General features: G+C 59.0%; 3 protein-coding genes across 12 annotated transcripts; 2 read left to right on the top strand and 1 right to left on the bottom strand.

Annotated features, from left to right (window-relative positions):
- Nucleotides 1-919: 919 nt before the first annotated feature.
- TACC3 (transforming acidic coiled-coil containing protein 3) lies at nt 920-12616 on the bottom strand. Its single transcript, XM_081157641.1, has 16 exons — nt 12411-12616; nt 10821-10983; nt 10514-10656; nt 8095-8967; nt 7324-7399; nt 6699-6852; nt 4869-4921; nt 4435-4538; nt 3886-3973; nt 3569-3655; nt 3288-3364; nt 3067-3110; nt 2334-2494; nt 1518-1624; nt 1324-1444; nt 920-1131 (listed from the first exon to the last, which is right to left on the bottom strand). The coding sequence occupies exons 2-16, from the start codon at nt 10980-10982 to the stop codon at nt 1066-1068; spliced, it is 2316 nt and encodes a 771-aa protein (XP_081013767.1). The 5' UTR covers nt 10983; nt 12411-12616; the 3' UTR covers nt 920-1065.
- On the top strand, nt 10965-29593 carry TMEM129 (transmembrane protein 129, E3 ubiquitin ligase). Of its 6 annotated transcripts, none has more exons than XM_081157651.1 (9): nt 11150-11228; nt 14893-15367; nt 19324-19434; nt 21547-21651; nt 23359-23418; nt 23715-23852; nt 24404-24553; nt 25772-25856; nt 28757-29593. In XM_081157651.1, exons 2-9 carry the CDS (start codon nt 14907-14909, stop codon nt 28871-28873), a joined length of 1227 nt encoding a protein of 408 aa, XP_081013777.1. In that variant the 5' UTR covers nt 11150-11228; nt 14893-14906; the 3' UTR covers nt 28874-29593. The 6 variants fall into 6 exon arrangements, with proteins under 6 accessions (XP_081013780.1, XP_081013777.1, XP_081013778.1 ...); XM_081157652.1 differs by lacking the exon at nt 11150-11228 and adding an exon at nt 12932-13273; XM_081157656.1 differs by lacking the exons at nt 11150-11228; nt 14893-15367; nt 19324-19434 and adding an exon at nt 19114-19216.
- Nucleotides 29594-36177: 6584 nt separating this feature from the next.
- On the top strand, nt 36178-48978 carry FAM53A (family with sequence similarity 53 member A). Of its 5 annotated transcripts, none has more exons than XM_081136441.1 (5): nt 36178-36280; nt 40722-40971; nt 42727-42784; nt 43879-44525; nt 48180-48978. In XM_081136441.1, the coding sequence occupies exons 2-5, from the start codon at nt 40894-40896 to the stop codon at nt 48492-48494; spliced, it is 1098 nt and encodes a 365-aa protein (XP_080992567.1). In that variant the 5' UTR covers nt 36178-36280; nt 40722-40893; the 3' UTR covers nt 48495-48978. The 5 variants fall into 5 exon arrangements, with proteins under 5 accessions (XP_080992567.1, XP_080992565.1, XP_080992568.1 ...); XM_081136439.1 differs by having other exon boundaries at nt 36211-36463; XM_081136442.1 differs by lacking the exon at nt 36178-36280 and adding an exon at nt 36813-37141 and having other exon boundaries at nt 40727-40971.
- Nucleotides 48979-60948: the final 11970 nt, after the last annotated feature.

Raw genomic sequence — 60948 nt, 5'->3', positions numbered from 1 at the left:
TAGGGGTGCAGACACGGCTCCAGGGCACAGAGCCACGTCTCATCTTGCGACCAGGGACCAGCCAGCTCTATGCCCATCTGCATCCAGGGGCTGGGCCCTGTGATGTCCCTGCAGGCTGAGCCTCTGCCCTGCTCAGAAGGGCTCCTAGGGCTGCCTTCCTCCTGCCTGTGCCTGTTCCAGGGCTTCACCACCACCCTACAAGTGCACCCCCTCTGGGCCCCATGCCCTGTACAACATGGTCCTGGAAGAGGGACCAAGGGTCCAAGGGTCGCGCAAGCATGTCTGACAAGCTCCTCTGAGCAGGCCCTGGTATGCAGCCTGATGCCCACTGGACCCAGACGTCCACTCAGACATTTTCTATGAGCTTTCAGAACTCCTGTCACAGCTGCAAACATCTGCTCTGGTCGGGGTTCTCAGAGCAGAGCCGGAGACCTCATCCCAGCTGCTGGATAGAACCCGTCTCCTACGAGCCTCATCTGGCAGCACTGGCTCAGGCGGCTGTGGACCCAGCTGGGGAACCTGAAGTCCGCTGGGCAGACAGGCCTCCTTCCTCTTAAGCTTCAAGGGACTGGACGAGGCCACCGCAGCAGCCAGGACACTGCCGGCCAGGTGTGAATAAGCCTTGGCCTCCACATCCCTCAGCCACACCTCAGGGAGTGCTCTGACCTCGGGCTGCAGCCTTGCCCGGCAACACAGGCCCACCATCCCCTTGCGTGTTTGCGTTTTTACATTAAAACTTTGGTCCGTTGGACTCTGACCTGCGGTCAGGAGGCAGACTGAACAGAAGCAGGATGCCTGCCCACCTGGCAGCTGAGGTGTGGGCGGGGCAAGGACCAAGGGCATGGTGGGTGACGGCGGCTGTGGAAGATTCAGTCACGGCTAGAAACCTTTGTTTTCATCAACAGAGCGACTTCAGCACTGAACTCAAAGGAAACTTTATTTAGTCTTGTTTCTAAAGCAACCTAGTTTAAAAATAAGCTGAAATTAGGAGAGAAGGAAAAACATGCAACCTAACAGGCAGACAGACAGACAGGAGGGCAGGTGGGCACAGGCGGGGACCCCACGTCAGATCTTCTCCATCTTGGAAATGAGGTCATCACAGATCCTGGTCAGCTCGTCATTTTCTTTAGTCTGAAGGAGAAAGGTCAAACCCCTCGGTCTCCCAGTGCTCAGTCGTGGTAGCAGGGGCTCAGCTGGCACCTGGCCTGGCCTGAGAGGAGTCTGGGAGGAGCACAGTGGCCTGGCCTGGGATCCAGCAGGCCACAGGGCCTTGGGACAGGGCAGGTCCCATCCAGAAGGGCTGTCCCTCAGGCCCGCACCCACCTTTTGCTCCACGGTCTTCTCCAGCGAGTGGACACGCATCTGCTCCTTCCTCAGGCTCGCCTGGAAGGCCATTGCCTCCGCCTGGGCCTTGCTCCGGACTTGGGCAATCTCCTCGTTGGCCCTGGACATTCAAAGGGCGGGCTCAGCCTCACCTTCCTCCCTCCCCCGGCTGCCCATGGCTTCCCCATACTCACAGCTGGAGTTTCTCCTCCGCATGGGCCTTCAGCGCCTGGTACCTCTGGCCTTCCTTCTGGATTCTGACAATGTAGCCCTCAACACACTTCTTCAGGGACTCTTCATTCTTTAAGGAGAGAGGTGCGTTATTGCTGCCAGTTTGCACCTCTGGGAGACGGTTCCCAGGGTCGGGTGTGGACAGGTCCCTGTCCAGGCTCTTTGGGATGTTCATGAAGCAGCAGCTTGGACAAGGAAGGCCGCAGGGAAGCTGCACTTGCTGTCTGTTTTTTGAAAAAGGTCCCTCCACACACAGCCCAGGTCTCCCCATCCCTGGACACCAGGCCTGACCCCCTACTCCTCTGGCCACCATTACCTCTTGGCCCCTCAGCCTGCCTGGAAACAGACCTATCCCTCGCCTGGCAGCCCTCTCTGTGGCCAGGACTCCTGCTGCCCCCACCCAGGGGGCCCCTGAGGTTGAACTGGGCCAGGCCCTCCTCCAGAAGGCAGCAGCTGGCTCCGTGGGTGCCTACTGTCATCAGGGCATCCACTGTACCATCAGGGTCCTGCCTCCAGGCTGTGCCCTACAGTTCTTCTGCTCACATGCCCAGGCCTCCCCAGGCTGACAGCACTCCCACCCCACCCTAGGCCCACCGATGAGATTGGCCTCACAGCCCTGGCGCAGGGCAAGGCTCAGCCGGCTGCCAAGTTTAAGGGACAAGGATGCGGTGGGGAGAGCTGCCTCCTGCCCGATGGGCTTGGGACTAGGCCATTACAAGGTAGGGACACCAGAGAGCCCAGCTGGGTCCCACTGCAGGAGGCGGCACAGCCCCACCTACCGTACGATAGCCTTCGATCGCCTCCCTCTGCTTCTCAAACCGCTTGAAGAGGTCAGAGAATGACTTTTCCATGGAGTTCAGATCCGCAGTCAGCTGCTCCTTTTCTTTCAGAACCTTCTGGATCTCGGCTTTGGCAAGGTCCTGCTGTTTCTGAGCCTCCTCTTGAAAAGAGAAAAACACGTAAGGTTAGGGGGGCAGCCTCCACACTGGTGCCACAAGTGACCCAGAGCAGGAGGCAGTGAGATGGAGAAGAGGTGGGCAGCGTCAGCCGCAACATGCCAAGGTCCCACTAGAGGAAGGTGACAAAGCCCCTTCCCACCCTGTCCTCCCAGAGCAACATCTGGGGGAACAAGTGCCCAGAACACAGCCATTTCCTCAACATTAGGTCCACCGGAGCCCAAGGGACTGGACACGAACCCAGGGACCAACAGCAGAGCCTGCGATGACCCTGTGCCCACATATGGGGGCCTGTGGAGCCTGAGTCCCTTCCTGGGTGGAGGCAAGTGCTCCCACCCTCCAGCCTCAGCCTGGACACACCCAGAGGCCAAAGCTGGACACACAGAGCTCAGGTTCTGGCCAATTTGGGGGCCGACAAGAGTCAGCCCCACAGCCTGACCCGGGCTCCCTGACCCCAGCTGCATCTGCACTGGTCTTGGCTGCTCTACGGCTGAGGGCTGTGGTGGCCAAGGCGGGAGCTGCTATTAGAAAGAGGAGCCCACAGGCTCCCGCTTACCCATCGCCTGGTACATGAAGCTCTCGTACCCGTCCATGACCTTCCTGTGGGAGGAGCAGATGTGTGGCTGAGAGCCGTGCTGTTCCACCTCCGCCACCCCATCTCCAGGTTCTCCCCGCAGGCCTCACCCCATCTCCAGGTTCTCCCCGCAGGCCTCACCCCATCTCCAGGTTCTCCCCGCAGGCCTCACCCCATCTCCAGGTTCTCCCCGCAGGCCTCACCCCATCTCCAGGTTCTTCTGGTGCAGCTCCTCACACCTGCTCCTCAGCTGCAGGACCTCCTTCTGCGCTGCCTCCACCTACACAAACCATACCCCATGCCTCACGGGCTGGACATCGCCAGGCCAGCAGGCGCCCGCTGAGAGCCCGGGTCCCTCAGAGCTGGGCAACAGCCGGGGCTGAGTGATACCTGTGGCACCACCTGCAGCAGCACCAGGGCGGCCAGCACTCAGGGCTGCAGCCAACAGGCGGGGGCAGCGTGACATGACCCCCCCCCCCCTCACCGCTGCGTCCAGGTCCTTCTGGCTGTACTGCAGCACGTCCACAATGAGGCCCCCGGGCCCGAGGACACACGGAGGTGGGTCCGGCACCTGTGGGGCGACAGAGACCAGCTGGGCCCCAAGCTCCTCTCGCATTCACTCTGCCCCAGGGAGGACAGGTCCTCAGAGGCAGGAGGAGGCTGCAGGACAGCAAGGCAGTGACCAGAGACAAGGAGTGGCAACCGCGGACCTCCAGCCCACTGACCTCTGAACCTTCAGAACCCTGAACGTAAAACCCAGGCCCTTAACAGACAGGTGTCTCTATAGGCTGAGGCACTCACAGGAAGGTCCGGTGTTCCCAGGAAGTCCAAGTCCACCAGCGTGGCCTCAGGCGGGCCTCCCAAGGAAGGTACGTCAATGTCCTGCGCACTGGAACCAGGACAGAAATACATGCGCCGTTTTCCTTCAGAGCTGGGTCTGCCCAGGCTCCCCCCACAGGGCCAGTCAACATTTTAGGAATTGTGGGCCACATGGCTGTCACATCTAGCAACCCTGCTGTCTTAGAACGAGAGCAGCCTGACGGATGCGGGCAGGAAGGCGTCACTGTGCCCACAGAGCTTGTGTGGAGGAGCAGGCAGTGAGCAGGTGGACCTACCACAGGTCCCGCTGTCCTGCCCCCCAGCTGTCCCTCACTGTGGCTATTCCAGTTCAGATTTCCCACACGTCCTTTTCAAACTCAAAGGGAGGTGGCATCGCCTCCTGCACCTGAAGGGTGTCAGCTCAGAGCCTGCCGCTCAGAAGCTGGGTCATGACTGCCCCCTTAGTCTGGAGGTCTCTGATCACCGGCATACCTGCCAACCGTGCACTGAGCCACTGCAGAGGACATGTACCTGCTGGTCTTGGGGGCCACAGGGGCCAGTCTCTCAGGACTGTCCTTCAGGAGCGGGTCAAACTTGAGGTACAATGACTGCTTCCTCAGGGCTGACTCCTTAAACTGAAGGGGGTGGCACATCAGCAGGGTCCTGGTCGCCCTGATGAGGCGACCAAAGGGCCCGGAGAGATCACTACTCACTGAGCTGCCTCCCAGGTGGGACTGACCCCAGCACAGAGCAGTATGCTCTGGTGGCCCTGGATAGGACTCTGTTGGGACCATGGGATGTGGCTAAGAAAAGCGGCTGCAGGAAGGGGCCCCAGAGAGGCCCAGTGCAGCCTGACATTTGGCCTGAAGAACCATCCCAGCTGCCCAGGTGTGACAGCTGATCCAGGGAAAGTCCCTCCTTGAGACCCACCCTCAGGAAAGGCTGTGGCGGGTGCGGGTACTCACCTGGGATGTCCCAAACTGCTCCAGGTAGTCCACATCGGCCACTGTGCCTAGAACTGAGGGGAGCACGTCAGCACCACTGCCACCAGCACCCCACACGTGGCGGACTGTGCTTCCTCCGTGAAGCAGAGGCCAGCCCAGCAGCTTCACCGCATGGGGGGCATCCCAGAGCCCCCAGCACTCAGACTGTGCCAACACTGTGCCCTGCCCACTGCCCATCCTGGACCTGGGACCAGATTGTTTTTTGGGGCTGTGCTGTGCACTACTCAGTGTTGAGAAGCAACCCCGAGGGGTGAAAACCAAAAGTGTCCCCTGAGGGCCAAACCATCCTGGTCGAGAACCACTATTTAAAACTACCCCAGAAAAATCCTTTAGTTTCTGATAACATGAACCTTGCTTAAAAACCGTTTAAGGGGACCTCAAGCCATACATAAAAATTAATTCAAAGTGGGTGAAAGACCTAAACATAAGAGCCAAGATTATAAAATTCCTAAAAGAAAACAAGGATAAATCTTCATGGCTTTGTTTTGGGCAATGATCTCTTAGATTAGACACTGAAATCACAAGCAACAAATGGAAAAACAGAAACAGGCTTCAAAGTTAGAGTCTGTGCTCCAGGAACACAGTAAACAAGGCGCAAAGACAGCCACAGGCTGAGAAAAACTTTGTAAATCATGTATCTGACCAGGACCTTTTCTTTAGGAGACATAAACCTGGTAACAGAAAGAAAAATAAACACGGACAAAGGATCTGAGCAGATGTTTCTCCACAGCAAGGACGTGAAAGGTGCTCACCGTCACTGTCACCGGGGGACACAAATCAGAGCACACAGGTCATGCTGCACACCCATTGGGGCAGTGAGGACCAAGAGTCAGACAGCGAGTTTGGCGAGGACAAGGAGAGGCGGGACCACCTTGCCCCTGGGGATGAGACGGAGGGGAAGTCCCCAGTCCCTCAAGAAGTTAAGACAGTTACCTGGGAGCAGGTACTTACACCCAAAAGCAGAGAAAATGCATGTCTGCCCACCGCGGGTGCACGCATGTTCACGCAGCTGGAAGTGCAGCCGCACGGAAGCCCAACCACTGGGGCGTGAACAAGCTGCTCTGTCTGTCTACATGCAGGTCACTCACGCTCCAACACGGCCGACCTGACGTGCTCAGTGAGAGCAGCCAGACTCAAAACCATGACACGTGACTCAGGGTCCCCTGGGGGTTGCGGGCCTGCCCTAGCGGAGTCTCTCCATGGCTCCTGGCGCACCTGTGTGAGGACATGTGCTTGTCCTGCCAGGTGAGCCCCACCCCGTTTCCCATCTCCTCTCCGCCTGCAGTTTTCCAAGCACCTCGAACAGAGATGCTGTCGAGCAGCCTCACGTCTTTTAAATCGAGTCAGTCACGTGTCCTCACTGAGCCCACCTTGGGTCAGCGACCAGCCCCTCCCTGTACGGAAGCGCCAACTTAACCGCATCAGCACCACGAGGGAGGTTTGAGCTCCTGGGCTCCTCCTTGTGGGGTCGAGGTTCCAACAGTGTTTCTCTCATGACCACTGAGCCCAGGGGTCCGTGCACCTGTAGCTGCCACAGCCTCACTCGTACCTTTGCATACTGTTCTAGGTGAGTCTACAGTTTCCATTTCCAGAGTCCTTCACATCAAAGGGACCTCCTGGAAATGCCCATCTTGATAAACCAGTTTCTGCATGAGCCCCACTTATAGTCAGGAGACCCAGCTGCCTGTAGAAGGCTCATCTGCAAACACCACTCAACACACACACTCATGAGACATGTTTCAGGCAAACCAACAGCAGGGACAGAGGAGTGATGACTCAGGGGCAACGTACCCTCAGCTGGGTCTCTGAAAAGCTCCTCACTCAGGTCCGAGGTAGACTCTGGCCCCTGCACAGCAGGGTGTGCTGGGTCAGCAGGTGAGGCTGTGGGCTCATTGCCCAGACTGCTGGGGGGAGCCCCTGGCTCTGAAGAAGTCACGGTTCCCTCCTGGAAGGAAGAAGGTGGTCACCTGGGTGGTACAGTTTGAGTATCTCTTGAAGTTGAGGGTCCCGGGTGGGGCCTCTGCCTCACCCAAGTCTTGTCAAGGTGAGGGGTGTGGGGGTAGAGGATGGGGGGAAGCAATGTGTACCAACTGGTCACCACTGGCCTCCCTCTCCTTTATTTTATTTTTTAAAAATATATCTATTGATTTCAGAGAGAGGAAGAGAGAGGGAGAGAGAGAAACATCAATGATGAGAGTCGTCATTGATCGGCTGCCTCCTGCACGCCCTCTGCTGGGGATCGAGCCCACACCCAGGCATGTGCCTACTGGGAATCGAATCCTGATCGCCTGGATCCTAGGTTGACCGACACTCAACTGCTGAGCCACGCCCGGCAGGGCTCTCTTTTATTTCGATATGCAAACAGTGGCAAGAGTGCAAAGATGTGCTCATGCTCAGACACACACACACTTCATACCTGGCCCACCGGTCCCAAGGCTCCTGCTGTGGTCTGCAGCACAGGTGTGCCATCTGCTGAGGCTGGAGGCACCTGCCTGAAGAGATGGGGCCTGCTCAACAGGGCCTGCTCCCCCCGCCTCCCTAGGAACTGAGCTGCCACCTTCCCTGTGAGCCCTCACCTAGAAAGCCAGGCACTGGGGCTAAGACGGGTGGCCAGCAAAGCCCACAACCCTCGCCTGCAAGAGAATCTGAGCCTTGGAGGAGGCCTTGGAAGCAGGTGGGGGATCTGAGGGCTTTTCAGTTCAATGTCAGCAACCCCAAGAATCACTTGTCCTTTTTACCAGAAACCCAAGTAAAGAAGCCAGTGGGTGGGGGGCAGCCTTGCCAGGCAGTTCCAGGACTTGGGGGGGGGGGGCAGCTGGGGACGGTCAGGGGCTCTGCCTACAAGTGTGAGTACGGGTACTGGCTAAGCCTCTCATCACCCAACACTGGGTGGCCACTAAGCAAGGAGCAGGGAGAGATTCACACACCCAGACTCTCGCCTGAGGACCCACATGCATAGGGGCTGACAGCCCTCACTCGGTGCCCTTGGAACTACAGAAGTTTCCTTCTCTAGGTAACTTTTGGTGGAGGGAACCTAACAGGACATGGCCCTGCTCTCTTTCCTCGATTTCACAACAGCCCCCTGCCCTGAGGACCCTTCTCAAGGGGGTGTAAGTGGCATTTCTGGTGCCGGGTTCTCCCACACGCATCACAGAGCAGTCACCCCGACATCACCACCCTCACTTACTTGCTCGGAGAAGAGTCCCCTGCGGCCCCAGGCCCTGCCGGCCTGCTCTGAGGACATTCTGGGGAACAGGCCTCCCCACTGCCTCCGAATGGGTTGAAGTTTGGGTCATCAAGCTTGTCCCAGTCCAGGTCGTAGGAGCCCCGGGGAGGAGGAACAGAACCCTCCTCTGCCTCCTTGGGGGCCTTTTCCTGCCTCACCTGTGGTCTCTTCCCCAGTTTCCTTGGTGGGGGTGGCTTTTTGCTGGCAGCAACATCAGAAAAGTCAAATTCTAGCCTTATGGGACCATTCCTCGAAGAGTTGGCTGTTTGGCAGCTGGTCTCTTCTTTCCAAGGACTTGGGGCTGTTGCCCCTCCAGCCTTCAGAGGGCCTGCTGGGGCAGTGTTCTCAGGACCAGATGTATCCTCAGGGCTGGCCAGGGCCCCGGGCAGGTCTGCGAGGGGGTCTTCTCTGAGGGCTACTGTGGGGCAAGTACCAGGGGGTGAAGTGGCCCCAGCTGAGGAGGCAGGGGGTCTGTTTGAGCTTTCTCCTGAGGCTCTGTGAGGGTCCTCTGTTCTGTCTGGGGATGTGATCCTGGGAGGATCTAGAACTTCAGAGGTGGATGTCGTGGTTTTCTCCAGGGAATAAGAACTAAGGTTTTCCTGCAGACCTTGCCCAGGGCCATCAGACATCCCGTGTGGAGATGCCAGCTGGTTTTTAAGACTCGCCGGGGTCTGCGGACAGCTTGAGGGGTCCAGGCATCCCTGGGGAGTGGAGGTGGGCCCGTCGTCAGAGGCTGGTCTCACGAGCTCTGGAGGGGCGTGGGCGTCAGCCACTGCAGGTTTCTGCAGGATTCCATCTGTTGCTTTGGTGTCCACTTCCTGGGTGAACTGTTGGCTTTCAGAAATAGACTTAGTTAACACTAGTGAACCCACTGGCTTTGTAAGCGGATTTTTGTCTACACTGAAAGCATTAGCTAAAACAGAAAAAAAGGACATTCAGTGAACCCTCTCTTCACACTAAACTTTCACAAGTATGTATTCCCATAAGTCACTGCTGGGAGGCCAGCTGGGGACACACAGGTCACTGAGAGACAGAAGAAATGTGATAGACCCAAGGTCAGGTTTTCTGTGCTAGCCTATTTTGCCTCATGGTTCAGGCCCCTAGCTACATAGCCCAGGACAGTCAGTCAGCTTTTCACTGAGGAGAGGAAGGCAAGGATAGGACAGCTGTCTCCAGCTACAGCAGGGCCTGGCTCCCAGGACCGCCTTCCCCGGGTTCTCTCCTGGTTTCCCCAGGCCTCTGCTCTGTGGTCTTTGAAGCAGGTGACACCCCAAAGCCAGGAGGCAGGGTCTCAGCAAGTGGGTTTTCCTTCCTTCTTGGGGTTGTTATAAAAGAACAATATTGCAGTCACTCTAATCTCTTTCAGTTGAATTTCAAAAAGAAAAGTACAGCTCTGGCCTGTGTGGCTCAGTGATTAGGGCATTGGCCAACCCACCGAAGGGCTGCAGGTCGGATCCCCAGTCCCGGTTGGGGTGCTTGCAGGAGTCAACCAATTGATGTGTCTCTCTCACATTAGATTTTCTTTCTCCCTCCCTTCCTCTCTCTCTAAAAATCAATGGGGGAAAATATCCTCGAGTGAGGATTAACAAAAAGAAAAAATTCAGGTTTGAGAAGCTTCCACAGGGAAACGGGAACACAGTGTGGAGAATGTTTTACTCAAGTTGGGTGAAGGATACAATAATGATATTTTGCTCAAATATCTTTCACTGTACACCTGAAATCTGCTTAAAAGAAAAAGCAAGTTTTAACAGCTTAAGTCAGCAAAAGTCAGAATAAAAATGTGCAGTGAAGCCCCTCCCCACTCTGGATGCAGAGGGTCCCTGGAAGCCCATCGGGTCAGTGCAGCTTAATTTAAGAGAGCTGCCGGCAGGGTCCTCTTTCCTAGACAGGCTAAAATTAAAGCTGCGGCAGCTGCTCAGTCGACCACCACCCAAGTCAAATACCTAAGGCCTAGTAAGGCTGCACAGAAGCTGCTCCTGGTTAAAGTCAAGTGTTTAAAACCCAACCCCCAGGCTAGGATGCTGACTAGGTTACACAAAGACAATTCCTCTGCCTCTGAGAGTAAGACCTAACTGTGAGCTTTCTCCAAGGCTTGATATTAAGAACATAATATGTAAGTAAAAGGGAGATCCCAGTGGATGCAAAAAAGATGAAACCCAGAGGTGTGGTCAGGACACTTTATGAAGTCAGAGAGACAAAAACTAAGGCCAATTTGCTGGCAAGGGCACTGAGATGCCAAGTGCTCTGGGTCACGCACTGCACAATCCCAGAGCAGAGACCAGGAGAAACCAACCAAGGCGACAGACAACAAAACACAACTGTCCTCCATATCCCTCAGAGATGTTACAAAGTGTAGGACGTCAAAAGCACTGACACTTACTTCTCTTTTTGGGTCCAGATGCGAGGAGAGTTTTCTAATCCATTGGTGTCACCCAGAGCAAAACAAGCCTCAAGTTTGCTGCTCATGCTGGGACTTAAAATCTTGTGTGTCTGGGGATCCCGCAGAGGTGTCTGAAAAGTCACCTGTTGGGGAGGGAGGAGAGCACCTGTTCAATAATGCAAGTCTTCAGCCACACTAGCCAGGCTGCGCACTGCCTGCCAGCTAGGTTAAATCACCAGAAAAGCAGATCCCAGGGTGACCCAAGGTGTGGCAGAAGGCCAGCCTTACACAGGCAAAGCATACTCACCTTCATAGCTCTGGCTATGTTCTTGGGTGGCACATTTTCTTTCTGTGACAGACGGAGAACAGGCGATCTTCTGCTAAGTTCCGGTGGTGAAAACAGGAAGTTACAGTTTTCTGCACTTTTGTCATCAGTAACATTTTCGTCACTGAAGATCAGCAGACTCATCCTGGGGAAGCAGACGGTTTGTGTCACTGCGAGGGCCGTATCACCCAGAAGCACAGGCCTGACAGTGAGAGCTGGCCCCACAGGGAGGGCCACTCCACAAGCAGTGTCCTCTGCCAGGCAGCCCCTGTCCTACTTCAGGGGACTGTGACTCTTCAGTGGGGCTGGGGTGCTGCCACCTCCCAAGACGAAGAGCTAGAAGGGCCTTCAGTGAGGGAGAAGAACCAGGCTCTCACTCAGACTCTGAGGGTAAGTCAGGAGACAGGTAAGCGCTGGCCTGGGAGAAAACTGGAGAAAGCCCAGCCCCCCGACAGGCTGCAGCTGGAGGAGGCGGCCAAGTTAGCAGAGAACAGAAAGGCACTGGGCTGGAAAGTGGGGACTGCAGAGGGCAGCAGGAGGGCCCAGCCCCGAGGAGCTGGGGAAGGAAACAAGCAGCGAGGAGTAGGATTACTATGTGGGTGGGGAGTGGAGCTTCTACATGGGGCCTGGAGTCTCAGAAACACACCAGGGGTCCCCAGCTACGCCCAGACCTGCTCTTCCCTCCCCCAGTCCTTGTGATGGTCACCAACATGGCATTTCCAATCTAGGAGCCACCGGAGCGCTGGGCATTGACCTACCGGGGGAGGGAGGGACACCACAGGTTCCCGCTGGCGGTGGGGTCCTGGGGGCTGTGGCTGGAGGGGCAAGGCCATGGGGGCTGGGGCAGGGGGAGGAAAGGCGGCCTGGAAAGAACGGTCTGGGTGGGAGGCGAGGGGAATTGGACGCCTTAGAGGGCGTGGGGGCGGCCAGAGGAGAGCGGGCAGCGGGCAGCCGGGCATCAGCCCCGGCTTGGCCAGCGGCCACCACGCTCCGGGCGGAAGCAGGAAAGTCAAGGGTGACTCTTGATCGTCGCCTGAGCCGCTGGGACGAGTGGCGCGGGGGCCCCTTTGCGGCAGTTCCCCGCGGGGGCGGAGGACAGCAGAGCGCCGGGGCCTCGGTCTCGATCAGGCTCGGCTCCTGCGGCCCGCGGGGAGCACGGGAAGGGCGCCCGAGCGGAGGCGGCCTGCGCTCCAGGGGGCGGGCGCGAGCCCTCGGCGCAGCTGGTGCACCTGAGCCCGGGAGGGGGCGGCTCCCAGCGGACGGAGCCCCCGGTGAGCAGGCGGGTGTCGGGCGACGGCCGGGGGCTGGGGCGGGCGGAGGCGAGCCCGGGGGGGGGCAGCTACGGGCGGGACCTGAGACTGGACGAGGTCCCGGGGGGGAGGGGAGGCCCACGGACCGCGCCTGACGGACGAACCGTCCCGAACGACAAGCCGGGGAGGCCGGGGCCAGAACCGGCGGCGGGGTCCGGGGAGGGGCGGTTCGCGGTCGGGGTGGAAGTCGGCCGGCGCCCTCCTGCGGGCGGAGGGGCGGGAGGCTGGACCGGAGCCCCGAGCCCGGGCGCCCGCCGCTTACCTGCCGGCCGCCGCGCGAAGCCGAGGACACAGCGGGAGGCGCCGATCCCGGAGGCGCCGAGAGCCCGAGTCCGCCCGCCCGCCCGCCGCCTATTCAAATACCGACGGTTGGTGCGTCTGGCCAATCGGCGCGCGGTCGGGGGCAGGACGCCGGGGCGCCCGCGGCCAATAGAAGGACGTGCCGGTCGGCCACGCCCCCGGCGCGCCGAGGGTCTGCTTCCGGGGCGAGGGGCACGTGGGCGCGGCGGGAGCCGGAAGTCCTCGGGGGCCGGGCCGCCGGGCTCGTGAAGGGGCAGGGCTGCGGGCCCTGGGACCTCGGGCTCGGGAAGGCTGGGGCCTGAGCGCCGCTCCCCCGGCTCGCAGCGTCCCCAGCTGTAAAATGGCACCAGGTGCGGCGCCGCCCTCAAGGCGGGTCCGGAGGAGCCGGGGCCTCGCGAGGCCCGAGGGAGCGGGTCGCGACCCCGGGCCGGGCGCCGGGCGCGGGAACTGCACTTCCCGGCGTGCCCCGCGGGGACGCCGCCTCCCAGGGTTCCGCGCGCGGGCCCGAGCGCGACTCCATCTCCCAGGGCGCCCCGCGCGGCCGGGCGCCTCCCGGCCCTGGACGCCCGAGCCTCCCTCGCGCCCTGGGCGGCGGCCGGGCCGCAGGTGTGGGCGGCGCGATGGACAGCCCCGAGGTCACCTTCACCCTGGCCTACCTGGTGCTGGCCGTGTGCTTCGTGTTCACGCCCACCGAGTTCCACTCGGCCGGGCTCACCGTGCAGAACCTGCTGTCGGGCTGGCTGGGCAGCGAGGACGCCGCCTTCGTGCGCTACCACCAGCGCCGCACGGCCGCCACGCTGCTGTGCCACTCGCTGCTGCCGCTGGGTGAGCCTCGGGGGTCGCGGGAGGGTCGCGGGACCCGCCCCCCCCAGTCGAGGCTGCGGGCCCGCCGCCCGCGTGCCCCCCGCTGGCGGCAGCTGGTTCGCGGGGGGCGGGACGCAGGCCCGGAGCCCGGGCGGGGAGGGGCGCGGCCGCTGGGGCTGGTCGCGGACTGTCCTGCGGGCGGCGGTTCCCGGGAGAGGAGCGCAGGGTAGTGACGCCGGGAGGGGGGCCGTGGCCTCGGCCCGGGCCTTGGGAAGCGGGCCTGGGAAGGGCGTGCGGAGGCGGGGTCGCAGGTGCAGGGACTGGGAAGCCCGCGCGCTCAGACCTCGCCCGGGGGCTGTGCGGGGCAGACCCGGGTGCTCGCCGGCCCGGGGCGCGTCTGCCAGCTGCTTGGTCGGGGCCTGGCTGAGAGGGCGGCGCCAGGCCGGGGGTCGCTGAAGGACTTGGGGGCAGAGTCAGGTCTGGGGCAGCAGGGGGCGGGTGGCTGCCCCACCCGCAGGGCCGTGGACCCAGGGAGGGGCTTTCAGCTGGCCTGGTGCGTGGGGGGAATCCCGGGGGGCGGGGCTGGGGCCGGAAGCGCCAGCGGCTGTCTGTGGCTTTTTATTTACTTATTTATTTTTATTTTTTTAAATATATCTTTATTGATTTCAGAGAGAGGAAAGGAGAGAGAGAGATAGAAACATCAAGGATGAGAGAGTCATTGATCGAGCCCGCAACCCGGGCATGTGCCCTGAACGGGAATCGAACCTCGGTCGCCTGGATCCTCGGTCGACGCTCAACCGCTGAGCCTCCCCGGGCCGGGCAGCTTTTTATTTTTCAATTACAAGTCGGTGTACAATATTACATTAGTTTCAGGCATATGCCTAGTGATTAGATGTTTATCTAACTTAGGAAGTGATTGCCCTGTAAGTCTAGTGACCACCTGGCACGTACATGGTTAATACAGTACCACTGAGTATATTCCCTATGCTGTACTTTGCATGCCCCTGACTATTCTGTAACTACCGATTTGTACTTCTTAATCTCTTCACTTTTTCACCCAACTCTGCCCCCTCCCCCCCAATATAGCATCTGTCAAAATGTTGGTGAAGCCTATCTTGCAGCCAGACACTGGACCTTGTCCGCCCCCCCCCCCCCCCCCGTTTGTTTGAAAAGCTTTGAAACTTTATAGACATAATATCTATGGCAACACAACAGGTTACCCTAAAATGTAGTGACAGCCACCTCTGATCTGCCTTTTCAGAGGTGATGGGATCAGGAGGCCCAGAGAAGGGCCAGTGGGCAGCTCCGTGGTGGGTGACACCAGGGCCTTGTTTATTTTTACCTTTCTAGGTTTTGCTAGTTTTTTCATTACATGTGTAAAACTAAATGGCAAGTTAAAAATGCTTTTTTCTTGCCTGTGGTATCAGTGCTGTGGGCAAGGGCTGAGTTGGGCCAGCTGTGGAGATGGGTGAGATCCACCTGGGGTACTGACCAGGGCAGAAGCCAGTCCAGGGGTGGGGATGAGAGGAAGTGGCCCCTGGGAGGTGCAGGGACAGCACTGTGGCCCTTGGTGGGCACCACCAGGGGAGGATGAGGCTCTGGCAGTCCAACTTCTACTGAGGACACTCCATCTTTTGCAGGCTACTATGTGGGCATGTGCTTTGCAGCCTCGGAAAAGCGGCTCTACTCCCCAAGCCAGGCCCCGGAGGCCTGGCGGCTCTTCCTCCTCCTAGCGGTGACCCTGCCCACCATCGCCTGCACCCTGATCTACTACTGGTCCTGGGACCAGTGGGCCCGCCACCCGCTGGCCCGCACCCTGGCCCTCTATTCCCTCCCACAGTCTGGCTGGCAGGCGGTTGCTTCTTCTGTCAACACCGAGTTCCGACGGATTGACAAGTTTGCCACAGGGGCACCAGGTGCCCGAGTGATTGTGACAGACACGTGGGTGATGAAGGTGACCACGTACCGTGTGCATGTGGCCCAGCAGCAAGATGTACACCTGACTGTGACTGAGTCTCAGCAGCACGAGCTCTCGCCAGACTCGAACCTGCCTGTGCAACTCCTCACCATCCGTGTGGCCAGTACCAGCCCTGGGGTGCAGGCCTTTGACATCCGGTAGGTGTGCTTGTGATGGGGCGGGGGCTGGGCTGGGGCTGCACAGAGGCCTTGTGCCCAGCTTGCACCTGGTCTGGTGTTTGTGTACTTCTAGGAGGCGAAGGTGGGTGGGAGTGGCCTCTCCAGTGTGACCCTCCGTCAAGGTCCCCACAACCCACCCCTGGCCTCCTCCCTGGCGTCTGTTCCCCTTGTGCCCCCTCAGGGACCCTCCTACTTCCCCTTTGTTCATGCTGTTCTCTGAGCTGCCATCTGCCACTTTTCAGGGGAGCACACTGAGACGTTTGGGGGCTGGCTGGGACAGAGGCTTGGTGGCTGCCTCACCTCTGAAGCTTAGGCTGGAGCCGAGGTCCTTCCATACTGTTCAGCCATGGCTAGCCTGTGGGGACCCTCCCAGGACATGCTTTCGTCATGAACCTGCCAAGGGCCAGGCTCTGTGTCTCAGCTGCAGTCCTGCTTGCATCCAGTGGGGGCGAGCAGGTGGCAGTTGGTCTGTGGGCTCTGACTTAGGGCCAGCTTTGTTGGCTGGTTTTCATTGGGCAGCTGGGCTAGGCCTGGGCCTCCATGTTCTGTTGGGCTGTGAGCACCCTAGTCACATCCAGGGTGCGAGGGTGCAGCCTTGGCCTCCCTGATACCCACCCCAGGGTGTTTTTTTAATCCTCACCAGAGGATATTTTTTCCCTTGCAGGGGGGGGGGGGGGATATGTGCCCTTGGCCGGAATCGAACCCAAGACCCTTCAGTCCTCGGACTGACACTCTCCACTGAGCCAAACTGGCTAGGGTCGTCCCAGGGTTCTTGTCAGGCCACCTGGGAACAGGGTCCTGCCCTACAAAGGGGCCTGGGCCTAGTGGCCTTAGCCCAGCAGCCCTTTTTATGCAGGTTGAACTCCACGGAGTATGGCGAGCTGTGTGAGAAGCTCCGGGCGCCCATCCGTAGCGCGGCCAACGTGGTCATCCGCCAGAGCCTGGGCGACCTATTCCTGGAGACGTTTGCCTCCCTGGTGGAGGTCAACCCAGCATACTCGGTCCCTAGCAGCCAGGTGGGGCTGAGCAGGGGTTGGGAGGGCAGGAGGGTAGTTTCCCACTGCTGGGCCCCCATAAGCCAGGTCCTCGGGGTTGTGGGAGATCCCATGGGGGTGTCCAGGCTTGGCTCCTATAACCCCCTTGGGCCACCTGCAGGAGCTGGAGGCGTGTATTGGCTGCATGCAGACACGTGCCAATGTGAAGTTGGTGAAGACTTGCCAGGAGGCAGCTGAGGGCGAGTGCCAGCAGTGTTACTGTCGCCCCATGTGGTGTCTCACCTGCATGGGCAAGTGGTTTGCCAGCCGCCAGGACCCGCAGCGCCCTGACACCTGGCTGGCTAGCCGAGTGCCTTGCCCCACCTGCCGTGCGCGTTTCTGTATCCTGGACGTTTGCTCCGTGCGCTGAGTTGGTCGGGCCAGGGCAAGGGAGTGGCCATGGGGGTCCTGCCAGCCCTGCAAAGCCCCCCCACTGCTGCCTCGGGGAGCAGCCAGGTTCCAGGCCCAGGGCTCCTTACCCAGCTGCAGAAGGATGAAGGCTTTTGTTTAGAGAGGAAGTTCTCTGCTGAAGTTCTGGCAGTGGCAGTGAGATGGGCCTTCAGGGCCCTGTCTCCATTTCCCACTCCTCTGGGTATGGGTGGGTACAGGTCACCGAACATGGCTTGGGTCCATCTCCAGAGTACTCTGGGACCCCTGAGCTGTCTTTGGGAGACCCTGGGGTCTACCCGCCATGGCCCTAACCTGGGCCACTTGCCTTAATTTTATGGAGCACATCTGCCCCTTGGTTAGCCGCCAGACCCAGATTCTCCCAAGACCAGCTGTGGTCGGTCCTCCGCTTCTGTCCCCAAGCCAGCTGCTGGCCCCATAGAGGCTGATGGTGGAGGATAGACCTAGGGTGCAACTCCAGGATGAGAGCACTACCTGGGGCTTTCTGGTGGCTGCTCCAGGATGAGGTGGCCCCTACTTGCTCCCTGCCCACAGAGACCCTGGGCTTCCCATCAGGAGCTTGGTAAGGGACTGGCTGCTCTGTCACCTGACCCTTAGCCATGTGCTTCTGGGACTACTCATCCCCTGGAGGGTCATTACCTATGTGCCTTCTGCTGCCCCCAAGAGTCCAGGGAAGAGTCAAGCTTTCAGATTCCTGGCTGAGGAGGCATTGAGCTGAAGACCAAGTGCCACAGTGGCAAACTACATGTCCACAAGCTTGTCAGGCTGCAGCACAGGACTGGCCACAGCCCCACAGGGCCCACCTGGTTCAGAAGGGGACATGCCCAGTGGTCAAGGCACCAATTCCTGGTGGGGAGCGGGGAGGGCAGTGCCAGGGCCCAACTCCGACAGTCACGGCTACTGGAGCCCTCACACTCGTCCCTAAGCCCCCCCTAAAACTGGCCATCTTAAGTAGGGGTGATGGACCCAGCTGGTCGAACTCACCCAAGGCTACGCCAAACCCCAGGGATTAGGGAGCAGAGGATTTGTGGGCCCTTGGGGTGCTCAGAAGATGAAGGCATTAGATGGAGGGGGCAGCCACGAGCTACTCCCAGCCTCGGCCTGGAGTTTCAGATGCTGCCTCGGGAGGGCAGGTATGGGGTTTTTACTACAAAAGAATGTTACTTAGTTTTATAAGGATAAGTCTATTGTAGCTAAGCAATATAGTGTTAAATAAAATGTTAGCCTGACGTTAAATATACTTTCTCTAAATCGAATGTTTTGTTTTTTCCTAATATTCAAGCTTTGGTAACAGTTGGGGACAAGTCATCTTAAAAAGAGCAGCATTGCACACTTCAATGTGGGTGTTTTGTTGTGGATCAGCAAGAAAAGGGAGGCAGGTGCCCAAGAACTTCCCCTCTGCATCCCTGCTGGGGGTGGAGGCCCCGGGGGCCTGTTTCCAGGGCACCTGTGGGAGCAGGCCCAGTGGTCCTGGTTGAAGGGGCACGACCAGGGCCCCCCTGGGCCGAGGTCAGCGTGCAGGACCTGCTGACTGGGAGCCCGTGTGGTCACTGGTGACCGAGGGGTGCAGGCCTCCATCCCTGTGCTTTCACCTGTGCCCTGTGGGGTGGCCAGGAGGGCAGCTGCTGCCCAGGCGCGCAGGTGGGCTGGGCTCCCCAGCACTTGCGGCTCCTCCATATCGCTGCCGGGCCCAAAACGTTTTTGGGAAAGGGGTGCCTGTGAGCCATTGGAGCCCTGGCCGGGTGGCCCAGTGGGTGCGAGCCCCGTCCCCGCGCGCCCAGGGGAGGCTCTGTCCCGCCGAGGCGGACGCGGGGGCCGAGGCCGCGGCAACACGTGGAGGCGTCGTGTCCCCTGGGACCCGCGTCTCCCGCGTCCCGGGGCCGCTCCCGCCCGGCCGGGGCTGCGGGGCACGGGCGGGCTCTGGAGGGGGCGGCTCCCGGGTCCCCAGCCCCGCCGCCGCTTCCAGGCCCCGCTCCCGCCGGCGCCGGGCCCCGCCCAGCCGGGCCAATGGGAGGCCGCCCGCCCCGCGCGCCCCGCGCCCGGCTCTCCCGCCCCCCCCGCGAGGGCGCGTCCATCGCCCGGCCCCGGCCCCTCCGCGCGGGCGGCCTCCCCCCGGCGGCGCCCGTCCGCCCGCGGGGCCCCTGAGCCGGGCGGCGGGGCGAGGGGCGAGGGGCTCGCGTCGGCCGCGGTCGGGGCCCCTGGCGGCGCTGCGGGCGGGCCCCCCCGGCCCGATGGTCTCGCCCGCCGGGGGGCGGGGCGGCGGCGGCGCGTAAAGGCGGTTGGGGGCGGGGCGCGCCGTCCGCCCGCGCAGGAGACGCGCCGCCGCCATGGCCTGCAGCCCGCGGAGCCCCGCCGGGGCCCGGAGCCGCGGCGACCGCGACGCCAGGTGAGGCCGCGGGCGGGCGCCCGTCTGTCCGTCTGTCCGTCCGTCCGTCCGTCCCGTCCCCCGTCCTCCCCCGCCCCCGCCCCCCTGACGCGGCCTCTCGCCCGCAGCCCGCCCGCGAGATGGAGCCTCGGGCGCAAGCGCGGAGCCGACGGCCAGCAGCGCACCGCCCGCGACGCCGCGGGCCCCGCCCGGCCGGGGGGACGCCGCCGACCCGACAGGTGGGCCGCGGGGGCGGGGGCTGCGCCCTGATGGCGGCTGGTCCGGGGGAGGCCGGGCGGGGGCGTCGCGGGCGAGCGCCCGTCGTTCCCGAGACGGATGGGGGGGCCCTTCCCGGGGCGCCGGGGGGCGTCGGGGAGGCGAATGGGGCCTGAGGGGGGCGCCGGGGGAGCCCGCAGCGTGTCCGCAGGGTCCGGGCTGGGCCTCGGTGAGGTGCCCGGGGGGGGGGGGTGCGTGCAGGGGCCGGGTGCCTGGGCCGCTGTGAGGACAGACGGCCCCTGAGGCTCCCAGACCTGCAGTGGGCCCGGCCTAGTTGGGGGTTCAGGCTCTCCCCACGGGACTCTCTAGTTGGGGGTTCAGGCTCTCCCCACGGGACCCTCTAGTTGGGGTTCAGGCAATCCCCACGGGACCCTCTACTTGGGGGTTCAGGCTCTCCCCACGGGACCCTCTGCCACCAGCCAGCCCGCGGCCTCCCCGCTCCTCGGCGTGGTAGGAAGGCTCCTGTCCTGGCCCTGCCGCCCGCCCTGCCCTGCGGGGCCCTTCTCCCCCGTCCCGCGGGACCGGGTGGGGCTGCGCGGGTGCCGGGGAGCAGGCCAGCCCCACCCTCAGGGTGCAGGGCGGGGCCCTTTCCCCAAAAGCACTCTTGTCCTCGGGTAGGGTGGGCGGGTGATACAACCTGCCCGGTCTGAGAAGTGGGTTCTAGACCCGGGAAGGTGGTTCAGTGTCAAACACGAGACGTCCCAGAAGCTGGTCTACGAGCACCTTTTAAAGCTCAGGAAGCTGCTGTGGCCGGGAGACCCAGACGTGATCCGCCTGGTGGCTCGTGGGGTGTTGGTGCCCACCAGGGACGGGCCTGCGGTTCTCTGTACCTGTGGAGTTACTCAGTCGGCTTAACTTTTTGATTTCACGCCCTGCCGGCCATTCTTAGACTCTGGAAATTAACTTGTGGAGACCCAGCTTGAGTTCCTCTGGGTGGGGTGACTGTGGGCAGAAGTGATAGTTTCTTAGAGGGACAGTCGCTTGTTCCCGCATTTTCAAAGCACAAAACGTGAAGCATGTCGGTCGGCGTCCGGGATGTCAGGTACGAGGTTGCTGGTTGGCGCCCTGGTTTCGATACCCGGGGTTGGCCAATGGGAAATGGCCAAGGGAATGTGAAAGTGCAAGTTTACATCTAATCTGTAGGGACCAGCAATTCTAACTGCCCAGCCCTTGGCATCAAGCCTTATGTTTCCAAGTTGCCTGATCTTGACTAAAGATTTCCCTGAGTTCTAGGTAGGACCGAGCCCCTAGATTCCGTTTAACCCGGCCCTAGGGGGCACCTTTCCCAGCAGGCTAAGTGCCAGTACAGCCAGGGCTCCAATGTCTATTCTTACCCCCCCACTCCAATTTTAATTGTGACGTGGTATATTCTGAATCATTAATTGTGTGCATCTGAAAGTAAATACCAGCCACTGTTTATTTTAATTATTATTTTTTTAATGCATCTATTGATTTCAGAGGGAGGAAGGGAGCGTGAGAGAGAAATGTCAGTGATGAGAGAGTCATTGACCAGCTGCCTCCTGCACGCCCCCTACTGGGGATGGAGCCTACAACCCCGGGCATGTGCCCTGACCGGGAATCGAACCCTGATCTCCTGGATCCTAGGTTGATGCTCAACCGCTGAGCCACACTGGCCGGACTAGCCAGTGTTTGTTAAGTAACTTTACAGAGCTGGTCACTCTGCTTAGCATTAAGATAGTATCTGAAATCTTTTAAGGTCCTGAAACATTAGCTCAGTTTACAAATAAAAGAGTGAGTTGTATTAGGCACCCCTCTCGATGCTGATGGTGCCCTGCTGACCTTGTCTGCCTCCCGCCCGTCCACCAGTGTACTTGTCCTCACGATTTAGCCAGCGCTGGCACATGGTGGGTGCGCAGGAAAAGTGTAATGGACGGGGCCCAGGGATGCGGTGAGCGAACTGCCCAAATTCAGTGAGCTGGTGGGTTTGAGGCGGAGAGTCCCCGGAGCCTGCCCCTCGGCGCTCTCCATACAACCTCTGACCACTTCCTGTTTTCCGACTTGAAAGGAAACGGAGAGTGTGCCAGGGTTCAAGCGCAGGCTTCCTTCTCCCGCAGCTTCACCACCCCGGAAGCCCCGAAGCCCCGGCCTCGATGCTCAGACTGGGCGAGTGCCGTGGAGGAAGATGAAATGAGGACCAAGGTGAACAGGGAGATTGCCAGGTGCGTGTTTCAGCCTCGGCGAGGTGTTGCCGGTGCTGTTTGTTATAAACTGAAACGAGGTACGTGCTAGAGCCCTGGCTCTTTGAAGTCTGGTCCCCGACCATCGCCGCCAGCAGCTCCTGGGAATGTGAGAGGTGTCGGCCCTCAGCTCCCCCACCTCCGGGGCTGCCTTCAGACAGCACTCGACTGACACCTCATTCAGGTCACAGCCCTGGGGTGTCCAGAGCTCAGGGAGGGGTCCTGACTTGGAGTTTGAACCCCTTGCGGTTACACCTCAAATTGTTGTGTGTCAGGTCTCCCGAACGCCACGCCAGGTCCTCTTTCTGGACTCGCGGCTCTTCAGATGACACCTCCTTAACTTAACCACTGCTTCTCCCTTATGACACCCTCGCTAGTATTTGGGGGCCTTTCTCCCCTTCGATACGTGCCCCCCACCCCAGCTGAATGACTTGAGTTAAAGTGGGGTGGCTCGTAATTAGTTGAAGTGTGTTGAACCATGAGTGCCTTGGTTCTTGGTCCTGCTGAGAACATGTGGCAGGCATTTGCTGCAGAGCTGGTGGCATCACAGCTGCCTGCCTAGGAAAGGCACCAGCACACGTGGGGGTTGGTGACAACCATTCAGGGGGCATGAAAGTGTGTGTGGGTGTTGACAGAAGTGGGCCCAGTGTTTTGAGTAACTGGTTTTCTTTATGTGGACCTTGATTGGTCAACTGCAAAGTTAGGCTGTTTGACTTGGTCTGTGCAGTTTCTGTGCTCCGCTCCTGAGGCTTATAACAACTCTTAGAATGTACCCATGTGCTCTGTGTCCCCGTCACCCCACATTGGGGACCATGTGCAGCTCCTGTGCTATGCAGGGCCGCCCCTCTTTGTTCTCAGTTATCTCGCAGGCCTGTCTCTGAAAATTGTCCTACTTTGCAGAGCAGGCCTGCTGTTTGGGGCCACTCCATTGGTACACCCTCTGTGATGGGTGCTGCCGCCTTTAGTAATACCCAGGCTCTTGGACCTGCTGGTGCCTGTAGTCTGCCTTACTCCCCACGTGGGGGGGGGTTGCTGTGAGAATTCAGCTCCCTGTACTCCATGCAGGATGACAGACAACACAAACCAGCTGCCTGAAAATTTGACAGTGGGTTTTTGTCATGCCTGAAGTCAGTCTCTTTCAGCTGGGGTCCTGGAGAGAGTGAGGCCCTACAGGAAGTGACGAGGGACAGCTTCTCCGTTCCCACAGGAGTTAGGCTTCCTCTTGAGGCCACGAGGAACAGGGGTCAGTCTCTTTCCAAGACCAGAGGAGGAGAGCGGTGCCCAGCAGGCACATAGGTCCCGTTGGCAGGGAATGGTGGTGGTAGAAAGAAAAGCTTTTTATTATATTTTTAAGGCTATAGGGTTTTGGGGGTGGGGGGGTGTTTCTCAGTTGCCTAGATCTCTCTACTTAATCTGAACTGGGAGGGAGCTTGGCCCGCAGGAGCTTGTGTCACACCCAGGCCTGAGGGCCTTGAGGTGGCAACTTTAAGCACTTTGTATGATCTTGGCAGATAACCTTTATCATGTAAAAGAAGGGACCTAGGGAGGTCTTATAAAGACAGAATGGGCTCTTACCGACTCCACTCACCCAGACCCACCGCCGGGGGGCTGAGCCTGGGTATGTTCTAAAAGCGTTAGTTGTTAACTCTCACACTTTTTTAAAAACAGCAACGTTTATTTTGCTTCCAGGTATAAAAGAAAACTCCTCATAAATGACTTTGGAAGAGAAAGGAAATCATCATCGGGAAGGTAAATGCCAGGTTATTGTTCCTTTTCTAATTGGACAGACCTGTCGATGGCTCACAAAAAAGATTGTGAGCGAGAGATGCCAGTTGTGCCAACAGCGTTTGCTGATTAGTCCGTCGTCATGGGTTTGGAATGTTGTACCGGTCATGTACTTGATTCCCACACATACAGAGGTTCTGGACTGTTGGGTTCGTGTGGCGTGAAATCCAGGGGACAGTGTCGCCTTCATTTCTGTGCTCCTACATTTCCTCGCCCAGTGATCTTAGAGGCTTGTTCTGGTGTTAATTTCATTCTCCCAGTTGTGACTCGAAGGCATCATCGCCTGCAGTGCCGGCCGACCTGGAGACCGATGAGAGCGTCCTGATGAGGAGACAGAAGCAGATTAACTACGGGAAGAACACCATGGCCTACGACCGCTACATTAGAGAGGTCCCCAGGTAGGCCAGCCGCGGGGCATGTCCAGCCACATGGCGCTGCGGTCTGCGGAGACGCCCAGATAGTGAATCTGATCCTGGGCAGAACCACCTGCTTATGTAAATAAAGAGGGCTGGTGGCGGAAGAACCCAGGAGAGAAGATTTAAAAAATAACACATTTGCCGTTTAGAGTGTTTGATAAACATCTCATTTCTCAAGACTTACAGCAGTCTTGTGAATGAAAAGTCATTAAAACTGTGATGGGGAGAGAGGGAAAGTCACAGTGAAGGTTCCTGAGAGCGCTGAGCGGCGCCCGGTGGGCAGGCAGCTCCGGCTCCTGGCTCCCTTCTCCTGGGACAAGCCCTGGTCATCGCGGCGCCACCTCTGCAGGGTCCGGACTCAGGTGGCAGAGGAGCGGCAGGGTCAGGTGGTGGTGCTGTTTCCGCCATTACGGTGCCTGTGGTACAGTGTGTGCTGATCTGTAATTTTTAACAAGACTTTTCCTAGAGTTGGGTTAACCTCGGGCTGCGAGCAGCCGTGCGTGGTGTGCGCCAGCATAATCTCCCTCCCACAGGCACCTTCGACAGCCTGGCGTTCACCCCAAGACGCCCAACAAGTTCAAGAAGTATAGTCGGCGCTCGTGGGACCAGCAGATCAAACTCTGGAAGGTGGCCCTGCATTTTTGGGACCCTCCGGCTGAAGAAGGATGTGCTTTTCAAGAAATGTAGGTCTTACTGCCTTGTCGTCTGTCTCTGCAGTGCCCTGACCAGAACAGCACTGCCACCTGCGCGGCAGGCTGGTTATGGCAGCCAGTTGTCACGGCTTCCCGTCCGTTTCTGTGTGCATGAGTGTTCTTTTGTTTTGTTTTTTTAAATATATCTTTATTGACTTCAGAGAGAGGAGAGGGAGAGAGAGAGAGTTGAAGCATCAATGATGAGAGAGTCATTGATCGGCTGCCTCCTGCACACCCCCGACGGGATCGAGCCCACAACCCGGGCCTGTGCCCTGACGAGGAATCGAACCCTGATCGCCTGGATCCTAGTCAACGCTCAGCCGCTGAGCCACGCCCTGCTGGGCTGCACAAGTGTTTAAAGCTGGGGGACAGGCTCTGGGGGGCTGGGGGAGGAGTCTGTTTCCTGGATTGAATTACTTTTTGTAGCTAGAAGAAACAGAGCTTAGAAAACTTCGAAATTATGTGCGGTTTTGTTTATTTGTTTTTAGGGTAAGTAGTCTAAAAATATTTCAGTAATTTATTTTGAACTATGAAAGTGGGTCCTTTAAAAAAAAATTCATGAAGGTTTCTATCTTCGTTCCTGATCAGTTTTTAAACTTGTGCCTGGTTGGGAAGATGTCAGGCCTGAATGTTCGCCAGGTGGCCGGGTGCGGGCGGGACCGGGCGGCGGAGAGGGTGCTCTTGTGCTGCCCCCCTGTGCAGTGGCTTCGGTTTTGCTTTGCGCTGGGAAATGTATTAGAAGCTGTTGTGTTTGAAGCGATTTCTAACGAGGCTTTACAAATTTGGCCTCACAAATGTCGTACCAGTTTTTTTCTAGTGTGACGCTATTGTTCCAGTCTCTATAAGTATACAAAGTTGGACAAATTTGTGATGCTGTGTTGTTTGGTCTGTCATGAGGTTCGTTCCCCCGCCACCAGGCTGGGCTGATTATTGGTTCTTCTACTTAGAAGGATGCCCGCTGGTGTACATAGCTCTGCGGAGGTCGAGTTGGGGCAGACTGGTGCTCTGAGCCACGAACTGGCACCATCCGCAGCTCTGGCTGACCCACAGGGGTTCAGTCGGCACCTGGGAGTCCCTGAAGGTGGCTCTCCTCATGGGCATCTTGGTATTGGTGACGTTTATTTTTAGCTCACAGACTTGGAGAACTTTCCCGTATCGCAGGCCTCCTGGCTTTGTTAAGCGGTGACTGATGCCCGTTTGGTTTCACAGACATCCCGTGGACCTCGGGGAAATGGAGACGGAATCCACAGAGAGCAGCTCCGAGTCCCAGGCCAGCTCTCAGGATAATAACTCCGTGAGTACCTGTCCTTGGTTTTGTCTCAGCGAGGGCCTTTCAGGTCACTTGTTGACAGTATGTGCCCCTTTGTAAACTGAGGTTTCATTCTGATGTCTGTGAGAAAGGGGCTCCCTCCCCTCCCCTTTCTCTGCATAACCATCATCGTGATTTGATTTAATTCAGTAGGTTTTTGGTTCAGTCCAGCTAACGTCATTTTCATTGGAAAGTAAAAGCCTTTTCACTCTGGTTCCGGCATCTACACAGGCAGGGCTGCGGTGGTGATTTGAGGCTGTGTGGAGCCTGTGCTGGTTGGTAGCTGCGCATTGTTACGGCAGCACAGCGCTGTGGGCCTGGGGATCTCCCCCACATTTGCCAACTTAAAAAACACACCATGGCCCGGCCAGCGTGGCTAAGAGGTTGAGCGTCAACCTACGATCCAGGAGATTTTGGTTTGATTCCCACTCAGGGCACAGGCCTGGGTTTCAGGCTCAGTCCCCAGGAGGGCGCATGCGGGAGGCAGCCGATCAATGACACTCTCATCATTAATGTTTCTGTCTCTCACTTCCTCTCTCTGAAATCCATAAACACATCATGTTTTTGAGGAGGAAAAATTCCAAGGTGAAAAGCAATTAAAAGAAATGGCCTCATCTCCAAATCTGTAATTGTTGGGTGGGTGCATGTTCTTGCAGACTTTTAAAATTATTTATTTTAGAGGATGGGAGAGAGAGACATCAATTTTTTTGGTTCCACTTATGCATTTATTGGTTGCTTTTTTAAAAAAAATTTAAAATAGGTTTTCATTGATTTTGTTTAGAGAGATAAGAGACATCGATCTGCTGCCTCCCACATGCTTGAGCCTGTAACCCGGGCCTGTGCCCTGATGGGGGATCGCACTGGCAACCTCTCGTGCGCAGGGCGATGCCTCCTTCCCTTGTTTCCCCTGGTGAGCTGTTCCCTGTCTTCCTGGCTCTGACCGCATGCGCCACACGCTCTGTGACTGACAGTGGGAATGAGGTTAGAAGGGGCATGAATGTCCAGCAGTAGAGGAGTGGCACGTGTAGTTTACAACCTGAGGAATACTGCTCACTATGAGAGATTGTTTTTAAAGACAGTGACGTGGGGGAATTGTCGAGGGGAATAAAAACAGGGTAGTTCACACCAGGACGATCCCAGAAAGGCAAGGATCTCAGCAGGTGGTTTCCTTGGTGTGGATGTATAGTAACCTTGTCCCAGTTCAGGTTCTGAACAGAATTGTGAACTGCAGCTTATAGTCTCAGAAGTTAGGAAGACACACCCAGGCCTTGGGTGTTGGGGAGAGGTGAGACTGCACAGGTGCGTGCCAGGAGCCAGACCGTGAAGATGAGAGGCAGGGGCCCTGGCGAGAGTCATGGGGGCACTAGGGCGAGGTGGCTCCGGGATGGCTGGATTTAGTGCGATGAACACCTGGGAGCCGTCTGCTCCTGTGCGTCTTCTTTTTTTAAAATATATCTTTACTGATTTCAGAGAGAGGAAAGGAGAGGGAGAGAGAGAGAGAAACACCAATGATGAGAGAGTCATTGATAGAGCCCGAAACATGGGCATGTACTATGACTGGGAATCGAACCCCGATTGTCTGGATCCCAGGTCGACGCTCAACCTCTGAGCCTCTCCTGGCCCGGCTCCTGTGTGTCTTAACGAGGCAAGTGGGCCGCAGGGTCACGGGACTGCACCACTAAACACCGGACATCCCCACAGATGATGGCAGCTCCTGTGCTCAGGACATGTAGCACTGGGACCACACTGCTGTGCAGTGCACAGTGCACGTTCAGGATTCTCAGCCGTCCCAGTAATCTTTTTATAGGGTCTTTCTTTTTTTAAAAAAATACATCTTTATTGATTTCAGAGAGAGGAAGGGGGGGAGAGAGAGAGAGAAACATCAATGATGAGTCATTGATTGGCTGCCTCCTGCACCGCCCCCGCTGGGGATCAAACCCACAACCTGGGCATGTGCCCTGACCAGAGTCAAACCGAAATCTTCTGGATCCTAGGTCGATGCTCAACCGCTGAGCCACGCCCGCCGGGCTCTTTTACTTTTTTAAATTCAGAATTCAGTTAACGGTCACACATTTAAATTGCCATGTTTATCTTAGAATAGTTTTCCTGCCTTTCCCCCCATAACATTGATTTTTTTTAAAACATGTAAAATTTTGGTTTTCGTTGGAATAAACATTGAGCTTCAGTTGATTTAAACTCCCTAAATTGTAAACATGAACTTTGAATTAAACTTTTTAAATGAAAAAAGCAAAACCTGTTCATTAAAGCAACCAGAAATATATTAAACTGAATGCTCCCTTCTGTCCCGAGACCCACTCACTGTTCGTGTTGTGCAGCCTCTTCGCATTCTCTCTGCGCTTATGAAAAGCAAGGCAGTGTGCACACCCGAACTGTTTACACAGTGCCTTGTATATAGCATATCCAGGGTGTCGGGGGTGGCCTCTGCTTTGGGGGTGAGGTGGGCTTGGGAAGGGGCTGTCCTCGGGCCCTTCTGCTGGTGAGCGGGTGCTGCGTGGTCTGGAGTGACTGTCTCACGCGTCAGGTGACAGGTGTCGGCAGGCGTCTAGTGCTCCCTGCAGCTCCTGTTCCCCTGTTCAAGGTGAGCGGTGGCAGCTCAGAGGCCTTAAAGAGCCAGTTGGGTTCTAGCTGGGGGGGCGCTGGTGGGTAGGAATGTGACACATTCGGCTAAAATAAAGTCTGATGTGATCTGTGAATCTTAATCAGCTCTTGTTTTGAATCTCGGGCTCCAGCGCGGCAGCCCTTTGCTGGTAACGACCGGCCTTGGCTGTGGTCGGGAAGCTGCACCCCCTCCTTCAGTGGGTTTAGCGCCACCGGTCACAAGTCCTCGGTGAGGAAGCGGCGTGACCCGTGCTTCTGTTTTCTAGGACGTGTTCTCGGGCACACCCACCAAGGTGAGACACGTGGACTGCCAGCTGGAGGACGAGTTTGACCTGGAAGCGTGTTTGACAGAACCCTTGAAGGACTTGTCAGCCATGAGCTAACCGGCGCCGGCCACGCGGAGGCTGCAGCGAGGAAGTCGCCTCGACCTGGCCAGGTGCAGGCCAGCCGAGCACGTGCTGCGCGCTTGTCACACTGCGGGGCTCCTGTTAATAGTTTATTCTCACGTGAATTGCGATCCTGCCTTATTTTCTTACAAGACAAACTTATGTACATTGAGTGTATTTTGCATGTTTTAAATTGTAAATGCAACTAAATCCAATGAAAATTGACTTTGACGGACTGCTTGGTCCCCGCTCTCCCCAGTCCACCCGACAGGCACCTGAGCCGTTTCCACCGTGTTTCAGACGTCAAGGTGCTGCTGGGGGGTGCACAGGTGCTGGTGTGGGTTTCACTGTGCAGGGACCAGTCTCGACCAGCTTTCTTACCGATGTCTGAGTTTTCTTACAGTGGGGTCCTTTAGTTAATATCTTTATGGAAACTTAATTTTTGGCCTTTTTGTCAATATGTTAAGGTGACTTTTTCCTGCATACAGAGCACTAACTAGTCAAAGATGCTAACGTAGTAGTTTTATGTAAGTTGTGCAGCCTAGATTGGGTACTTGTAAATAGCCAGCAGGCCTTCTACCAATGATCCTCCAAGAGTTAAGGCAGCAAAGGGATTTAGAAAGACCGTTTTACAGTTAACTTACCATGTGAAATTGCTGTGAATGGTAATGTGTGCAGATTTTCTGTTCAAATACTCAGTTGTCAGCTTCTTGTGGAGACTGTTGTTTTTACTGCTTTTGTATGGAATGAAATCACAGAAGTAAAACCTCTGACTGACCGCACTGCCAGATGAGCCGACTGCGAGGCAGTTCCTGTATGTGCAGGGCCCCCGGCGCCTCTGTCCTTACCACACGGCCCTGGGGAGGACAGCACGTGGTGGTGACAGTTGTGGCCCAGGCTTGCGTGTGTGTGTCCCCAGCTTAGGAGGACCTACCTCCACTGTGGGTTTAGAGCAGAGCAGTCACATGCTGGGTGCACCCAGTAGTCCCCTGCTTGTGGGGACCTAGGATTGACGCTCACTCAGCAACAGGGTGGCAGCCCTTCCTTGTCTCCCGAGACGGCTGCACAGTCGCCCTGGAGCAGAGCGGGTGTTGGGCTAGGTCCCGAGGGGCACCCCTGTCCACGCATCTTCCAGTCACGTGGACCTGGCCCCAGCCCACAGCCACACGCCCCAAGGATGCTCCCTCGGAAGTGATGCTGCACAACAAGAGGGGTTGGGCTTTGGCCACTTCAAGGTGTTTCTGGGGCAGGAGCTGTCTTTGTTCATTTAATGTGTTGAGCCCACACCGTCAGGCACTGATCACTGGACACGAACGCGGGATGTGCAGGAAACTGCTCCGAAGTCTGCACTCAGGCCTTGGTGGGGACAGAAGATAGTACATGTGTCAGGCTAAAGGGGGAGGGCGTGGGGAGGGTGGGGGTGACTGGGTGGTGGGACGTCATTTTTTACAGGGTGGTTGGGAGATGCCTGATGGTTGCGTTTCAGCAGCAACAGCCACTGGGGATGAGACCTCACCCCAGAGGGCAGCAGGTGCAAGGCCCTGAGGGGACGGGTGCAGGCTGCCTGCAGTCAGGTGTGGGTGGCTGGGCAGTGGGTGCCTGGGGGTGGGGCTCAGGGAGAGGCTGCTGGGTAATGAGTGACAGGGCGGGACCACCCCAGTGGGACTAGTCAGCTCTGAAGGTGCCTCTGGCTGCCAGCCACTCACACCCAAGGGGAGAGGAGAGCAGCTGAGGGCCCCCGGGCGGAAGCACCCTGGATGGTCTCAGTTGTCAGCCTTTCCAGGTGGCGGGTGAGGCTGGTGCTTAAAAATGGTCTCTAAGCTCAGCTGAGATCAGGTGTCAGCTGGGAAGATGGCTGTGGCCTGACCGACATTTGTTAAGGCCGCTTCAGTGCACTTCTGTCAAACAATACGACTTCTTGTTTCACAGCAGGAGCCCAAGATGGAGGGCTTGTTTTGAGGAGACCTGTGCATGTGCTTGGGGTCAAATGGACCCCAGTAAGATTCACAGGAGACTTGGGAGCTTTTGAAAGAACTCAACCGGCAAGAACGCTGCCAGGTTGGACTATGGACAGGCAGTGTGAAGTGGAAGGCATTTGACCCCCCAGATGCCACAGACAGCATGCAGGCTGAGAGCTGTGCAGCTGCAGATGGGCCCCCTTTCATGGGAAAGGAGGGCTCCAGCGGGCAGGTGCAGGGCACGGGGGCCCCTGACCTCATCCAGGGACTGGGTGACTGGTTACACCTGTGCCCTCCGCTCCCTGCCCACCTGCTTCCAGCCGGAGTGTCAGTTCCCCTGGTATGTCTGGGGGGTCCCCGGGGACAGGGGAGCTGGAGACAGGGCAGACACCTTGTCTGTAGCTCAGAGGCCTCCAGGCTGAGGAGCCCCGTCCTAGGAGGTTAATTGTGAGGTTCTGGACTTGGGGCTGAGGCCTGGGAGGACTGGTCTGCGGCGGAGGGTGGACGTGGGGCCTTAAATTGGTTCAGAGAGATGGGGCTGGCGGGAGCAGGTGAGAGGTCAGAGTCTGGGGGCTGCAGCATGGACTTGGGCTTCCTTCTGAGCGAGGTGGGCAGCTGGGCGGTCCTGAGCAGGGACACGATACCCGACTCGGGTTCTAGAAGAATCTGCCCTGGCTACTAGCCTTTGCGTCACGTTAAATTCTTGGAATGCTCTTGAGCCCCCAGGAAATCAATCTTCAGGCCTTTTAATGCTGTTAACATAATCTAGTATTTTCTGTATGAGCTACACATACCCAAGAGGCTGGGATTGAGTTGCCTTTATTCCTGACTCTTGTACATTGAACGGAGAGTGTCGGAAGGGAATTAAGTTTGTCCAGCATGATTAATTCTTCCCAGTCCCAGGCCGATCGCTATCTCACGCCCGTCGGTGATTCATTTTCCTATCTTCCCGTGTATAGATGGACGTGGTCAGCTTATCAGGGTTGTCATCCTACGTCCCCCCGCCGCCTTTTCTCATGTATTGTGAAGCCATCTGGTTTCCGCTGGCCCATCAGGATCCTGTCCTCTGCCTGCTCTGTTTCAGCTGTAAAAGTGCTCATTCCTGTCCCTTTGATCGGACGATGTTGACCAGCCTCCCGGTGAGTCAGCGGCCTCGGCCTGGACCCAAGCGGACAGCTCTTCTGATGAATGCAGTTTACAGGGTCTTTCCTTCCCCCACGCAGGCAGATCTGAAAGGCCTGATGGGTAGTCACGTTACTGTGCTTGGCCGAGTGCGAGTGCCTTCCCCTGACGAGTGGGGGTGGGGGAGTGGGCCTTTGGATCGTTAGGTGTGTATTAATTTTATGTTTAAGAACCTGGAGTGGCATTTGTTTTGGACTTTTGTTAATCCTCCCCATAGGGTATTTTTTTTAAAAAAATATGTCTTTATTGATTTCAGAGAGAGGAAAGGAGAGGGAGAGAGAAACACCAATGATGAGTCATTGATCGGCTGCCTCCTTCACGCTCCCCACTGAGGATCGAGCCTGAAGCCCGGGCATGTGCCCTGACTGGGAATTGAACTCTAATCTCCTGAGCCACGCCTGGCCGGGCCCAGAGGGTATTTTTTGCATCGATTTTTAGAGTTAAAAGGGAGGGAGGAGAGAGACATTGATGTGAGGGAGACACATCAATTGGTTGCTTCCTCAGTGTGCCCTGACCAGGGCTGGGGGTCGAACCTGCAACCCAGCTACGTGCCCTGGACCAGAATCGAACCCACGACTCTTTGGTGTGTGGGCCGGTGCTCTAACCACTTAGCACCCCAGCCAGGGCATTCTGCACATTGCTAATAGGCTGGGCAGGGATGGTCTTCAGACAGGATTAATCAGTTGGGATGTGGGGAGTCCACTATGGAGCAGTCCTAAAGGCTCTGTGGAGACTTGGTCGAGTTGGGTGGGCCCCGGAACCTGGTCCAGTGCCTGCTACACCCCATGTGAATGCCCAGCCATGTGAGGTCCTGTGGCATGTCCCCCGAGGGCCCTGTGATTTTTGAGAGGGTTTCCAGGTGTGGCAGCCATCGGTGCACTTGCTGTGCTCCAGAATTTCCGTTTCCCAAGGAACCTTCATTCCCTCCTTGGGCAGAAGCCACACAGACAGGCTGAGCAAGGCTGTCTTAGTTACCTGTCACTGCATAACACATTTCTCCAAACCTAGTGGCTCGTGAGAGATTTATTATCCCAGCTCCTGTGGCCGAATGGGGTCCTCTCATTCAGGCTGTCATAGACTGTGGTCAAGGTGTCAGCCAGGGCCGGGGTCTCATCTGAAGGCTCGACTAGGGACAGAGCCAGGTCCAGGCTCACTCAGCTGGTTGCTGGCAGGACTTGGCTCCTCACATCCTCGGCGCCCTCTGTTCCTCGCCAGCTGGGCTTCTCCACGTGGCAGCTGGCTTCGTCAGAGCCAGCAAGACGGATGCCAGTCTCATACAGCTGATTTCGGAAATGACAGCCTGTCACTTCTTCGTGAGAAACAAGTCACTGGGCAGCCCATCCTCAAGGAGAGAGGATGACATAGAGTGGACTCCTAGGAGGGGCCCTGTGGGAGCCACTCTGAAAGTCGGCCTACTGTAGGGACCCTTTATGTTCAGTGATTGGACACCCACAGACAGCCCTGAAACCCAGCCTAAATCTCATCCAACCTCGTCCAACAGTTAAAACGGGGCACAGACATACGTGTAAGGTGTAAGTGTATCACACTTGTGGAAAACCCAGGGTATTTAAGGGCTAGTGGAGTTCTTAGACTTGGCCTCAAAGCACGACCCATAAAGGGGAAGAACTCTGAACCTGGAACTTGTCAAACGAGAAACTTTTGCTTCGGGAAAGACCCTGTTAGGACAAGACAAACGGCAGATGAAGTCTTTGCGAACCACATGTGGAACCAAGGATTTTATCTGAAATAAAGAACTCAAAACTCTACAGTAAGAAACATCCAATCCTGTGAAAAAACTTTGTGAGTGTATTTGAACCAAACTGTTGACAATTTCCGGGAAGCAGAATCCTAATGGACTGAGAGTGCTCTGGAGGAGGGCAGTTTTGCACCTTGCTTTATGCATTACAATCGAAAGAGGAGTGTAAGTGGGTTACAGGAAATCCACTGGTGAGAGATGAGGGAGGCGGGAGAAAGCATGTCGGGGAGACCTCTGGGGTTGGATGGAAAGTAAAACGACCGACACATACATCTTTGACTTAGGGTTGGGTACAGGACAGTTAACAGTCAACAATTAACAACAATGGCAGAGGTATGGTCCCGCCCTGGTGGGTGGGTTGTGCCCTGAGGGGTCTGGGGAAAGGGGCATTACCCTGACATTCCAAAGGACTGTTATCCTAGATGCAAAAGATGCTTGGTTAAGGTAAGACAAATACTATTAGAAAATGAGCCCAGGGGCGTGAAAAAGACACGTGGGGCGCTGGGCGAGGACAGCCGTGTACTGTCCTGCTGTCCATGAGGAAGGTGGTTGTGGAGGAAAAGCGGCCACGTGCTAACCTGATGAGCTCAGGGGAGGGCCGCGTGGCGACCTCCCAAACTCAGAGACCAAAGTAACCACAGAGGATGGTCCTGGCTTCCAAGGATGTGGCCGAAAAGCCGCTGCTTTTAACAGTTCAGTTGAAGGTGTGGTGCGTCTTCAGTGTGTCTTATCAGGGTCCCACAGAGCGCGGGCCTGCTTGGAAGCCGGGGCCACAAAGTGTTAATCTTGTCGTGGCAGCAGGCATCACAGTGACACTCAGTCACACAAGATGAAGTTACTTATTTCAAATCTAATACACACATCAAACATATTCCTCACTCTAATACACACACAAATCTATTTCTATAACACTCTGGCACCTTCTCTTTGGGTTGTAATGCATAAAATAAAGCGCAAAGCTGCTGTTCTCGGGAGCACCCTCTCAATCTGACGGGACTCTGCTTCCTGGCAGCTGTGGACGGCTCAGAAACACCGATCTTCCCGGGTCTGCAGGGTCTCCCCGTGTCCTGGCAGCTGTGGACGGGCCCAGGTACACTCACAGATCCTTCCCAGGTCTGCAGGGTCTCCCCTGTCCTGGCAGCTGTGGACGCTCAGACCGACTCATGGATCCTTCCCGGGCTCGCAGGGCCTCGCCGTGCCCCGCGGGTGCCCCTGCAGCGGCGCTGCGGCCTTGCCCACGAAGGCCTCGGGAACCTCCGGTGGCTCCCAGGCGGCCGGCGCTCCCCCGACGCCCTGCGCCCGCCCCGTCCTGTCCCGCGAGCAGCGTGGCCCCGCCGTGCCCCGGCCCTGCCCCTGCCCCCCGCCCCCGGGGCCGACTTCCCCTGGCGATTCTCGGCAGAAACCCGTTTGGTACAAGCCGTGGGTTCGGGCTCTTCCCTCCGGCCCGGGGCGGGACGCTGACCCTGCGCCGAGCGCCGCGCCTCCAGCTGCGAGGCCCGGGCGGCGCCGGGGCCCCCCCGCGGGCGTCAGAAGCGCCGCCGGCCCGGCCCGGCTGGGAGCGTCCGCACCGGCCGCCTCGAGGCCCCGACGGGAGTGAGCTCCGGACTGTGGTCCGGGCTCCTGGTCACCGTGGGGACTGACCGCCTCGTTCCCGCACAGGCGCCTGCCCCTGCGCCCCGCCCACCGCCTGCGCCCGCGCGCCCCCCACGTGCTCGTCCTCCCACGCAGCACGGGCGGCGGGGGCGGGGCGGCCGCTTTCGGGGACCCCGCCCCCCGCGCGCCCGAATGAGCCGCTGACCCTGCGCCCGCTCCCGCCTCAGGGCGCCCGCGGGGCGGCGCCAGGCCCGCCGTCCGGGCCCCGCCTCCGCCGGGCGCCGCGTCCTCCGCCGCGCGGCTCTCGCTTCGCGTCTCGAGTGGACGACGGTCCACGGCAGGCTCGGCAAGGCCCTTGCGCAGGCGCACGCTGCTGTCGCCCGCGGGATGGGGACCCCCGGAAGCGGGGACCGCGGGGACGCAAGGGGGTCCCCTGGCGGCGGGCGGCGGCCAATCGTTGGGGCCCCCTGGAGCCACAGGCCCCGCGCCCGCCGCCCCCGCGCACGCCCGCGCCGCGCCTGCCCCGCCCTCCCCGGCGCAGCCTCTCCCCTGCGCCTCAGGCCCCGCCCACCAGACGCAGCCCCGCCCCTCCGCCGGCGCTGGCCCGCCCCCGCCTCCTCAGGCCCCGCCACCAACACGCAGCCCCGCCCCTCCGTCGGCGCTGGCCCGCCCCTGGCGCCTCCGGCCCCGCCCACCCAGGCGCAGCCCAGTCCCCGTGCGTGCGGCGCCGCGGAGGGGCGGGCGGTGGCGGCCCGACGGCCAATGAACGCGGCCTGAGGGGGCGGGGCCGCGTGGTGCGCTCCCCCGCGGCTGAGGCGCGTCGGCCGTTGCGGGAGGAGCTCGGCGCGCGGGGCCGGCGACTCAGTCGCTCCGCCCGGCCGGCCGTGGCCGCCGCCGCCGCTCGGCCGCGCTCAGGTACCGGCCCAGCGTCGGCCCGCGAGGCGGCGGCCGGGGGCGCGCCCCGTCCCGTGCGTGCGCGCCTCTCGGGGCCGTGCGTGCGCGCGCCTGCGCGGGGCCGCGCGTGAACTTGGGCCGGACGGTCCGGCGGCTGTCAGCGCGCAGAGCCCGGCCCGCGCGGCCCGATGCCCCGCCGCCCGCGTGAGTGCCCAGCGTTTTCCCCGCCGGACCCCGAGAGCGCGGCGGGCGGGTCGCTGAGGGCGCGGGGGCCCCGGGGCCGGGACTCCCGCCGCGCGCCAGGCTCCTCGGACCGGCCCCGGGACCCCTCGTGCGCCCCGGCGCTCCGCGCCCTGCACGCACCGCCCGGTTGTGGGGGGCCGCGCCCGGGCCGCGCCACCACTTGTTGAGCCGGCGTGGGTGTCGCCCCGGGGCTCGCGCTCGTCACTCCGTAGCGAGGGGGAAGCAGGAAGTTGGACGCGACACGCCGAGCGCTCGGGGCGCCTCCCCGGGGGCCCCGGACGACGTGGGAGGCCCGACCCCCCGGCGACCTGAGCGCGGCGACTGCGCGCGCCGCGGGCGTGTGGCCGACTCCCCGGCGCGGAGCGGGGCGCGGCGCGTGGGCGGCGGGCCTGGGCCGCGGGACCTGCCTCTCCACGAGCCCCGCGCTGCGACTCGCGCGGCCCCCGCGGGGCGCCGAACACCCCGCGCTGACCGGGACCGGGCGAGTTTGCGGCGCGCGCGCGGCACCGGGAACTTGCTGCGACCCGGACGCGCGCGGCGCACGGGATTCGAGAGACTCTGCTGCTGCCGACGAGCCGCGGGCACCTCGCTCCCCGGATCGCGGGGGCGGCCCGGCCCCCAGGGCCGCGAGGGCAGAAGGTGGGGCAGCGCCGCGTCCTGGGGCTTTTGAGGTTCTGGACTGTGACTTTGACGTTGGAGCTGAGGTGGTTGAGCAGCGGCGGCTTTGCTTCCGTGGGGCTGGTTAAGTGCAGGGCTCCGGGCAGGTGATTCCTCCGCTTCCAGGAGGTTTCCCCGCCGGGGCTTCCCGGTCCGCCCGGTTCCCCTTCAGCCCCCTCTGGGCTGTGGGCAGTGGTGGCGCGGCCCGGCCCCTCCCGTGGCGCAGCGATGACCCCTCGTGCTCCCCTTCGTGCCCGCGGCCGTGGAACTTGGTCCTGGACCTGTCCTCCCGGCGATGCCGCTTTGAGGGTCGCGCTGCGGCGTGGCCACGTGTGGCATGAATGGGAGCCATTGTGACCCTTCTGCCCGGTGCTGGATCCTTACTTTTTTATTTTATTTTTTTACTTACGTTGGATTTGGGGGCAGAAGGGAGAACAGTCCTTGTTGCCACTGGAAATGCTGATGGAGAGAAGGCCAGAGTTACTGTCTGTTTTAAGTGGATGCACTGGGGCCTTTCCCGGCTATAGGGCCGTTGCTCGCTGCACTTGTGCGCACGGGGAGCAGGCACCTAAGGAGGCGCATCTGCTTCTACTGGGAGATAAGAGAACCAGGGGGACACTTGGGTATTGTTCACAGGTGCATTGCAAACATTCAGGGGGAAAACTTAAAAAACAAACAAAAACACAGCAAAAATTTCAATATAAATTCTTTCAGTTTTTTCTGCAGCAATATTTCTTAAAGGAAAGTTGACATTCAGTCTTTTAAGCACCGGTTAGAAGTGGTTGTAATTTAAACGTGTGCCAGGAACCCGGGCATTTTCACGCGTGTTGTTTAATTCGATTGCTTGTGGCCTTGGGTGGTGGGTGGTTCTTTCCTGTTTTCAGTCAAGGAAACAGGCTTGGAGAGCCCAGCCAGGGAGCAGGCCAGCCGGAGTCAGAACCCGCATCTCCTGCCCGGGTGATGGGCTCCCGCCCGGCGCCCCTTCCCTCACAGTGGAATCGCTTGCCGTGGCTTTCCCCTGGGTGTGCGGGGCACAGCCTGCTCGCGCCAGGAGAGCCGGAACAAGATGATCTCCATTTTGAGACTCGACTTTCTTCCCCTTTGCTGACTTGGGAGGCTAACACTTCACACATGGTTTCTGTGCCCTTTTAAATGGAATATCCTGCTTTCCAAACCTAGTTGTGGTTTTAGTGTTACCAGGGCACTGGCGGTCAGCACAGGTGGTTTTTGTCTCCGGTGCTGAAGTCTTATTTAGAAAGACTTCAGGAGCCTTGCACACAGTTTAGCAGCTGTGCCAGCTTCGTGGCACTGACCCTGGGCTTTGCCTTAGACTCTTCTAGGCATCACTGAACATGGCACCTCAGTGTGTCCTGTTAAAGAACGGACCGAGCCCCGGAGACCAGCGGCACCCTGGTTCTTGCCAGTCAAAGTAGTCAGGTGATTTTGGTGGTCTGTGGTGGGTTCACCTTTTCTCCCCAGCCTCCGTGTGACGCAGGGGTGGTAATGATGACCAGCCTCAGCAGCGAGGGGCCTGTGGCTCCATCTACCTTGTTAAGTGTCACTGCTTTGGTTACTATGGCAGCATAACTACTTATCTTCAAAATTGGTGGCTTCAGACCACGTTAATCATTTATTACTGCTCATGGTTTAGGGGTCCAGAATTTCGAAGCCGCTCAGCCGGCAGTCCTTGCTCTGGAGTCTCATGCAGGCTGATCAGAGGGGCTGGGATGGATTTTCGCCTCTGGGGCGCCCCCTCTTCATGCCTGGCACCTGGGCGGGAAGACTTGGACAGCAGTGGCTACGGCCTCTCGGGCTCTGGTAGCCCCACATGGTCTTCCAGCTGGGGGCTTCGGGTGTGTCCCAGAGGAGATGACTGTGGCAGTTAACCACACCTCTTCGTGGGGGAGTGCCAGAGAATCTGCAGTCTTGCGCTAAGCTCACCACACTCACGATCGCCAGTGAATAACTGATGTCCATCTTGATAAGTTATTGTCTGAGTGCTGTTCGAGAGAAAACTAGGCAGAAACAAAGCGCCCCCAAAACAGGCCACCCTGCCGCCGATGGAGTCCTGCTTGCTTCCCTCCTGGTTACCTTATTACTTTATTTTTTTAATCTTCACCTGAGAGGATATGTGTTTTTAAATTGATTTTTAGAGAGAGAGAGAAACAGCCATCAGTTGCCTCCCCTTTGCACCCCAACTGGGGATTGAACCCGCAACCTAGGTATGTGCTCTGACTAGGAATTGAATTAGTGACCAACCGAGCCACTTCGACAGGGCCAGATTACTTTGTTTATGTCAGGGCCTGTTGCTGTCCTGAGCTGCTATGCCCGGGCTCAGCTCTCTGGCCGTGGAGGGGGGACGCTCTGTGACTTACGCATGGCATTGTGGATTGACTCGTGTCCCCCTGAAAGATATGCTCAGGTCCTAACTGTAGGACCTGAGAATTTGTCTATATTTGGGCTGAGGAGGCGTCCGGGAAGGGGGAGCTGCAAGGCTGGGTGGCGGTAGGAACCCAACTCTGGAGATGCTGGAGATTCTGTCTCTGCCGTGTCTTACTTTCCGAGGTGCTTTCTTTTTTCTCTGCATGCTTCTCATGAGGACGCCCAACCTTCTGTCCTGGACATTCACCTCCTCCTACAGGCGGGTTGGCAGCCGCCCTGGTGCAGGTTCCGTCTTCTTCCGTCAGGTTTGCTCCAGGGCCCTGGCGTCTCCCTGTCTTTTCCCTTGGCTGGGGCACTTGTCAGCTGCTCGAACACACGGAGCCACCAGGAAGCATTGCTGACTGTCCGTGGGGGGTGGGTGACTGTATGCAGGCTCGGTGTCCACAGGAGATGGGTCTCAGCACAATTCCTTTGCCTCTGACTGGGGCTTGGTCTGAGTGTCCACTCCCGGGGCCAGAGGGCTCAGTGCCCATCCCACCGTCTCCTGCGTCACCCCCAGCTGCGCCTGGGCAGACTGTGCGCCCTCCAGCTTCAGTTGGGGAGTGGGGCTTGTGCCCAACTGGATGGAGTGGGAGAGGGGTGTTTAACTCCTTTGGGCCACGGTCAGTGGCAAGCGGGCATTTGGGCAGCAGTCGTCAATGGCAAGGCAGACATCCAGTCAGTGGTCAGCAGTGAGGTGGGCATTCAGGCAGTGGTCAGTGGTGGGTATCCGGGTGGTGGTCAGCGGTGAGGTGGACATCCAGCAGTTTACAGGCAGGCTGTTTTTGGGTTTCTCCACTGCTGCCTAAGACTCGGCTTTCTAGCGCCTTCTACCTTCCATATGTTGTTGCTGTGTCTCGTCTCCTGTGCGCTTGTCTTTTTGGAGCAGTGGGTGGCCTTCCTTGCTGCTTCCATCAGTTGGGGGCTTGGGAGGGGTTGGTTCTCGGTGTGTGCACCCCCCATCCTTCAGCCAGAACACTGCCTTACTAACTTGCCAGGAGAGAACTGTGCAGTCGTGCTAAAGTGGGCGGGCCTTTGTCGGCCGAGATACCAGAAGTATTTTGAAGAGTGGTGCTCAGCATAGAACAGAGGCGGTGACCAGATGGTTTTGCATGTGGTCACGGATGGCGATTCTCTTTAGTATAGGCAGACTGGAAGCTGTGAGAGCCGTTGGAAATGGATCACTTACCTGTGAGACAGAAATGCAGCTGTGAGGGTTAGTGCAGACCCAGCAGCGCCCGGTCTGCTGAGCCCGATGTTCCGGAACTCTGGTGCCCGTCGGTGCGGACGGAGGACCTGGTGGGCCCCCGACCATGGTCACGCTCATCACTGAGAAGCTGCAGAACCAGAGCCTGGATGACCTTGCCCACAAGAGCTACGATGCGCGCCCGGTAAGCCAGAGGCTGGGGCGCTGCTAGGCCAAGGTCTATGGGGCAGTGGGGGGCCATGTCCTGGGGCACATCCCCACCCCAGAGCCTGTCAGCATCGTGGTGCTGGGTTTTCAGCATCATTAAAAAAACCCAACTTTATTTTTAATCCTCACTCGAGGATATTTTTTCCATTGCTTTTCAGAGAGAGTGGAAGGGAGAGAGACATCGATGTGAGAGAGACATCAATGGGTTGCCTCTCTAAGCGCCTCGACTGGGGCCGGGGATCGAGCCTGCAACCCAGGTACATGCCGTTGGCCAGACTCTAACCTGGGACCCTTCAGTCCTCAGGCTGATGCTCTAACCACTGAGGCAAACCGGCCAGGGCAACTCCAACTTTTTTTTTAAACTCTCATCAGAGGATATGTTTTTTTTAATTGATTTTTTTCTTTTTTTTTTTTTTAAGAGGGAGAAGGAGAGAGAGGAACATCGATGTGAGAGAGAAGCATTGATTGGTTGCCTCCCAGTTGTGCCCCAACTGGGAATTGAACCCGAAACCTTTTGGTGTACAGAACAGCGCTCTAACCAACTGAGCCACCCGGTTACGGCACAAAACCCCAATTTTTAGTGAAAGTCTAACCCACACATCCAAGGTGCCAACCCTGAGTGCGCACCCGGTGACCACCCTGATGGTGAGCATGCAGCCGCCCCTCCCGCCTCAGTCTTGACCTGTCGCCATCGTTCACTTCCCCGGGTTTGAACTTTGAGTGCATGGAGCCATTTTCTAGGGTTGTGTCAGTGTGGACTTCGGGACACCACCCTGCCCTGGTTAGGTTGTAGTCCAGGGGAGGTGGCTGTGTGCCTGGCCCCTGTGGGGTACGGGAGTCCTGAACTGGCTCACTAAGATGGGGTGCTCAGAGCTGCCCCGTCTCTGCAGCCAGGCCCCTGGGCTGTGTGTGGCCTGTTGCTCGTTAACATAATGAGAGGGCAGCTATGGATTCTAGGCCCTCCTGCCAGGCATGTGGCCCACTGTCCCAGCAGATGGTTGGGAGGGTCTGAGGCTCTGCTGCAGGTCTCCTTTCTGTGGAGAGGGACAGCCGGGCGGGGTGGGGGGGTGGGTGTGAGCGGGTGCCCGGCTGAGGTGTCTCAGTGCAGGACGAGTTGGGCCTGTATCTACACCTCCCCGCCAAGGACACCCTGGGGGGCCTGGCTTGGGGGCGGGGCCTGTGTGGCGATGTGGCAGTGGGAGGGGGCTGCTGAAGAGGAACTGGGGCACCCAGCTCAGGAACAGGAGGGGACACGCTCGTGACTCCTTGTTCCCTTCGCTCCGCTGAAGGTTGTGGGGTTTTTAAGAACCTTGATTAAGAATAAGGGGGGCTGGGTGAAAAGGGGAAGGGGTTAAGAAGAACAGGAGCAATTACAGAATGGTTGTGGGGTGTAAAGGACAGCACAGGGGTGCAGTTGATAATAGTGTAATAACTACGTGGGGCGCCAGGGGGTACTGGAAATATTGGGGGGGACCTTTGGAAAGTATGTGATTGTCTAACTACTATGCTGTGCACCTGAAACTAATACAGAATAATATTGAATGTAAAGTGTAATTGAAAAGTAAAATTTAAAAAGGGGGAAAATTATAAAGTAATCTAGGAGTCCATGCTTTTCTCTTTAGTTACCAAAAGTCAGTGTGGGGAAACTGTAGAAAGCAGAGTAAAGGCAGGACTACCTCTTGAGTTGGTGCTGTCTCTAAAGTCTCCTGTGACCCTCTCTTGTCACTTTCAGCATCCTGCCGAGACACTGAACAACAAAAGTGGCCACTTGTTCCCTTTTGAGACCAATGGTAAGTGTGTAAAGGTCCGGCGGTCTTCAGGGCTTCAGAAGCCTCTGTCGCCAGGGCTGTGAACCCGGCTGCTTCTGGGTGGGCAGCTGAGACGGAAGGGCCTGAAGTGAACTGCCCGTCTTACCTTGTGAGGTGGACGGTCAGCAGGAGCTGGTCTCTCCCTCCTGGCAGATGTGGGTGGGGGCTACCCCCTTGGGTCCTGTGGCCACTAGAGGAAGGACAGGACAGGACAGGACAGGACAGTGGTGCCTGCCCTGCAGCTCTGGTGTGGTTGGTTGGTGCATGCTGGGCCAGCAGTGTGCGTGCGTGTGTGTGTGTGTGTGTGTGTGTGGTGGGGGAGGGAGGGATGGCCATGCTCCAGAGTGTGTGGCTCTGCCGGACCCTCTGTCCTCCAGGGCAGTACCCCACACATGTGCCCTGTGGTGGGAATGGGGGCTTAGCTACCCCAGGTGTGAGTGTGTGAGATGTGAGCATGTGTGCATGTGGGGAGTGTGTGCACGTGAGTTTGAACGAGTGGACAAGTGTGCGCAAGAGTACATGTGAGTGTGAGGCTGAGTGTGAATGAGGAGTCTGTTGGCCGTGTGCTCCTGGTAAGCCTTGGTTGGGGTCAGCGGTCACAGTGGAGTGTTAGTTGTGTGACTTTTAGGTGGGACAGACCTGGGCTGAGTCCCATTCCCCTCTGGTCACTGCAGCTGTAGGGCTGCTACTGTGCTAGGCGGTATTGCAAACTAAGATGAAGATGATGGGATGGAAGTAGGAGCTGTGGCCAGCACCTGGCCCTGGTCGTCCTGTTCTCACCTGGAGTCCCTCCTGTGTGTGGGGACCGTCGTTGCTCACAGCCCACTTGGGCTCTGGCAAGGCCCATGGCACCTGCTCTGTGCCCTGGGAGGAGAGAGGGTGGTGCCAGGGCCAATCTGCCAGGGAAGGCAGGTGGGGCTGACACAGTATACACCCGCTGTGGGGCTCCACTGCCCGGCATGCAGGCCCCTCAGTGCCCATGAGGCCCCAGCTTCATGTCAGTTGGCAGCGTGGCCTCCCCCTGAGGCTGGCAGGTGCCTCCTGCTCACTTGTCTCTCTCCTTCCTCTTTCCTCAGGAGACAGGCGCCCCTGGAAGGCCTTGAGTGGAGGATGGCCCATCAGAAGCCAGGTGGCCTCAGGCCCTGCTCTCCCCTTCCCGCTGGGACCCTGTGGTGTGAGTGCGGGCCTGGGTGCGGTCAGTGCAGTGGACCTCAGGGAGAGCTCGGGGCCACCCTTGGCCCCACCCAGCAAACGACACTGCCGCTCCCTGTCGGAGCCCAATGAGCTCGCCCGATGCCGGTCCCCATGGCGCCCTGGAGGATCCAAGGTCTGGACTGCTGTCTCCAAGAGGCGGTGCCACAGCGGTGGGAGTGCCAGCCTGCCAGGGAGCGCCTTTCCCACGGCTGGTCCCAGCTCGCCACTGGCTCCCCGGCCGGCCTCTGCCAGCAGCGGCTTTGTGGACAGCGGGGGTGGCCCAGGCCTACCCTGGTGTCCTTCTGGGCCCTGCGTGCTGTCCTCTCGGCGCCGCCTGTCCCTATCACAGGAGCACCTGGTGGACACAGACACCCCATCGTCCACACCCGAGCTGGGCTGGCGGCTGGGCCTGCTCCGGAGCCGCTCTCAGCCCTGCGTGCTTGTTGGGAGGAAGAGCCGGCTGAAACGCCCCCGGGAGGAGGACAGTCGGTGGCCACGCCCATCTTTGGACTTTCTGAAGATGACACGGGTGAGGCTTCCTCCTGTGTCCGGGGGCCACGCTGCTGGCGTCCCCCCTTCACTGTGGAATCTGGGAGAGGTTGGCTTGCATGCAGCTGCGATGGTGTGGAGCTGTGTCCTCTGTGCTCCTGGGGGAGGTGGCTGAGTTGGGGATGCGCTGTGTCTGTGGCGGGTCAGAGCCGGAGGTCCCAGCAGCAGCTCTGTGGCCATACTGCCTGCCCACCTCTCTTCCAGAAATGGGTGAGAGAGTTGGAGTTGAGGAGCTGTCCCAGGGTCCGAGGCCGCACAGCTGGCTCCACTGTGATCCCAGGCTTCCCCACGCGCACCCTGCTGGCACCTCTTTGGGGGAGTGTGTGTTGGAGTGTTGTGTTGTGGACCAGCTAGAAGATTCTGTGTTCTGGGCCCGCATGCCTGCCCTCCCGCTTGCTCTGCGCACGGCCGAGGCTCAAGGCAGTGCCAGGCAGGACAGACCGGAGCCTGGCCTGCATGTCCCAGAGGGTCTGTCAATCTCGGCCATTGGGGCTGGAGTGGAACCGGACAGGACAGTCTCCTTGTGACAGTCTCCTTGTCTCAGGACCTTGCATGGGAGAGCACGACGGGGACAGAGGGCAGTGGGGTGGTGCCAGGGTCTCCCTCAGAACACAGGTGGAACCAGGTCTTCCAGGGCAGTGTGGCCGCTCCTGGTGTTTCTGCCATTGTGCGTTCCCTGGACAGTGGGTTTTCTGAAGATTCTTCCCAGGGGCTGGGCTCCCACAGCCAGCGGGGAGCCTGTGCAGGGAGAAGGGACATGCTGGCGTTTCCTGGTTCCCGCTGGCTGAGGGCAGCTGTCAGGAAACTGGGAGAGCTGGCCGCGAGCTCTAGGCGTGTACCCGCCTCCAGTGCTACGCGCCTGCGGGGTCAGTGCTGTTGGGACGTGACAGGTGTCTGCAGGGGGGCAGCCAAAGGCATTGCACTGGGGAGATGCGCGACCCCTGGTGAAGGCCTGGGTGTGACCTGGCATGTTGGGGCAGCCATGTTGGGGCTGATGTCGGGGCTCCGCCTGGAAGCAGGGGTGCTCCTGGCAGAGCATGAAGTGTGCACACATGGAGATGCCTCGACAAGGACAAGCAGGCCTCAGGGTGGGGAGGAGGCCTGAGGGGCAGGCTACTGTCATCCCGGGCACGTGTGTGTTGTTTGTCTGGGTTGTATGTGTATGTATGTGTTTGCATGTGTTGTCTGTCTGGGGTGTGTGTATCGTATGTGTTTGCATGTGTTGTCTGTCTGGGGTGTGTGTATCTGTCTGGGGTGTGTGTGTTTGTTATCTGTTGGGGGTGTGCATCCATCTGCTGTGTGAGTGGGTGGAAGTGTCAGGATCCTGGCCCTGCCTGTCCCCTGTTGGTTCTCTACTCCTTGCCCTCCTTTGAGGAACACCTGCCCTGGAGTGAGTGATGGTGCCCTGTGGTCTATAGACCATGGTCACATCTGACTTTGAGGCCACTGTGCACAGAGGAGATGGTGAGGCCAGGACTTGGGCAGCTGGGCTGGAGGAAGATGCAGACCTGGAAGCGATTCTGGGGTCCAGACTGTAAATTAACCAGCAATGAGGGACAGGAAGGCACGTGAACAGGACTGAGACAAAACCAGGTCATCAAAGTCTGCATGTCTTTTAAAAATGCGTTCCTTCTGTTACTGGCACGTTGCTGTGGCCCATCACTGGGCTCTGTGGGAGCTGGGGCCTCGGGGCCTGGCCATTGCCAGCTGTCTGAATGTGTACCCCGGGGACATGGCACCCCCTTTGGGACATGCTGCTCGTTGTGGGAAGGTGGCAGTGTGTGTGGACAGGTTTGTGACTGGAGGCTGAGCGCCCCTTTATTGTGGTTTTCACTCTTACTGAGGCTTTTTAGAGCGCCATTTGCACAGCATGATGGGGGAACAGCCGTGACAGGGCTGACGGTTCTGTGACCTGGATGGTGCGTCTGTCCAGCCTCAGTGAGGAGCCACCCTCGGTGCCGTGGGCAGGTGACTGGAGTGTCAGTGTGGCTTTCCTTGTGCAGGGGCAGCCATGTCCACGTGCTTCCCCCCAGTGACCTGGCCTCTGCCCCCGACATCCGGGGGCTGTTTTGTGCCTTGACTTGAAGCTGGGGAGTGCATGGCCAGGGCAGTGGCCGGAACCAGTGCAGGAATGGGCGCCACTGAGGGGCTGTGTGCTCTGCCTGAGCCCTGTCCTTAAGCCAGCCATGTAGATCCACCTGGATTTGGATAAAGAAGTTATCTCCTGAATCCTCAATTTGTGACAAAGCTGTGTGACCACCAGGATCTTCAAAGCTGCAGCCTTTAGAAAGTCACTTCCCTAACAGGGACTCCTTACAGTAAAAGGCCAGAGACTGGGTGCGGCCTTGGAAGTTCTTTCAGAGAGGAGCTCGCATCCTAGGGGGACCTGGGGTGGTGCTCAGGACTGCAGTGCCCTGGGCTGTTTCCAGGGAGCTTTCTAGCTGCAGAGATTGAGGTTCTGTTATGACACATTTTGTGCCTGGAGTGGTTGGGGTTTGGGGGGACTTCTGGGTGTATAGTCAGTTAGCTTGTCTGTGGCTGGTGTGCTGATACTAAACTAGAGCCCGGGTGTTGGGGCGCTGTGTCCCCGTGGTCAGCGTGAACACGTGCATCGCCACACCTGGTGACGTGGCTGGGGCAGCGTGGGTGTGGTCCAGGGGAGGAGTCCCGAGGTGACACCTGAACGGTAGAGCCAGGTGAGACCAGCAGAGGTGTGGGCATGTGGGGGCCAGCATACCGTGGCCAGCTCATGGTGGACGGCATGCTGATTGAGCACCAGGAGTTTGGGGTGAGGGCTGGGGGTGGTGTCGGGGGAAATGGGGTCCTGGTTGTGTCAAGGGAGCTGCTCCTGCTGCACGGCCTGGGATCAGGGCCCCCAAAGGTGGGGTAGGGAGGTCTGCTGAGTCTCAGCCCCCATGGGACAGCCAGGGAGGGTGACACTCAAGAGCTGGGGCTCTGCCTGTGGCTGAGGGAGAGCTCTGGTCTGGAGAACGATTGTCTGGGGATCAGGGTTGAGCTCAGGGAGCCCCCTCGTTAATCTCCGGGGGGATTGGCTGTGGGAGTGGAGGGGCTGCAGCAGCTCATCTGGAGAGTTGGTCCCCAGCCAGAGAGGCAGCCCCTGTGTGTAGTGTGTGTCTCAAGTATTTTAAGATGAAAAGAACTTAAGCATGTTCACATTTGAAGAGAAGGAACCGTTGGGGGAGTAGGGCTGAGGAGGGGAGGGGGAAGCTGGGGGAGGCAGGGCCCCCGACACAGGCGGGGGGTGGAGACTGGTCAGGCTCCTGAGCAGGAGGGGCCTTGGACTCAGCTGCCCTCGCGTCCCAGGCGTCTCTGCTGCCTCTGTGGTCAGGCTCCCAGTCCTGGTGCGTTGCTCCGGGTGGGGCCAGGACAAGGTCTCCCCTAGGCCCCCTCCCAGCAGAGCTGAGGTGGACGCAGGCCTTCTCAGCCACCTGGTAAAGGCCAGGGACGCGGACCTTCTGGGCTCGAGACGTCTTCCACGAGGGCGGGTGTGTGTCTGAGGTCCAGGGGACCAAGGACTTTTCATATGGCTTGGGGAGCTCTCTCCGGGTCAGCAGGATACCCCTGCAATGGGCCTTCCCAGAAATGTCCTAAGCATGTGTCTTTTCTGTTGCAGACATTAAAAAACTCAAAAAGCCTTGGCTCCCTCGATTGTGAAGGTGAGGATGGCGATGACACCAGAGCGAAGACGGCCGTGTCCTCCCCCCGTGACCAACACAGCCTCACGAGCCTCGTCACCCCAGCCTCCAGCCCCCTGAGCTCATGCCCCAGGCCCCATCCCGCCAGCCCCAGCCTGTGGGCCTCTCAGGAGCCGGTGGCCGGTGAGGACGGGAGCGGTGGGGACCCGAGTGACTGGGACAGCGCTGGGGAGGAGGGCCTCTTCCCACTGGACCAGGGCGAGCTGGACCTGGAGCAGATCGAGAACAACTGATGGGTCAGAGGGGAGGTCTAGGGGCGGGACTGTCGCCGCCTGTCTGTTCTCGGGATAGAGACAAAACAGGTTCCGTGGTATTTTGAACGTTAAGTGTAATTTTGACTCAGTCTTTTCTGAAGGAGTATTTTGCATTTTTATGGCTTTTACAGTTCTGGAGAGAGGGTCTCTATTTTGAAATGCATTTTCAGAGGGCATTTTGTTCCCTGGAGTCTGCGTACAGACCCCAGGGCACTGGTTCCTCCGTAAACACCCATGGTGAAAGGCGCTGTGCGTCGTTCAGCTACGAAACCTGGGGCACCGGAGGCCCGGGCTTTGTCATTGTGTGTGCTGAGTCTACAGCCCACCACCATGTCCCCACCCGCTGTTTGGAGCGAGGGGGGTGAGGGCTGTGCTCTGTGGCCTGGAGGTTCTGGCTGGGCCATGAGGACGTAGTCTTGGTAGCACCTGGTCTCTGACTTCAATAAAAGACATTTGCTCTGCACGCGAGCCTCTGCGGGTTGGTTTTCACTTTCAGGGGTACAGGGGCGGGGGTGGCCTCAGCCCCTGTTCCTGGTGTGGGGGGCTGTCCCGTTTATTCCTGACTTAATAAAATCAGGTTTCTACTAAAGACGTTGACCTAGGAACTCTGGGTAAGAGGAAGGAGTTTGTCACAGTGAAAGGAAAGGTTCATGATCTTTGGTCACTTCTCATGGCAGCCATGTTCTAACTGGTTAGGACTGTTGATCAGAGATGGGTGAAGGTGGGAAGTGGCTTTCAGATGCCTTCCTGAGGCCAAGCCCCTGCCCCCTTGGGGCTCCTTGGGCCTCTGCACCGCTGACCTGTCCACTGGAGGCCATGCCTGTACAACAGGGTAAACCTCAGCAGCACCTGGTCTGGCAGGTTTACTTGCAGCACTGAAGTGGCCACGTGGTTTCTCCTCTGATTGATGGTCAGTGTTTCCCTCCTTCCTGAGCCGGGTGTTTGTAGAGCTGTGCAGTGCAGAGCCTTGCGACTCCCGGGAGCCCCGGGCAGTGGGAGGTCAGGGCCTCCTGGGTGCAGAGGGAGCCTTGTGCCTTTGTCCTGGATGCTCTCAGCCACTGGGGAGTTTAAGAAATCACTGCTGCCTGGGCCCACCCAGGAGTTGCCTGGACAGCGGGCTTCACTGAAAGGGGCAGAGGAGCTGCCTTTTGTCCTCAGCAGGCCCGTTGTCGTGACCTTGTGATGTTGTCACGTCTTGAGCGTCTGATTTCCGGTCTTGGGTGGGACAGGAGCCAACAGGGCACCTGAAATACAAAGGAGCCTTTGGCAGCTTCTGAAAAGGGACCTTTGGGGCCATGCTAACACCTGAACATGTCACCTGCTCCCCCAGAGGCACCACCTGACTACACGAGGCGGAGGGGCCTGCAGGCAGGTGGGGGGTTGCGTCCTGGGACCTGCCCTGGAGCACTACTGCCAGACTTTGCACTGAGAAGTCATGTTTCGGATTAATTTTGGGGAGATGGGCTCCATGCAGGTACCTGTGTAGTTGGTGGTCACCACCTGGCCACTCACACTGGGCTCTGGGGGTGGGGGGACCCTTCTGCTGTGGGGTCTGCAGGGCACGGCCCACTAATGGCCTGCAGGACAGCAAATTCACACCTCGATCATCTGGTTGGAGATTTTCGATAATCCTTTTAATAGTTAATGGGTCAGGTCGACCGAGAAAAACACAAGAGGTACGGAAGATTCGCTTGCCTGTCGGCGGGCTCGGCGGCTGGCCGTCTGCGGGAGTCGCAGTGATTCCAGGTGCACGCAGAGGCGTCTGAACGAAGAGGTCAGTGAGCCTGTGGACATTGCATCAGTCACTGGATCACATGTTCCCAGCACAACCCAGTAACAAAAGGGCAGCAAAGCCTCAAGTGTTCAGGAGGTTAGAAATGCTCGCTGTGCAGCTCGGGCCAAAGGAGAAGCAACACATGCGGGAGAACTCAGACGTGAATGACCGTGGAAAGGGCGCGTGTTAAAACTCGGCCTGTCTGAAGCTCTCGATGGAAGGAATTTATAACCCCAGCCGATTGTGTTAGGAAACAAAAGTGAAAAGACGGACGAGCCAAGCATCCAACTTAGGAGATCAGACAGCGGGCGGTGGGCCTTTTCCTGAGAGGGCAGGTAGAATACTCAGGATTTTGAGGGCCACGGGGGGTCTCTCAGAGTTCTCATCTCAACCCCCGGACACCTGGACACCACTCAGCCGCTCTCGCTGTGCCCACTCAGCCACTTGCTGAGCCCCGAATGGGGAAGAAAGACAAGCCAAAGAAAAAAGGTGGGACAGGAGAAGGCAAGGAGCGGAAATGGTGGTGAGGACAGACCCAGAGTCTGTCCCTCGACTGGCGGCACCATGGACGGGGGTCTCGACAGAGAGATTAAGCAAATAGCCCCGGATTGAGGAGGCAACACCTGAGGTGCAGCAGAGGTCACGGAGGTAACCGAGAGCATCGGACAACCTGGAGGAAACGGCCGCGTTCCTGGGAAAACACCCCCACAGCTCACTCGAGAAGTGAGACCCCGGGGATGGTGTTCTAACCGTGAACTGCGATGAAACGGGGGCATAACACCCTGCAAACGGCGTCACAGGCAAGTGCCCCAAAGTATCAACCAGACGGACAGGGAGGCTGTGATGGCCGTCCGCTGACCACTGTGGCCGAGGTGTGGAGAAGTCCTGCCCTGGCTGGCCTCTGCTCTCCTTTCCCTGCAGGTGCAGGGGGGACTGGGGAGGGGGGCAGGGATGGACTTCAGCAGGGCCTGGCCGGGCAGTGGCCCCAAAACGTGAGCCCTTCCCACCTGTGTGCCCTGCCTCTCCACCTGCCCCACACCGGGATCCCTTTTGCTCGAAGAAGGGTCATGGGCAAGCGGGGTCCAGGTCCTCCAGCCTCCACCCCAGCCCTAGGCCCTCAGACAGCTGGGAGAAGGCTCTGTCCCCTCACAGGGCCACCAGCCTGTAGGCACTGACCCCTCACTCCCTCTCCCTGACCCCTGACCTGGGCCCCGCTCCTGAGCAGGTATAACCCCCCATTGCTGGCCTCTGCCCTGGTGTCCTGTAGGATGGCCGAGTCCCACACCTGACCCCTGTCTGCTTCTCTATCCTGCAGTGTGGGCGTAGCTTGTAGAAGGCTCCTTTCTCGTGAATCCTCACCTGAGGATGCTTTTCCCATTGCTTTTCAGAGAGCGGGAGGGAAGGAAGGAGGGAGGGAGACATGGATGGGTTGCCTCCCGCACGTGCCCCAGCCAGGATCAAACCTGCACGTGCCCTTGACTGGGAATCGGACCCAAGACCCCTCTGTGCACGGGCCGGTGCTCTCACCACTGAGCCACAGCCGCCAGGGCTGGAAAGTCTCTGTCCGTTAATTTTGGTAATTTATGTTGCTTTAGGGAATCGCCATTTCCTTGGGCATATGCAGCGTGTTGCCCGACCCCAGTCCACGTCTGGTCCTTGTGGCACCCTCCCCGCCGCCTGGCCGCGGGGTTCGCCTGTTTCATTTCCCTCTTCCGAGGAAGCAGCTCTGCGGTTTGCTGACGGGCACTCCCGCTTTTCCGTTTCCAGTTCATTAATTCGCCTTTGTCTCCACCCCTCCTGCCTCCTGGGTTTACTTTCCTGCTGTTTTCCCTCCTTATGTCGAATGTTTAGTTCATTTATTTTCAGTCTCTCTGGCTGGGTAATAAAAACACTTAAGGCTGTGAATTCTCCGCGAACTCCTGCTGCTGGGACCCTGGACGTGAGCCTCTCCTTCCTGTGGCTGTAACGTCGCCTGTCAGGGCCCCTCTGCTTCTCCCTGACCAAGGAGTCACTTGGGGGCAAACGCCCGGCTTCCCTTTAGAGCCTTGTTAGTCTTAGGTTCCTTGTGCTGATTCAGATGATGATGCCTGTGTTTTACCACTTGTAACCTAGCGACGTATGTGTGCATGTGCGTGCACATATGCATGGTGCATGCCTGTGCGCACACCTGCCCACACATGTACCGATGTACACACACATGCATGCATTTACATGAATGTGCACGTGTACATGTGCCCACATGTAGGCACACTTGTGCGTGTGTGCCCACCCACTGTGCACACCTGTACTGTGTGTGCAGGTGTGTGTGCACATGCGTGGCTGTGCCCACATGTACACACAGCGTGTAGAATGTGCTGGTGAGCGCCGTCCAGGCAGGCTCGTCTGCTGAGGGTTCAGGCCCTCGTCTTCCCTCCAGCCTTGCCCTGCTCCTGGGTCTCTGGGCGAGGTCTGGAGTGTGGAGGGTGGAGTGACAGGCCCCTCCTCGGCGTGGGGCTGGGTCCCCAGTGCTGCTCACGATGGGCACCCCGGCATTGTGCCCCGTGTTTGGGTCTGGCTGGCCAGGACTGCTGGTTAACAGGTGCAAAGGTGTCTGAGCCCACAGGGGTGGCCTGGGAGGGGCTTGCTGGGGACCCAGGTGTTGGGAGGAGCTGAGGGTGGGGTGAGGTGGGTCCTGGGGCCCCATGTCCTCCCTCCAACCTGGATGAATGGGAGCAGGGCCAGGCGGACCGGGAGCTGTGCAAACAGCACTTTCAGTGTTACTCCTTGTGAGCTAATTATGAGGAGTCACGAATGGACGCTGGGCTTGGTTACACAGATCCATCGACTGCGGTGATCGTGTGACATCTCTCCTTAAACCTGTACTCATTTCCCAGGGTGGCTGTAGCAAGCACCACTGATGGGCTTGAACTACCGGCATCGATCTCTGCCGCCCCGGGGCAGGGCGTCCAGGGTGAAGGGGTGGGCAGGTGGCCCCTCCCAAGGCCTGTCGACGGCTGTCTCCTTGTGTCCCCACAGGGTTGCCCTGCCAGTCTGTGTCCTAATCTCTTCCTCTTACAAGGACCCCAGTCTGGATCAGGGCCACCCCAGTGACCTCATTTTACCTTAACGACCTTGTTAAAAACCCGTCTTCATTTGTTTGATTGTGGTTAAATATGCATAACATAAAACTTACCACCCTAACCGTTTCCAAGTGCCCAGGTCAGTGGCCTCAGGCACATTCACACTGTTGAACAGCCGTCACCACCATCGTCTCCAGAACTTTCCGTGTTTCCAAACAGACACCCTGCCCCCCTTAAACACGCCCGCCCATTCCCCCCTGTCGCCCCGGCACCACCGCTCTCTGTCTCTGAGCCTGACCCCTGGGTCCCTCGTGTGCGTGGGGTCAGTGTTTGCCCTGTGTGTCTGCTTAGTGTCCTCGAGGCGCGTCCACGCTGCCGCAGGTGCCAGGCTGCCCTTCTTCCTGGGGCTGAGTGATAGTCCGTGATGTGAGGGACCACGCTTTGTCAACATTCACCTGCCAGTGGGCACTTGGGCTGCTTCCGCCTTTTGTCTGTGTGCACGATGCTGGACGTGGGTGAGCAGACAGCCCTTCAGACCCGCTTTCAGTTCTCAGAAGAGGGGCCACTGGGTCCTCGAGTAATTCTGTTTTAACTTTTCGAGGAAACTCCATCCTGTTTCCGCGGCAGCTGCACCGTCTCACCTTCCCCCCGGCAGTGCACGGGGGCCCCGGCCCCCCCACGTCCCGGCCAGCACCGGTCATTTTGTTTTTCTCCGAGAGTCCTCCCAGGTGTGCAGTGTTGTCCTGTCTCGTTCTGGCACCTAACCTACCTGCGCTGCCGTGAGAAGCTTGTTGACGCGTCACGGCCCGGCGTGCGGCCCGCTTGGTGGGCACTCCGGCCGTGCGCGGGATGCGACGCGCCTGTGGGCGCGGTTCACCGCGCAGCCTCTGCCGCCTTCCTGGGCCGCTCGTCCACCTGGGGGCCGAGTGCTGGCTCCGCGCTGGACTCCGGCGGCGGTGCGTCTGCTCCTCGTAGCTCGTGGGCGCGCAGCTTAGTGTTATTACATAAATCTGCGGAATCGAACCTTTCACGGTGACAGATGGACTCTGCTTGTCTCTGGGATCGTTTTTGCTTAAATTCTGTTTTGTCTCATGTCGACATGGACACGGCCTCTTTTTTTTTGTTACCACCCTGGACTTTCGTGGCCCTTCCTTCTTCCTGGGAGGCCTGAGTTTCCCTTGCTGCCATTTGAATTCAGCCTGAAAAGCTGTATCTTTATTTTAATCAGGGCTGAGGCTCAGCCCTCAGGTATATGGAAACACCCACATTCTGCCTTAATTTTGGAAGGAAAGTTTTGCCAGATCCAGAATTCTAGGTTGTCTTTAGAGAGACGGCTCTGTCGTCTCCGGCTTGCGGAGTTTCTGCTGGGAAATCAGTGATATTGCTGCTTTCTGTGTTGATAAAGTGTCGGTTTTTGTTTGTTTGTTGTTTTTCCAGGAAGCTTTGAAGTTTTCGTCCCTTTTTTCGGGATTTCGGCAAGCTGGGGTGGCGTCCCAGGAATGGCTTTCCCTCTGTTGATGCCGCATGGTGGTGGTCGCTCAGGTGTCTATGCACCCAGGGGGTGTTTGGACGTTTCCCAGGCCCTCTCCGCCCCACCCTTGGGCCCTGATTCCACACACGTGAGGCCACCTGGTGGTTCCTGCTGGTGGCCGGCCTGGCTCCGGGCCCCGCCGCCTGTCCTGCGTGTAAACCCTGCGCTGCCGTGGGGGCTGCTCCGGGCTCTGGAATTTGGCTCTCCGAGGTCCCTGCAGGCTCTGCTCTCCCCGTCCTGAAGCAGAGCAGGGCTTTCATGGGACCCCAGAGCCGCGTGGACGGCACCAGGCACGTACATAGCCTGTGTCACTTTATGGGAATCTCTATGGCCCGTGAGCGAGGTCTTGGTGAGCAGACCCCACTGGGCTTTGACCCGGAGCTTTCCATGTGTTTTCACATGTTGTACCGTGTTCTGTCTCCAGGCCTGTCCCTTTCTCGCCTTCTCGCTGTGATCTGTAAGTTCTGTTTCTAATCTGTAGGTGGCACCCTAGAAACACAGCGAGCTCCCTGTCTCCAGGTCTCTGCCCTCCTTCGGGACAGACCCCGGCCTCGGCCACTCACTCCCCCATTTCCCTCCTGGTTTTCCTGGGTGTCTGGCAGCCTTGTTTTCTCAACCCCACAAGATACGTGCGGTCAGTGGCCCTGGGGTGTTGTGTTCCCACGTAGGTCGCACTCTGATGGCTCTGCCTTATATCTACGTGGCAGACGCGTTCTCTGGGCCACCCTCGGCTTGTCGTTGTTGTTAACCCTCCCCTGAGGATATTTTTTCCATTGATTTTTAGAGAGAGTGGGAGGGAGGAAAAGAGAGAGAAAGAGAAACTATCGGTCGCCTCCCACATGCGCTCCAACTGGGACCGGGGATCGAACCTGCAACCCAGGTACGTTCCCTTGACGGGGAATCAAACCTGACACTAACCGCTGAGCACACTGGCCAGGGCGGCCGTCGGCTTCTGGCACGCGGGCCTCCGCGCAGGAGGCTCTCAGGTGAGCGGGCTGCAGGGGCTGGGCGTGGGCAAGCCTGGCGTCGTGGGACCGGAGCCACGTCCCTGTTACTGTTATGACTGTTTTTAATTGATGTAGAGAGAGGAAGGGAGAGGGGAAGGGAGAGAAACAGAGAGCAGCGTTCGTCGGCTTTTAAGCGGTCTAGCAATTACCTGGACACCTCCCCTCTGGCGTTAGGGTGTGAGAGCTGTGGATCGGGCACCGCTCTAGTTGGTGACTATGCGTCCAGGCCACCTGATCTTTTCTGAATGCTTTTTCAGGTGAACGTCACGTAATAAAATCAACCACTCACGAGGGGCATTTCGCATTCACAGGGCTGTGTGGCCCCCACCTCCGCCTGGTTCCGCACTCGGCCCGCCGCCCTGGAAGCCCCACCTGGACCATGGGCCGTCCTCTTCGCCCCGCAGCCCCCACTCTGCCCTGTTCCCGGGGATTCCCGGGTTTTGGTGCAGCGTCGCCTGCTCTGCCCCTGGTGGCCACTGGGTGGCAGCAAAGATCGCCCCTGGGGCGACTGAGGCATCAACCTGCCCAGGTGGGCCAGGCCTGGGGGGTGCGGGGCCTGGGGGGGAGTTGGGGCTGGGAAGGCAGCCCTGGAGCCTGGGGAGTGGCCCCAGCTGTGGTGGTGATGGGGTTCCCCTGTCGGTCCCACCCACCCCAGTGCTCTCAGGTGGCCCCTTCCAATCCCCAGCCAGGCCTGGGTCTGGGGAGGGGATCCAGGCGCTGTCCTCAGAAGAGCACTGGGCATTTTGGGGGGACGTACACAGGGAAGGCACACCCCCAGCCTGGGAGGCCCAGCCATCCAGGGGCCTTGTCATGAGCCCAGGGTGGGGGGAGCAGGGTGGGGCCAGTGCAACTGCACCTGGGGGCTGGGGCAGGGCGCCCTTAAAGTTGGTAGCTTCAAGATTGAGCCTCTTCCCTCAGACTGGGGACTGGGGAAACCTAGATTCCCTTACCCTGGGTGGAGTGGCAGTGGCTGGTGGGTCTGTATAGGCTGGTGCTCTCCGCCCATGCCATCCCTCCTGCCAGGGTGGCCATGGGCACGACCATACAGCTGTGGGTGTGGCCCCAGGGTGTAGATGTGGCCCCAAGTGACTGTGGATGTGGCCCCAGGGGTGAGGATATGACCCCCAAGGGTGTGGTTGTGATGCCAGGGGTGGGTGTGGCCTGAGGGCCCTGGAACCCTCCACCTCTGCTGCTGGAAGCTGCAATTTACAGATGGGATCCTGAGCCCAGAGAGGTTTGGGGACTTGCCTGAAGCCACACAGCTCACAGCAGAGCTGGAATCTCCCAGAGACCATCCAGTGAGTGGGGAGCTGGACAGACAGGCCACCCAACTGGACGGTCACCGAGGCCTTTGTAGCTGGCCGGGAGCTGCTGGGGCTGGAAGGCTGGGCCTCACACCCCTCCCTAGGCGGGGGCGATGGCCCTGGGATTCCTGGAGAAAGGGTGCCCCACTGCCCAGGATGGGGCTGCGCCCAGTCGGGCACCGAGCATCTTACCACCCGCAGGAGCCGGAGCCGTCAGTGCTGCCCCCTCGACTTTTCTCCTCCCCAATTAATTAATTTAAATTGACCATTAAGTCAGCCGGGTTTTGATTGATATTTTCATTAGCGGCCCTGTCCGACGCCCCAGGAATGTATGGTAATGTCCAATCCGCGGGCGGGCCGCGCTCCTCCTCGCCGCGCTGAGTTATGGCTGGCACCGCGGCGCGTCTCCCGGGGTAATTTGAATTCAGATGAGCTGCCGCAGTGTTCCAGAGCCTGGCGGCCGGCCCTGACGGATGGCACTCGGGTTATCACAAGGTCACCGGCACAGCCGCGCCCGCCACAGGAGGGGCTGGTGCTGGGGAAGGTGGGCAATCCGGGGGACTCCTGAAAACGCTCGGCCGGCGGCTCACAGGACAGGGCAGTCTCCGGTAAAGCCTGGGCGAGCCCCTGGCCTGTCACCTGAGGCCCTGGCCTGTGTCACCTGAGGCCCTGGCCTGTGTCACCTGAGGCCCTGGCTGAGCCTCCCAGCCACTGTCCCTGGAGGGGAATCAAACCTCCTCCATAGTGGGGGAGGGGCCGGCTTGTCCGTGGGGTGGCGCTGCCCAGCCCGGAGCAGGTGCCTCGCGTCCAGGAGAGCTGCAGTCGGGCCAGAGCCAGTGGTGCCCGAGGCAGGGACCTGCCCATGGCTGCGTGTCTCCATCCTGGGGACGGGCTCTGGGGCCTAATCATCGCCAGCTCTGAGAGTGGGACTTGCCTTTCCCCCTGCACCTCAGCATGGGGACGGGACACAAGGCTGGTGGCCACCATGGGAGGCGGTCCAGCTGTGTGACCAGGACCGGTTACTTCAGTGCTCTGTGCCTCAATTTCTCCATCTGTCCTGTGGGATAACATGGTGCCTCCTCTTTGCTTTGGGGTGAGGGCTGAGGAGCCCCTGTGGGCAGAGCATGAAGTCCTGTCCAGGCTCTGATGTGGGGTCTCTCCCTTCCAGCTTGTGGTGACCTCAGGCCTGGTAAGGAGTGCAGGGAACCCCTGGTGTACTTGGAAATGGGGTGTCTGCTAATGGAGACCCGGAGGGCTGGCAGCTGAGCCAGGCTGGGGTGAGGGAGGGGCCGTGGACGGGATGTGTGGGCAGCCCGTGGGCTCAGAGGGGAGGGGGGCAGGGCTGTAGGGGCAAGGGGGCTGGGGCACCTTGGGGCGCCACCCCTCAGAGGGCCCAGCTGGGAACCTGAGGGGCAACAAGGAGTCCCCCACTGAAGGGGCCACTCAGGCCAGACCCGTCTCTGTCACAGGTGCCCAGGTCACAGCTTTGACCATCACACGGTGACCTGAGGCTGGGCTGTGTCCTGGGCTGGACATAAGGGCACCAGACCCCAGGGTGGCTGCACATTGGCCCTGGACGCAGTGTTGGGACTGTGTAACCCAGGAGTTGGCCCCCATCCGTGTGTCCTGCAGACCTGGGCTGGAGTCTCCAAGCTGGAGAGGGAAGGGCCATGGCAGCCAGGGAGAGGTGCTGGGGTCTGCCCAGGTCCGGCCGGGCTGGTGCTGGCCCCACGTCCTGGGCAGGGACCCTGTGGGGCTTATTCCGCCCCTGACCTCACATTCTGCTGGGTGGGGGGACAGACTTGTCCCACAGGGCCCCACTCGCTTGTCCAGGCCAAGCTGGACGTCCACCCACTCCCAGTCTTCCTTGCCGCTGGGTGTGATCATGAGACTCAGTTCTGGCCAATGAGATGTGAGCACAAGTGTTGGGCAGAACACTGGCTAGTAGTTCCCTTGCCGGGGAAAAGCTCCCTCTGTCCTTTGCATTTCTCTCTCCTGCTTCCTGAACAGAGGTGTGATGGCCGGGGCAATGGCAGCCATTTGAACCATGAGGCGACCTTGAGGCAAGAAGCCATGTGCAAGGAGGTGGAGCAGAAAGACAGAGGTGCCCGGGTCTCTGATGGCCCAGCCCTGGTGGCCACCTCCAGCTCTCATCTAAGAGACGCCCTCCTGCTGGCAGTGGTTTCCTGTGCTGGTGTCTTCAGTGGTGCATGTGGCCAGCAGTTTCCCCTGAGTCGGGAACCAGGGAGAATCCACCCGACGTGGAAACAGCCCCTGCGGAGGCCCCTCGCTGCACATCCTCTGGTGATCACAGGGCCGGACTTGGGCAGGCGGCAGGCGGCAGGCGGCACACTCCCGGCCCCACCTACTCGGGGCTCCTCTCCTCCCTCCTGCTCGCGCCCAGGTCTGGGTGTCTCCTGTTTGGGTGCAGGTATTCATTGTATTAACTCAGGGCACACTCGGCTGATGCAGACAAACCCCCTCCCTCAGGTCCCGCAGTCCCGGTTGGTCCTTGCTCTGAGCATCGCCCAGGGATGGTGCTGCTGGTCAGGGACCTGAGGAAGGACCCAGTTCCTCCATCGCCAATGGGAGGCTCCCAAGGTCATGCCAGGGCTGCCCCAGAAGAGAACACGTGGATTTTGCATGACTGGCCACAGTCACAATCTCCTGTCCACCCCTGACTGCAAGGGAGGCTGGACGCAGGGTCCCTGTGTGGGGGGGCACTTAGCAGCCAGCCACAGTCACCCGCAGGTCACCGGAGAGCCTTCCCCCATCTACTCTGCCATGGGAGCCAAGCAGCGTCCCATGGCCCGTGGGGTCCCCAGCCCAGATGGTGTGTCAGGCCATCTGAAGTGGGCGTTTCGGGGGGCAGAGCCCTACCTACCCACGAATGTTTGGGGTACAGAGTTGAGGCTCAAAACAGTCAGTGGGGTTTTTGTCCTGGGGGCCTGGCCTTGCTGGCCGGCCGTGCCCAAGTCTCTGCAGTGGCAGCCACCTCGAGGCCCCACTCAGGCGGGAGGCCATGCCCGAGCGCGTCCTGGCCCCAGTGACTGTCACCAAAGATGCTTCCATCTGCCGTCAGTCCTCTCGGCCCACGAGCAGCGTCTGCTGGCTGCCGGGCTCCATGGTAGCCACCCTCTGCCCTGACACCTGAGCCCAGCCCTTCCTGTCCCATTTCTGCCCACATCTGCCTCCCACTTGCCCTGTCCGCCGTCCACCCACCTATAGGACGGTTTGCCAAGGACTTTGCTGTCATGCAGGCTGGACCGTCTCCCTCACCGGCCCTGCTGGGCACCAGCTGACGGGCCTGCTTCAGGTGGGTGTGGGGACACCCGTTCCCTGTTGTGTCCTTGTGGGTGAGACTCTGCCAGCCCGTCACTGGATGAGTGTCATTCCGTCCATCCTGTGGTCCTGCCGTCTTCGAGCACTGAGAGCAGAGCTGCCAGCCTGGGTTTTATATCCTCAGGGTGAGGGGGGCATCCAACCTTCTCGGAGGAAGGGAGCTAGGAGGTTCCGCCAGCTGACCTGCGGGGAGAGCGTGGCCGGCAGGATGCTGGACGCTGGACAGGACCCTGGACACCACGCGGGAGGGGCTGCAGTTCAGGAAGAAGACAGAGGTGGTGAGCGGGGTACGGCAAACAGGTCGGCTCCCGGGTCTCCCTGTGCCCTGGCGATGGTGACGGGAATCCCGACACGGCCGCTGGGATTCTCAGGGACGGCGAAGGAGACATTTCAGACGAATCACACGGGGGCTCAGA

The sequence above is a fragment of the Miniopterus schreibersii genome (assembly GCF_964146895.1).
Source record: "Miniopterus schreibersii genome assembly, chromosome: 1".
NCBI lineage: Eukaryota > Metazoa > Chordata > Mammalia > Chiroptera > Miniopteridae > Miniopterus > Miniopterus schreibersii.
The sequence above is the reverse complement of the archived record's forward strand: the minus strand, read 5'-3'. Positions and strand labels throughout refer to the sequence as shown.

Bases quoted from the DNA above. Each gene is read 5' to 3' on its own strand.
- TACC3 (XM_081157641.1), bottom strand. From the start codon at position 10,982: ATGAGTCTGCTGATCTTCAGTGACGAAAATGTTACTGATGACAAAAGT. The intron at 10,657-10,820 runs GTGAGTATGCTT...CCTCCCCAACAG, and splicing joins ACATAGCCAGAGCTATGAAG to GTGACTTTTCAGACACCTCT. The intron at 3,974-4,434 runs GTACATGTCCTC...TCCTGGTTCCAG, and splicing joins GTGGCCCCCAAGACCAGCAG to TGCGCAGGACATTGACGTAC.
- TMEM129 (XM_081157652.1), top strand. From the start codon at position 13,069: ATGGACAGCCCCGAGGTCACCTTCACCCTGGCCTACCTGGTGCTGGCC. The intron at 13,274-14,892 runs GTGAGCCTCGGG...CATCTTTTGCAG, and splicing joins CCACTCGCTGCTGCCGCTGG to GCTACTATGTGGGCATGTGC. The intron at 23,853-24,403 runs GTAGGCCAGCCG...TCCCTCCCACAG, and splicing joins TACATTAGAGAGGTCCCCAG to GCACCTTCGACAGCCTGGCG.
- FAM53A (XM_081136441.1), top strand. From the start codon at position 40,894: ATGGTCACGCTCATCACTGAGAAGCTGCAGAACCAGAGCCTGGATGAC. The intron at 42,785-43,878 runs GTAAGTGTGTAA...CTCTTTCCTCAG, and splicing joins GTTCCCTTTTGAGACCAATG to GAGACAGGCGCCCCTGGAAG. The intron at 44,526-48,179 runs GTGAGGCTTCCT...TTTCTGTTGCAG, and splicing joins ACTTTCTGAAGATGACACGG to ACATTAAAAAACTCAAAAAG.